The sequence below is a fragment of the Mytilus galloprovincialis genome, chromosome 13 (assembly GCF_965363235.1).
Source record: "Mytilus galloprovincialis chromosome 13, xbMytGall1.hap1.1, whole genome shotgun sequence".
Taxonomy (NCBI): Eukaryota; Metazoa; Mollusca; class Bivalvia; order Mytilida; family Mytilidae; genus Mytilus; species Mytilus galloprovincialis.
In genome coordinates, this window is record NC_134850.1 from 61,123,464 (window position 1) to 61,177,871 (window position 54,408).

The window sequence follows — 54,408 nt, forward strand, 5'->3', positions numbered from 1 at the left end:
TAAGATTTGAAAATTCGAGTATACAAAAATGAAAGCAAGCACTTCGATATTACAATATTTTCACATAAGTCATAAAAAAGGTTCGACATCTCTACACGCAAATGTAATTTTATTGAATTTTACGAACACATATTTATTTCTAACATAGCTTCTCTCATTTTATTTTTTTCAGTTTTTTCCGTGTCTCCCTTAAATGTTACCATAGAGCCATTGTTTAAGATTTTTCAGTACCATGCTGATTTAGGGTATAAATGAACTATGAAAACAAATGTTACTTCTGAAATGTATTTTTTTTAAAGATTGGTTTAAGCCTTCAATGTTAAGCAAACGCTAAGTTTTTCATCAATTTCCATCAAGTTGTTCATGTCTCCCCAAAATGTTACCACGTCCAAATTGAACGTTTTTTGCAAGGAACGCCAATGTAACGTATATGTATTTAATTTTCCATAGACTAAAAGTTAAGCATTTTTGTGTCCTAAGCATTTGACACGTTCTGTTGAATGATATATTGTTTGAAGAGAGTTTTCAAATATTTATTCTAAAATGTAATAAATCAACAAGAAATTTGACTTCCATCAAAGTTTTGTAAACCATGTGCTGATCTTAAAGGCGTCGAAGTTTTTGATAAATGATAACTTTTCTATAATACCGAACCTTTCTACTTTGGGACCTTTAGTAAAAGATAAGCTTCTGCTAGTACGAATGTTTGTTGAATACACTAACAGTTATTTCCACGCATCCGACAAACTGACGCATGTGAAAAATACTGATCCTAATTCAAGGACTGTAGATCACTTTTTAATCTTAATAAAATGAGCAATTTCAAACTGCCGTTTTATTTCCAAAAGCTGAGAATGAAATTGTAATTATAGATCAAGCAAACAGAGGATACATATAGTAGCTGTTGCTGCCATTGACCCGAACGAGAATTATTTTTCATTATAATCTTCTCGAAAGACTCATATTTGGAATGTTTACTGTTGGTAGTACGGATAGAAAGACCCTAAAATTATTTCAAAAAGTTAAGATTATGAGGAAATAAATAAAATCGAGAATTGAAAGATTATTCATTAAAAATGTATAATCAGTCATGTTCACAATCTATTATTTTTTTAGATAAGTAGTCAAACATGAAAAAGCCATATGTATTAAAAATAGTGCAAAGCTTGAAAGTTTTGTACAAAAGTCAGTTGAAATAAATGAAAATTACGTCGACTAACGTTACCATTACTGAACCGAACACTGTGCGTAACGTCACAGCACTAAACGGATATATACATCTATATCTATATAGCCCTCGGCACAGCCTCGTTTTCAGCGTTTCGTAATTTTATGCTTATATAGTTATCATATCAGGTCATTTTTATTGTCACTATTTTCAGTCTATCTAAGCTATCAGTCTATCATTCTGCTGCCGTGTACAAGGGTAGCGTTCAAAGATTTTGAGATGGATTTTGTATTTCCAGGAATACTCCAGTGTAAGTTTTATACTTAACATTATTGACAGTTCACTTACATAAATTAGAAAATGTTTATATTTTAATACGAGAGGATTTTGACCGAACGATCAATTATAAATCGTATGCGCTAATGTTCTGAACACATATTCAATATATTTGTATGTGATGTTATGTAGCCTGACATTTATTTTGTTTAAGGAATGACTATAATATTTTTCTGTCTATTAAGAAATAACATAAAAAATGTGGTGCACACTGAATAAATATTTAAAAGTGTGCACCACATTTTTAGGTTACTTCCGTCATAGACAGAAAAAATATTACAGTCATTTCTTATAACTTAATTCCATTTATAAAGAGTAATTTTGAAAAAAACGTTGGTAACGTCCCGGTCACATGATAAAATTATGTCTATAAGCTGATAGACAAAACACTTTCAGCCAATCAGAAAACGTGTTACTTCCAAAACTAAAAGATAAGTAAAGGAAAGAAGTTTAAATGCGATATCAGTAAAAATAAAAACCAAGCACTAAAGCCTCGGTCACACCTTACCGGATAGCACGAACGGACGCCTAACGGATGAAAATAAAAGTTACCCGTTGACAAAATTGTTATCCGTTTGGAGTCCGTTAATGTACTGACCGTATAAAACGGACGGGTAACGGATGCCTAACGGACACACATCGGATATGCAACGTACGAGAAATGGAAACATACCGGACAGAACGGATGTCGAACGTACATCCAACGGACGAGTACCGGATAAAACGGACACCTAACGGAAGCGTACCGGATAAAACGGACACCTAACGGAAGCGTACCGGATAAAACGGACACCTAACGGAAGCGTACCGGATAAAACGGATGAACAATATATACGGAAAAATTAAAGGCGACAATAAAAATACATGTACATAGCATCAATATTCAAAATTAGTTTAGGTGTAACTGGTTTTGGTTTATTCTTCAAAATACCGCAAAAAGTCCGTGTTTGACCTGAATAAGAGCTGCTTGATTGTGAAGAATCGCCCTAACTCTATGAATAATAAGAATTCATGAACCGTAAGAAATGACACCAATAATTGGCATTTCTGACGCGAAATTTTCAATTGGCATTTATCCGTTTCAGATCCGTTCATCATCTGTTTTATCCGTTATACGTCCGGTAGAAGTCTGTTTCTCATTCGTTCAACATCCGTTTTATCCGTTCAACGTCCGTTAGCAGTCCGTTGGTGAATTTATCTTGTAGACCTCCAACGGATGTATAACGGACATGTAACGGAAACAAAACGGAAACGAAACGGACGAGTACCGTACAAAACGGACGCCTAATGGACGTTCGACGAACATTTTATCCGTTGGACGTCCGTTCAAAGTTTTGAACATGCTCAAAATTTTCCACCGGACAAAACGGACGTCTACGGATAAAACGTACGCTTAACGGACATGCAACGGATATGAACGGACGTCTAACGGATAACAACTGACGTCTAACAGATAAAAACGTTCGAGCTATCCGGTAAGGTGTGACCGAGGCTTAAAAAATATAAAGATTTACAAGCTAATATAAACCATACTCAAGCTATGACTGTTCTAAAATTTATTGTTTAGACAACAAGCATATGATAATGTATCTAACTACTCAAATGTAGCTCTCTCTATATAATAAAGGAGTAGGTGCAGTAAGACCCCTTTTTGGCCCCAAAATATAGCAGTTTTACAAAATTGTTAAAATGTAAATATTTAGTCATTTATTGGATAGTAGAAAGGTTCTGCTACATAAATATGGGCTCTTTTTGCCAATACAATGCACATATATTGAGAACTAGCACCATTAATTCATGCTAAATTACTGAAATCTTAACAATTCCAGCATTTTAGTTAAATTTTAGACGGTTTCCGTGTGAAACGAAAGTGGCCGTATTCGTGTTCATCCAAAATATTGAAATGGAAGTTGTATTTAATGATAATACATAACATATATATAAAGATTGAGGATGAACACGGATGAGGCCACTTTCGTTTTTGACAAAAACCATCTGAAAAGTTACATTTTTTCGCATATTTGGTAGATTTCTCATATTTGAGCCAGAATCGGATCGTTTTTAATGACTAAATAAGTTAAAATCTTTCACATAAATTAATTGCATCATAGACACTTAAGTGTTTAAAAAGTGGTCAAAATCTTTCGTCAGATGAAACTGAAATTTGAGGCCAAAATCGGTCCTTACCGGACCTACTCCTTTTAGAACAGTCATAGCTTGAGTATGGTTTATATTAGCTTGTAAATCTTTATATATATATCACCTCATTAAGTTCAAACCACACATTTTTATTCTAACTTCAAATCACACCTATGATGCAAGTATTTAATAACAGTCAACCTAATCATAATGACGTCCATTTAACTTTTTGTGTCTTCTGCTTGCAGTCAAAATCCAAAACAATGAGCTAGTATTCAGAAATTATATAATATTTAAGGGATCTCGTCCAGTCTCTTGTTGTCATTTTTAACTAGACGATGCATTTCAAATTATATGTAAGTGTGAATTTTGCCCTTCTAACATTTGCGGAACAAACATATCATATTTGTTTTTCGTTCATCATATTGTACATACACTAAGCCGTTAGTTTTCTCGTTTGAATTGGTTTACATTTGTCTATTCGGGGTCTTTATAGCTGGCTATGAAGTGTGGGTTTTACTCATTGTGGAAGCCAGTACAGTGACTCATAGTTGTTAATTTCTGTCATTTGGTCTTTTGTGGAAAGTTGTCTCATTGGCAATCATACCATATCATCTTATTTTTAGGCAGTTAAGCTGCCTTATGCAAACGCCCTAAATTTGTGTTCTACCCAATAAATGCTGAAATATGTGCCATTGTTATTATCTAGTTGGATATTATGTTATTTATAACTAATTGGACAGTTTTTTCATACTTTTAATTCTTGATTACAAAAAATATGACCAGAAAAACCTTAAATGATCGTCGATTTATCCAAACATTTTGAAGTTGCACATAGGAAGTAGGGCACATCATGAATCTTAATGTAGTTTATTATCCCCAGAGATTTTGGCTAAGCTGTCAAAGAACAAACGTATGAAATGTTTAATCGCCGAAAATCTCTAAAGACAAGTAGTTTAGATTTCCCAAATGGCAAAAGTCGTAGGAAAATTGTTTGTCGTCAATACGTAGTCAACTACGTCAGTAGTCTTAAAATAAGTTCCACTGTTCATGCTGTTGGCGGCAATTTTAAATTATCAGACGAAGTTTTTGTATCTTTTCAATTGGAGGCAGGGGTTCAAATTAGCCGTTGTCCGGGGTGTTTTGCCGTCGGACTTTCGACTTGGTTACTAGCTACGCTCGACATGCCAGACTTGAGAGGAAATAAAAAAATTACTTTGCAAACCTTTTTACCAAAGTCTCCTAATAAACGATCTCAAAACTTGTTTTTAGCATTATTATTCATGACAGTGATGTTCATTTTGTTCAACCGCTAGCTTTATACAGAAAATCGCCTACAAATAATGTTTAAATTCGAGTAAAAACGTATCAGACAAAAACAACATTGAAAACAAAATGGCTGACATGATAAGAAAATTACAATATCGGATCCGATTCCGGAACCGGATATGGGTAATTCCGGGTTTTGGCGATCAACTTTTAAAAAAATCAGACAGATGACATGCATGGTAAATAAATATAAACACTAGAATTGAAAACCAAAAGATATATGTAAAAGAATGAAAAAACAGAAAACATTTTGTACTGAAACTCAAAATTACTTTTTGACAAATTTTAATGTCAAAATCCAATACAATGTGAGTCTTTGTGACAGCTGGGAACAGTATATCTAATATATATGGTCCTGGTGACAGTATAAATTTTCTTTATCAGTAATAAATGTTGGTAAAGCAAGTTAGATGCTTTTAAAGTGTAAACATATTACTGCAATTTCAATGGGTATTTTTTTCTCAATTTTGATGGGTCAGTTAAAATAGCTGGAAGTTTCTTATTTTACACATATAGTGCAACTAGATTATATGATACCTTGATTTAAGCAAATCATGTGATATGTATGTGGAGTCCTTATGGGCACTCTACCCCCTCCTGTTTGATAACTTTGAAATGGGTGAGATCCCCATATCTCAACCATATACATTCATGTATGGGACTATATAGCTAATCAAATGAAATATAGGTGAAGTCCCTAGGGTCACCCACCACCTCCTGCTTTAGAACTTGGAAACAGTCGTGATCCCCATCCCTCAACAATATTCATTCATGTATGGGACAATATAACCAATCAAATGAAATACAGGGGGAATCCCTTGGGTCACCTCATCCCTCCTGTTTGGGAACTTTGAAACAGTCGAGATCCCCACCCCTAAACCATATATATTTATGTATGGGACAATATAACAAATAATATGAAATATAGGTGGAGTTCGTGGGGCCACTCTACCCCTTCCTGTTTGAGAATTTGAAAACGGTTGAGATCCCCACCCATAAACCATGTATATTCATGTATTGGACAATATAATAAATCAAATGAATTATAGGGGGAGTCCCCAGGGTCACTGCACCCTCCTGTTTGAGAACTTGGAAACAGTCGAGATCCTTACCCCTTAACCATATATACTCATATATGGGACTAAATAACAAATCAAATAAAATATAGGGGGAGTCCCTGCGGTCACCCCACCCCTCCTGTTGTTTGAGAACTTGGAAACAGTCGAGATCCCCACCTTTAAATTAAACCATATATTTTCATGTATGGGACAAAAGGACTAATCAAATGAAATATAGGGAGAGACCTAAGGGTCACCCTACCCAATCCTGTTTGATAACTTGGAAACAGATGAGATCCCCACCCCTCAACCATATATATTCATGTATTGGACAATATAACAAATCAAACGAAATATAGGGGAAGTCCCTAGGGTCATCCCGCACCCTCTTGTGTGTGTTTTTAGAACTTGTTAAAGATTGAGATACCAGCTCCTAAACCATATTCATTCCTGTTTGTCATTTCAAAAATATTGAATGACATACAAGGTCAATCTCATAGGCGTCACATATGCTTATCCCTTTGCTAGACCTAACACCTGTCATTTTATTCCAAACTTAGACATCGTGAACTTGGGTGAAGGTAGGAGTCATTTACATTTACTATGGACAGGTCAGTCAGACCTCACTATTGATCCCTGTAGTAGTAAACATTTGTCTGATTTGTGTCTCATAACTTTTGTACTGTAGAACACAAACTCAGTTTTCTTTCCAGGGAAGCAAGTCCATTCATACTTTTACAAGCTCGTACTAAAGTCAACTTGAACTACTAACAGTCAACTAATACGAACAATCACGATCAACTAGAAGAACTGCAATCATTTCGAATTTGTACCACTGCTGACTCAAGACTCATGACCACGAAATTTCTTCTTTAATCAATTCAACATTTTCTAAGAACAGAAAGACTTCTAACTGGGTACCAATTTAGCATTGTTCTTATAAAGATGTTGACCCCCTAATAGTCAAAATGAAAGGGTTGAAAAAACTTTATATAAGTAGTATATTATATGTGATAGGACTAGAATTATAAATCAAAATACAATTAGGTTATGCAGTCAGTTTAATTGAAGTCTGGAGCTGGCATGTCATTTAACTGCTAGTAGTCTGTTGTTATTTATGTATTATTGTCATTTTGTTTATTTTCTTTAGTTACATCTTCTGACCTCGGACGTCTCTTGAACTGTATTTTAATGTGCGTATTGTTATGCGTTTACTTTTCTACATTGGCTAGAGGTATAGGGGGAGGGTTAAGATCTCACAAACATGTTTAACCCTGCCGCATTTTTGCGCCTGTCCCAAGTCAGGAGCCTCTGGCCTTTGTTAGTCTTGTATTATTTTAATTTTAGTTTCTTGTGTACAATTTGGAAATTAGTATGGCCTTCATTATCACTGAACTAGTATATATTTGTTTAGGGGCCAGTTGAAGGACGCCTCCGGGTGCGGGAATTTCTCGCTACATTGAAGACCTGTTGGTGACCTTCTGCTGTTGTTTTTTCCTATGGTCGGGTTGTTGTCTCTTTGGCACATTCCCCATTTCCATTCTCAATTTTATGCAACAAAAACATGTGATTGTAATATAACAACCTTAACACGAACTCATATGATATAATTGCACGACCTAACGATGATAAAACATCAAGATGCAATAAGTTTACTTAAAGGGGCACTAGCTGTCAAATTCATGGTCACCGATTTGACTCAAATTCTCATATTTGATTTATGATAATGTAAAACATTTATCCAAACTATCAAAAGTCTAAAATAAACAGTTTACAGAGCATGGAGTAGATAATATATAGGTTCGTTTCGTGTGTATTTTTGTTCAGACGCCATCTAATTACTATCGACTTGACCTCAGATATGAATAGATTAAACCAACACGTGCAATTGGATTTTTATAGGTCTGTTTGATTTTATTCTATAGATTAAAAAAAGATGTTTCTCATTGCTTTTAACCGTATAAGAATAAATTTATGTGCATCGAATTAGTAATCAAATGATTTACCGTAGTTTCACTTTCATTGTTGACATTCTTTTTCTTTAAACAACCGGTACACGTACAATGCATGCGTTGTCAATCTCTAGCGAGGGGTTAAATTGAAGTTCACATGAATACGGATTTAAAGAGGTCGACTCATTCACTTGCAAGTGAATAACTAATTATCATTGTTTCTTAGCGTAATTTGATAAAATTGAACCTTTTTGCTGAAAAACACGAACTGTTATTTCACTATTTCACTTTCATTATTGATTGAACAAAACAAAATCGAACTTGAGACTTTTTATATATCTCGTAGCTAGTGCCCCTTTAATTCACCGGACTAATCCTTAAAATGGAGAATGGAAATAGGTGATGTTTCAAACAGACAACAACCACACAAAGGGCTATTTAAAAAGAAAAATTCATTGTGGAATATTCGTCATTGAGACAAAACTCCCAACAAAGTAATACAGCTTATATACCTCTCCTCTTTATCAAAGATTTATATATTTTCAGCATTGATACTTCTCTTACTGAATATGATAACTAAAACAAAAGGAGAAACCTGGCATCATGTATTTACAGCTACCACTGGAGGTTAGTTTGGCACCTGAGAAATATTTAAGTTTGGTTGTAGAATTATTGCAGGTGCTAGCTAGTGGAGTTTAATTAATTTCGTTAAATTTATAAGTAAATAGTGATTTACCTACTAGCAACAATGAAAACATAAAACTCATTCTGATGAAAAAGTACTTTACAAGTTGCAGCAAGGGGATTAAGAAAAAGTTAAGTATCAGTTCAAATATCGGTTTAATATTTTTACGTGAATTTCAAACAAAAAAAATATTGTGATAAAATATCTAATGTTAGATAATACCCAATGTGGAGTGATTGGATAGTACGAAATAGCTCATACTCAAATTGAAATGGTCTTGTAATAACATAAATGTTGGTTTGTATTTTAATTTTTTTGTGTTTCATTTAATCGGAGTATGCCAAATTATAGACATAACTTTCCATTGAGACTATTTCGTTCTGTAATTATTTCTTTAATTGCATGTTTTTCGTCGTATACATTATGGAATCTTGCTATATATTCATTAGAAAAGAAAGGGTAATGTTATAAGCAGTTGACATAACATCTTCGCTGACAATGATCAACCAACTTTAACCATAATTATATATATATATTCATTTTATGCTTCATCAACGACAAACAATAGCATACTAAACACAACATTGAAAACTAAAGACTGGGCGGTTACATGCACTCTATCAAAACCGGGGTTGATCTTAGGTGCTTTCGAAGGGTAAGCCGATATTCTTACTACGTGTTGCACCGTCGTGTTGCTCATATATGGACAACCTTGGATAAAGTCGAATTTTGAAGGTCACATTCGGGGAAAAGATTCAGTAACATCTGATTAATGTGTTGCTTTCAAACATATATCAATAAATAACAATATCTAAAAGATTGAGCTTAGGCCTATAACCGTAACTAGAGTGTTGGGAATGTAAGAAATCTTTGATAACAACACCAATATGTTAATGTAAGTGTTTACTTCAGAATATAAACGGAATAGACTGGACACACACTAAGATTAGGCACGGGTTTAGTTCAGTTTATGCATCATGGCAGAAGTTTAAATGTGTATAGGAGTAACTTCACCTTTTTCTCATCCCTGGTCAAATCCTGTGACCGATTGGGCGCAAATTAATTTGGCGGTTATCATGATACCACCCCTGTTCTTTAGGTTAACATCAACTATAATATATCGGATAATGCAAACAGGGAATTGATAATAGTTTCCCATGAGTTTAAATTCACTTCCCTGCATATACCATTATTCATAATGCTTTCGGTTTTGTAAAGTATCATTTTCCGTTTTAACCATTTTTTGTTTTTGTTTTCAATTTTGTAAAGTTATGGAGGTTTTGCATATGCAATATTATTCCGCGATAAACATTTAAAGCACAATATATGCTTTAGTCATCTCAAGGAATGTAAATTCTATTTCAGTGACACCATCCTTTGTTTTGCCTCGGAGTTTTGTATTTTTGTTACTTAACTTTTTTGTAGGCATGGAACGTGTTTATGATTTGTACATTGGTAACGATACATCAGTCCTAACAAAGCAGGAAGCGGCTTCGTCCTCGTCGAGAGTCAAACAGCATTTCAAGTCAGACATCATCAACTACTGGGAATATTTCAATATTGAACAAGTAACATAACTTTATTAGTGTGAACATTTTAATTTATCCCTTCAATAATTCATGAATTGTTGTCGTGCAAATTAACATATTTACAGTAACAATTAATAAAAGAAAGAATAGTATATATATATTATGTCTACTTTTTAGATATAGACATTTTCTGTACGTTATTCTAGAAATTATCGTTATCAAGTGTTTTCTTCATTTAAAGTGTCAAAAGAAAATATGACATCACATCACATCAACTATTTATGAAGTGAAGAAAAAAATTCGAACACCAAAAAAAATTCAAAACAGAACGCCATTTCACAAATCGTAAAATCAAAGCTCAAACACATCAAACAAAAGGAAAACAACTGTCATATTTCTGATAGTGTGCAGGCATTTCCTTACGTAGAAAATGTCAATATGTATATCAGTCTGGAGAATTACGCTCACATACACATAGTAATTGGTTTGTTTATTACTAGGTTAAAGTATCGGTCAATACGGATGACACCGAAGAGGCGTATTTTATATTTAATGGGACAGAGACAAACAAAACAAACTGGTTTTCTACAGATAGAATACTAAGCAGTAACTATACAGATTTATCAAATAATACTACACACATGTACTTTTCAAATATAGGGTAAGTTTATTACGTATCTGTGGATTCATTATTATTCGTTGGATACCAATTTTCGTGGATTTCGTGGGTACAGGGAAACCATGAATTCAAATGGTCAACGAATTGGCAATTTGCTGTATGAATAAATGCAGACTTTTAGAAAACCACGAAATCAAATATCCACGAATATGTAAGTTTTCTCTAATCCACGAAAATTAGTACCCACGAAAATAAATGAATCTGCAGTATCTGTAATCATTATGTAGAAATATGTAATGATAAAAGAGAGAAAGAGGGGCAAAATATACCAAAGACACATTCAAACTCATAAGTAGAAAATAAACTGTCAACGCCGTGGCTAAAAATGACCATCAGACAAAACAGTACACAAAACATAACATATAAATATAAAGACTAAGCAACTTAACACGGGAGTGTGATCTCAGGTGCTGTAGAAGGGCAGGAAGATCCGGCTCCACCTGTAGAATTCGTCGTGTTGAACATGTTAATGCAAACTAGGTAAGTCGAATTCGGTAGGTACAATTCGCCGAAAATGGGACAAGATTCTAGTTACGAAACATTGAAACATATCAGCTGTCATCTACAAACGGATATTCGATAACGGTCAACCAACTAGTGATTGCGTTTGTATAATTAACGAAAAATTTTTTTATGATTTACACAGCTATTTGTAACTCGAAGATTAGCTTCTTCAAGAAAAAGCACCTAAACAGAATAATCTTAGTAGGATATCAAACAAAAGTAAATTAAGTTATTCAGGAAATTGTAAACGTTTTACAGTATGATATTGTTGATTTAAAAGGGGGAAAAATGACTAAAAACTAAAGTTAACTGAAACTAGTTCATATTTTATACCTTGTGAGACCTTTATTCTTGTTTTTTCTTTTCAAAGGCATGAGCTTAATTATTCACAACACATGTTGTTCTTCGTAATTGCTAAATACGATAAAGACGATATACTACACCCTAAGATGCTGGTATTGGATTCTAAAAGACAAAAGAATGTTATTGTATTCTTTCCATTAAACTGTGAGTATTTGTAGCAAACGAACTATAAGATAACAACTGCCATTTTTCGGACTTGGTGCAGGACATTTTAAGAAAAATCAGGAATATAACAGTTGATTTCTTTTCGTTTGATATGTTTTAGCTTTGGATTTTGCCATTAAATAAAGGACTCTCCGATTTAAATTTTCCTTGGTGTTTGGTATAATTAATATTTTTCTTTTATTTTCTAAGTTTATCACAGTTAAACAAATGATTTCTTTAGAATGTACGATTGTTGTTTGTGAATAATTTTCGATCAGTATTGTCACTTGCATTGTTTTATTATTAATTTTATTTTTGACTAATGAGTTATGTCCCTTTAGTGCATTTTGGCAACTCATTTTATGTGTTTAAGTTACAGATTCACAGGAGAAAAAGGCAGATAATCTAAAGATGTATATCAAATGTAAGTACATTATTGTGAAGCGTTCTATTCCTAGCATGTATTTTTCTAACATTTTGAGTCATATTAGCAATCAAGGGAATTCGAAGCCTACGTTGCATTAAAAAAATCAATAATTGCTTTCATTTAATCAAAGCGCTGTAAGCGCTGAAGGCAGTTAGTAAAACACCAAGACAATCGTAATAATGAAAACTGTGGGTTACTTCAACATTAAACATTCATATATTGGAAACTCAACATATACCCTCACGACACTTACCAAAGAGGAAATCCTGGATAATCATAGGTCTGTTCTATGTTCCTTTGGAATTTCAACCAAAGATGAAGAACTGGATCTTCCATCACTGTATTGGATACACAAACTACATAAGTGTCCTTACAAACAACGGTATATTGCTGGGTCTTCCAAGTGCTCCACGAAACCTCTCTCTAAATTATTAACATCTATTTTATCATCAATCAAAGATGGGCTTCAAAGTTATTGTGAAACTGCCTATTCTAGAGGTGGCGTGAATCAGATGTGGATGCTTAAAAATTCAAAAGATCTTTTAGAATACATACAATCTAACTCTCTTTCATCTTGTAACAGTATTAAAACATTTGATTTTTCTACTCTTTACACAAGTATTCCACATTCCAAACTAAAAGACAAATTGAAAGAGTTGGTATTGCTTCATAAAAAAGAATGGCCAACGTAGATACAAGTATCTTGTCTTAGGGTGATAAATCCTACTTTGTAAAGAATCACTCTGATTCAAACAAAAAATTCTCTGAAACTGATATTATCAATATGCTTGATTTCTTGATTGACAACATATTTGTTACTTTCGGAGGACGTGTTTTTCAACAGACTGTCGGCATTCCAATGGGAACAAACTGTGCCCCTCTACTCGCCGACTTGTTTCTATATTATTATGAGGCTGACTTCATGCAGGAACTTCTTAGGAAGAAAGATAAAAAGTTAGCAATATCCTTTAACTTTACTTTCCGCTATATAGATGATGTTCTTTCACTAAACAATTCCAAATTTGGTGACTATGTGGAACGCATCTATCCAATCGAACTAGAGATACTACAGATACAGTTATGTCGGCTTCATATCTTGACTTACATCTAGAAATTGACAATGAGGGTCGGTTGAAAACAAAACTTTACGACGAGATGATTTCAGCTTTCCAATTGTGAACTTTCCATTTCTAAGTAGCAACATTCCAGCAGCACCTGCATACGGGGTATATATCTCCCAATTGATACGATATTCCCGTGCTTGCATTTCCTATCATGATTTTCTTGATAGAGGTTTACTGTTCACAAGGAAGCTATTAAACCAAGAGTTCCAAATGGTGAAGTTGAAATCATCCCTTCGTAAATTTTACGGACGCCATCACGAGTTGGTTGACCGTTATGAAATAACCGTTTCAAAAATGATATCGGATATGTTCCTTACGTCGTAACTATTATCCCCTTCCCTTTCATGAAAATGACCTACCGAATTAGACTATTTACCGGATTTGTAATCACATAAGCAACACGACGGGTGCCACATGTGGAGCAGGATCTGCTTACCCTTCCGGAGCACCTGAGATCACCCCTAGTTTTTGGTGGGGTTCGTGTTGTTTATTCTTTAGAGTTCTATGTTGTGTCGTGTGTACTATTGTTTTTCTGTTTGTCTTTTTCATTTCTAGCCATGGCGTTGTCAGTTTGTTTTAGATTTATGAGTTTGACTGTCCCTTTGGTATCTTTCGTCCCTCTTTTTGTACATTTATGTTAATCTAATGAATTAATTGTTAAGGCAAATAAATTATATGTTATCAAGGTTTCAAAAGCAATGCATATATCAATGTATATTTTTTATGGTGTGTTTTCAGTGGTTCAAGTTCGCAATGATTGCAGTTGTTCTAGTTGGTAGTTAACGTTGGTTTTAGTTGACTGCTTAATCCTGTTGCCCCTTGGTGGAGCATAGGCCACTAACGATATTTCTTCACCTTGTTCTGTTCTTTGCTAGCCTCTCCAGATCGTGCCACTTGTACCCTTCTTTCTCCATCTCGGCTGCAACATTCCTTCTCCAGGTGTATCTTGGTCTGCCCCTGCTACGCTTTCCTTGTGGGTTCCACTGTAAGGCTTGCCTTGTAATGTTAGTTTTTGGCTTCCTCAGTGTGTGTCCTATTCATCGCCATTTTCTCTTTTTTAACTCTTCATCAACTGGGGATTGGTTGGTCTTTTCCCAAAGATCTTTGTTTGATATCTTCTCAGGCCATCTGATGTTAAGGATGCGCCTGAGGCAGTTGTTAATGAAGACTTGAAGTTTATGAAGCAGGTTTTTTGTTGTTTTCCAAGTCTCAGCTCCATATAAGAGAATGGTTTTTACGTTTGAATTGAACAAGCGTATTTTGGTCTTAAGTGTGATATTTCGTGCTTTCCAGATTGACCCCATCATGTTAAATGCAGTTCTGGCTTTGCCAATTCTGATCTTTACATCTTTATCTGAGCCGCCAAGATTATCCACTACGCTTCCAAGGTATGTAAAGGATTCCACTTCTTCTAATGCTTGGGTGTTAACCAGCAGACTTGCTTTGGACTTTGTGTTTGACTTTAACACTTTGGTCTTTTTATGATTGATGGAAAGGCCCGTTTCTGCTGCTCTTTTTTCAACCTGCTCTAGTTTGTCCTGCATTTGTTGGTGGTTGTGGGATAGCAATGCAATGTCATCGGCAAAGTCTAGGTCATCCAGCTGAGTGAACATGGTCCATTGGATGCCATTTCGTTTGCCATCTGTGGCTTGCTTCATGATCCAATCAACTGCCAGGAGGAATAGCATAGGTGAAAAGAGACAGCCTTGTCTTACCCCAGTTATTATATCAAAGGCCTCTGTTAATTGACCTTCATGTATAACCTTACTATGCATTCCTGTATAGGTGTTTCTGATGATGGTAATAAATTTTTCAGGAATGCCATAATGTCTCATCAACTGCCACAACACATCTCTATCTAAGCTGTCAAAGGCTTTGGCAAAGTCGACAAAAACAGAATAGAGTGATGAATTGAACTCTTGTGATTGTTCGAGGATGATACGCAAGGTTGCTATTTGGTCTGCACATGATCGGTTTTGTCTAAATCAGCTTGGTTGTCACGAAGCTTTTCATCTATTGCATTTTTGAGTCGGTTTAACTTAACTCTCTTTAAAACTTTCCCCGGAACTGATAGTAGCATTATTCCTCTATAGTTGTCACAAATGCTTAAATTGCCCTTCTTTGGAAGCTTTACCATGTGTCCTTCTTTCCATTCTAGCGGGACCTCTTCTTCTTCCCAGATCTTTCAAAATAGCTCATATAGCATTTGAGTTGATGTTTCAATGTCTGCTTTCAGTGCTTCTGCAGGTATGTTGTCAGGATCTGGAGCTTTGTTGTTCTTTAGCATTTTTATGGCTTTCATCATTTCTCCTGTTGATGGTCTTTTACAGTCTACTGCCAAAAGCTCTTCCGACGGTGGGATGTCAGCTTTTCTTATAGGTGGGTCCTGGTTTAGCACATCCTTGAAATGCTCATCCCATCTTTTCATTTGCTCTTCATGTGTGTTGAGTGTTTTCCCTTTGCTTTTGACTGGTCTACTTCCTTTCTGATGTTTCCCTGTTTTATGTTGTCATACAGAGCTTTGATGTTGTTTGCTCTGGCTGCTTTTTCTGCTTCTGCTGTCAGTTTGTCTACAAATGCCATCTTATCTCTCCTTGCACTGTTCCTGACATCCTTTTTAGCTACAGTATACTCTCTTGAGGCTGATTGTTTTGCTGATCTTGTTTTTGCTGTTGTTCAGGATATTTTTTATATTTTTCCTTTTTTCTACTTTTACAAGTGTTTCTGGCGTTATCCATTCCTGATGTTTCCTATTTTTTAAACCAACTGATGTTTCGCAAGCTGTTGTAAAAGCATTTTTAATCTCTTGCCAGTGATCTTCTATTCAAATTATTTCCTCTGCTGTATTCTGAAATATTGAGAAGCGATTTAGCTCTATCTGGAATTCTGATTTCTTTGTTTTGTTTTCCAACATTGATATGTTAAATCGTTTTCCTTTGATTCAATAAATTGATGTTTCTTCAGCTTCAATTTGACATTAGCTACAATAAGGTGGTGGTCAGTGGCAGCGTCAGCTCCTCTTTTAACTCGGACATCTTGTAAACTTCTCCAAAACTTCTTGGAGATGTAGACATGATCTATTTGGTTTTCAGTGTTCATGTCTGGAGATACCCATGTTGCTAGATGACATTTTTTGTGGGGGAAAACTGTTCCACCGATGACCAGATTGTGATTTGCACAGTGGTTGGCAAAGAGCTCTCCATTCTCATTCATTTCTCCTAGCCCATGTCTTCCCATCACTTGTTCATAACCGGTGTTGTCGCTTCCTACCTTAGCATTTAGGTCTCCCATTAAGATTGTGATGTCTTTGGAGCTACATTTCCTGGTGGTTTCTTCCAGCAATTGATAGAATTCTTCCTTGATATTGTCCTCTACACCATTTGTAGGGGCATAGCATTGGATGATGTTTAATGATATCCTTTTATTTGTGGTCTTGAATTTTGCCATGATGATTCTTGCACTTATTGGCTCCCATCCAATTAATGTTTTCTGAGCTTCTTTTGACAGCATAATGGCAACTCCTTCAGAATGTTGAGCGTTCTCCTCCATATGTCCAGAGTATATAATCATTTCTCCTGATGTTAGTTTTGATTGTCCTGCATCATTCCATCTTGCTTCCGCTATTCCTAGTATGCCTATTTCATATGCCTTCATTTCATTGACGATGGTTTGCGCTTTTCCTGGAATGTATATAGATCTCACATTCCATGTTCCTATCTTTGTTGCGGATTTAGAGTTCAGAAGTCTCAGTTGTGTAGCTTCCTTTCGGTTTTGGCCATCCAACGTCATTCTCCTTCTATGTAAAGGTCTTCTTTCTCTTTCATCCAAGCTTTGTAAATTTTCGTTTCGTGTTTCTTCAATCCGTTTTAACCTCTAAGCGGGGGATTAGCCTACCTAAAGGTTCCAGGTGGTTATGTTAAGGCATCTGGAATGTAGCCTTCCCCATACGGGTCACTGGCCGGTGGGGCATTGTTTGCCCTCATACGCCCTTTGCCGTTGTCGCTTGGCAGCAATCTTCCGCCGGGGCAGTGATCTCCCCACTATTTGTCCAATAGCTGGAGTGGTTGTCTTGAAAGGACTAACGGTTACCACCAACCGGGATTTGAAATCAGAGTTTTCCTTCTCCTAGACAGGCTGCCTTCCTAGACTCACGATACCCATCTTCCTGTCGCCCTTGTAGTTATGCCTGAGGCCTTTCGGTGCTCAGTATCCATCTGTTCCCACGGGGAGGTACTACATAGGACTTGATGTGGAGAGGCTATGTACTGGCAGGGTGAGACTGACAAACTGCTCACCTTTTCACATGTCTGTTAGCCAGCGGCGCTGACAGCGAGAGGTGACAAGCACACAGACACAAAATACAGCACACTAGACGCATCACACAACATTTAACAGACGTGACCACAGCGACTCACCCTATATTTCATTTGATTTGTTATATTGTCCCATACATGATTATATATTGTTAGGGGTGAGGATCTTGACCATTTCCAAGTTCTCAAATACGAAGGTGTACAGTGACCCCAGGGACTCCCCCTATAGGCTTATATTTCATTTGAATTTTTATATATACATGAATATATATGGTTAAGGGGTGAGGATCTCGTCGGTTTTCAAATTCTGAAACAGGAGGGGTGGGGTGACCCAAGGGACACCCCCTATATTTCATCTGATTTGTTATATTGTCCCATACACGAATATATGTGGTTTAGGGGTGGTGATCTCGACCGTTTTCAAATTATAAAACAGGACGGGTGGGGTGAACCCCAGCGACTCCCCTATATTTCATTTGATTTTTTATATTTTCACAAACATGAATATATATGGTTAGGGAAGGGGGTCTCCACCGTTTCCAAGTTCTCAAACAGGAGGGTGTACAGTGACCAAAGCTGGGACTCCCCCTATATTTTTTTATATATGTTATATTGTCCCATACTTGAAAATATATTGTGTTTAGGGGTGGGGATCTCGGCCGTTTCGTAAGTTCCAAAACAGGAGGGGGTGGGTGACCCCTTGGACTCCCCCTATATTTCATTTGATTAGTTATATTGTCCCATACATGAGTATGTATGTTTTAGGGGTGGGGATCTCGACCATTTCCTAGTTCTCAAACGGGAGGGGATGGGGCAACTCCAGGGACTCCCCATATCTTTCATTTGATTTATCATATTGTCCCATACTTGAATATATGGTTTAGGGTAGGGATCTTGGCCGTTTCAAAATTCCCAAATAGGAGGGGGTGGGTTGACCCCAGGGACTCCCCCTATATTTCATTTGATTAGCTATATTGTCCCATACTTGAGTATGTATGATTTAAGGGTTGGGATCTCATCCGTTTCTAAGTTATCAAACAGGGGAGGGTAGAGTGACAAAGGGACTCCCCCTATATTTCATTTGATTTGTTATATTGTTCCGTACCTGAATATATATGGTTTAGGGGTGGGGATCCTAACCGTTTCAAAGTTCCTAAACAGGAGGGGTTGGGGTGACCCAAGGAACTCCCCTATATTTCATTTGATTAGTTATATAGTCCCATATATGAATGTATATGGTTGAGGTGGGGATATCATCCGTTTCAAAGTTATCATACAGGAGGGGGTAGAGTGGTCCAAAGGACGCCACCTTTATATCATATGATTTGCCTACATTCAGGTATAATATAATATAGTTGCATTATTTGTGAAAATAAAGTAAGAAACTTTCAGCTACCTTAACTGACCCTTCAAAATTGAGAAAAAAAATACCCCTTCAAAACTGCACTAATATGTTTACACTTTAAATGCATCTTACATGTATTATCAACATTTATCACTGATAAAAAAAACTTTATACTGGGACCAGGAACATATATATTGTTAGATATACTGTTCCCAGCTGTCACATTGTATTGGATTTTGACATTAAAATTTGTCAAAAAGTTATTTTGAGCTTCTGTAGAAAATATTTTCTGCTTTTTCTTTCTTTCACATATATCTTTTGGTATTCAATTCTAGTGTTTATATTCATTTTAATACCATGCATAGATGTTTTTTTTGTCACCTGCCTGGATTTTTTTGTAGTTGGTCGCCAAAAACCCGGAATTGCCCATATCCGCTTCCGGAATCGGATACGATACTATAATTCGCTTCTTCAGGGCAGCCATTGTTATTGTGTTTACAATGTTGTTTTTTGTCAGTCAGATACGGTTTGACTCGAATTTGAATATTTTCTGTCGGCGATTTTCTGTATATAGCTAGCGGTTGAACAAAATGGACATCACTGTCATGAATAATAATGATTAAAATAGTTTTGAGATCGGTTTTTTTAGACTTTGGCGAAAAGGTTTACAAAGTTATTTTTATTTTCTTTCAATATTCCACTGGAATTATTTTCCTAAATAACAGAATGGCAAGATGCATCTTCGAAAACTATGTAGGTGAAGAATTTGAAACAAAGATAGGGCTACCACAAGGATCAGTTCTGGCTCCCACATTATTCAACATCTTTATCAACGACCTACTGGGAGACATTCTAGGAGACTACACCAAATTTGCTGATGACGGAACACTCTGGCAAACGGCCCAACCAGACCAGATACTGGAACTCAAAGATAGAATGAAGGATGACATCACAAAGGCAGTGAAATGGACTCAAAAATGGAGAGTAAACATCAACCTAGACAAAACTGAAATATGCATCTTTTCAAAAAAAAAAAAAACATCGATGAAGAGGACAAACGCATTTTGATTCAAGGTAAAGAACTGAAATACAACTCAACACCAAAGCTTCTTGGAATCATTATGGACGAGAAAATGACCTTCAGTAAACACATTGATGCAATTGAAAAGAGAGCAAACCGTAACTTAACTATTCTGAGAGAAGTGCGACAGATCAGCAAATTAAAGACAGAAAAGTTATTACAATTATACTACAGTCTAGTCAGATCAGTCATGGAATATTGTAGTCCGGCCTGGCAAATAGCAGAACCAAAAGACCTGCAAAAACTTGACAGAGTACAGAGAAAAGCACTTATCCTATGCATGGATATGCCTACAACATCTGGCAGAGAAGCACTAGAAGTGGAATCAGGAGTTATGCCAATAGACCTGAGACTAGAACAAATAGCCATTAAAGAGATTGCAAAGATTAAATCCAAATCTGCACAGGAACCAATCAAACAGCAACTTGTGAGGTATGAAGAACATGACGCATATGACAAGTATCCAACACCAATGGGCAAAGCACTAAGCCAAGCAGCAGAAATGGAAAAACAGACAAAGATAAACATCAATCTTATAGAACCAGAGTTTACCTACAGACTGGGAGAAACTCAAATGACTCAATCAAAACCTTTATATTGGAGTCGACTAGGCAACTCAAAATCAAGGACAAATGAGCAACAGGAACTTTGCCAGGAAACCAGTAACCAACTCATGGGAGACTGCACACAAGAACAAGCAATATCGTTTACAGATGGATCATGCCTAGGGAACCCAGGACCCTGTGGATCAGGTGCAATTATCTATGCTGAACACATTAAACCTGCTGCCAGATTACATAGACCTGTGGCACAAAGAGGATCCATCCTTCTGGCGGAACTCATAGCAATTCTCATGGTCCTAGAATACTGCATTACAGAAAACATTTACAATGCAATACAAAGAATCAAAATTTTCTCTGACAGTCAAAGCGCCGTGGGATTACTTACACTGAACTGGGCCCCAAACAGCTACATCTCCGTAATAAGAGAAATAAAAGAAAATATTGAACATCTTAGGCAAAAAGGACTCAATGTAATTGTAGCATGGACACCAGGACATGCCAACATAGTTGGTAATGATGAGGCTGACATCCTTGCAAAAACAGCGACAGAGGAAGCAAAAGAATTACCACCGGAAAATAACGTCATAACACTACAGGACGTCAAACAAGCAGCATACAACAGTACAGGAAATAAATGGCAGAGAAGATGGGAAATATCTGAGAGAGGCAGGGACCTTTATGAAAAAATACCAACTACAAAACACTCAATTATGTATGATTTCCCAACTAAAAGACATTTCAGTATATTCGCCCAACTAAGAACTGGCTATACAGAACTGAATTACTACAAGAACCGAGTAGGCCAAACCAACGCCATAGAGTCATGCAACTGTGGAGCACCTGAAACGCCTCAACATTTCCTTCTGGAGTGTCCCTACTATGAAAAAGAACGAGAAGATATGCTACACCAAATATCCAAAGAGGTCGGGGTCAGAAACTTGAATTTAGCTACTATGCTGACAAGACTGGACGGCGAAAACACAGAAGAGACAAAAGCCAAATTACAAACAGTGGCACATTACATTGACAGAACGGGCAGATTTAATACTGCTGTTCCTCAATCCCAATCTTAACCAGCGCATACCAAATTTAAAGCACAGAGAAGAAAATACATCGAGGAAAACGCACCAGAGAGTAAACCGTACATTGGGACAATTCGTGCCAACAGGCCTTAAGATTGAGGATTGAGGGCGTGGCTAGTAACCAAGTCGAAAGTCCGCTTGCATTTAAGAGACCTCGTACCACCGCTAATTTGAACCCCTGCCTCCAAATTGAAAAGATACGAAAATTTCGTCTTCTAATTTGAAATTGCCGCCAACAACATGAACAGTTGAACTTATTATATGATAAACTACTGACGTTGTACTACGTATTGATGACAAACAATATTCTTACGACTTTTGCTATTTGGGAAATCTAAACTACCTGTCTTTAATAAAGATTTTCGGCGATTAAATATTTCATACAATTGTTCTTTGACATCTTAGCCAAAAGCACAGGCGATAATAAACTACAAAAGGATTCCTAATGAGCATTACTTCCAATGTGCAACTTCAAAACTTTTGAGTTATTCGACGATCATTTAAGGTTTTTCTGGTCATATTTTTTGTAATCCAGAACTAAAAGTATTAAAAAAGTGTTCAATTAGTTATATGTAACATAGTAGCCAGCTAGATAATAACAATGGTCAGTATTTCAGTATTTATTGGGTAGAAAACAAATCTTGGGTGCTTGCATAATGCAGCTTAACTGCATAAAAATACGTAAATACGTTACAATCTAAAACAAATGTCCGATGTCGAACATGACTAGTTCAATAAATCATGTCCTAATAGTTATCAAATGTACCAGGATTATAATTTAGTACGCCAGAAGAGCGTTTCGTCTACATAAGACTCATCAGTGACGCTCAAATCAAAATAGTCATGAAGCCAAAACAAGTACAAAGTTGAAGAGCATTTAGGGCTTTAAACATACATATCGTTTATACATGTCCAATTGAGATCCCGAAACATGTCGCGTTTCTTTCAGACAACATAAGTTCGCTTACAACGTCATATTGCGATAGAAAAGGAAGACCGTTCACTATTTATATTTGCATATGAATCATAGCGACATGCAATATTCTTTACCTTTAATAAACTAATCATAGCGACATGCAATATTCTTTACCTTTAAAGACACTTAGTCTGGTATCTTTATTGCATATTCGTCTTTAATAATCGGAATGATCAGAGTAGGGAACCAGTCTGCTAAAAAAGAGAGGCGAAAGGGACATTCAAACTTGTAAGTCAAAAATAAACTGAAAACGTCATGGCAACAATATAAAAAGGAAAAAGACAAAACAACAAGCAGTAGTATACAAAACACAAAATAGATGCATCAAGTAAAACTCTTAGTCAAATATTTAACAACTAGAACATATGCTGTCCTTATGATAGATATTATATTTGACTACCGGAAGGAGAAATGTATTTGATAAACAACACATACATAATAAGATGACGGATTGAATTAGAAATGAACAAAATGCAAAATAATCAAATAATACTAGTTGTATTACGCATGATGCGATCTATCATCTTATCATTATGAAAATCCTATAACTTTATGATAAGTAAATATTTATTGACGAATCAATCCACGGAAAATTTCTTTTTTTAAATCCCGAATTTGAAATTATATCAAATGTGCAACACCGAATTCGGTATGTACATCATTTGTAAAAAAAGATATACATTTATCGGCATTTGTAACATTTTCCCTTTGACCTTACTTCCTAACATTATTAAGATCGTGGATATGAATTGATACTGTATGCATTTTGGATTGTTACACTGAGTTTAAACATGGTTATATTTGCCTAAATACTCAAATACAAAAATTTACAGTTGGTTCACGTACCATTGAATGCCATGAAGAGAATGTGAGCAGAACAACAATTATGATAACGACAGAATCCACCAACATAACAAAAGTATCTACATCTGCACAAGAAGAAATCAATAATACACAAGATAGAATAGAGAAACTAAAGCAAGTTTTACATGTCGACCTCAAGTCTACCTCAAGTAAGTATTAGTAAGAGGAGAACTTAATATCGCCTGATATCACGACCTCAAGTCTACCTGAAGTAAGTACTATTAAAGGGAGAACATAATATCGCATGATATCACGACCCAAAGTCTACCTCAAGTAAGTACTAGTAAGGGGAGACCTTAATAGCGCATGACATCAACAAATAATAAAGAAGTCAACTTCAAGTAAGGACTAGTAAGGGGATAACTTAAAATCGCATGATATCAACAAATAATAAACAAGTCAACCTCAAGTAAGTACTAGGAGAGAGAGAACTTAATGTCGCATGATATCAACAAATAATAAACAAGTCAACTTCAAGTAAGTACTATTAAGATGAAAACTTAATATCGTATGATATCACAACCCCAAGTCTACCTCAAGTAAGTACTATTAAGGGGAGAACATAATATCGCATGATATCACGACCCCAGGTCTACCTCAAGTAAGTACTTGTAAGGGGAGAACATTATATCGCATGATATCACGACTCCAACTACCTCAAGTAAGTACTAGTAATTATAAGGGGAGAACTTATATCGCATGATGTCAACAAATAGTGAACGAGTCAACTTCAAGTAAGTACTAGTAAGGGTAGAAATTAATATCGCATGATATCAACAAATAATAAACAAGTCAACTTCAAGTAAGTACTAGTAAGGGGAGAACTTAATATCGCATGATATCAACAAATTTAAACGGGTATGTTGACGATGTTTAACCTTTTCCTTAACTGTCCTTACTATAACAATTCCCCGTTAGTAACATATTTTGGTTGATTCATGACCAATATACAAGCATGCAGATTAAATTAAGACTGAGTGAAGCCTTATTTCACATAGTGTTAGTTGAAGTTTGACGTTTTGCATATGATATTGAAGCTCACTCTTATAACACCTTTGTTTTACTTCCACAACAAGGTGCTAACAAAAAAATTTAATTTCTTTATAAATGCGTATTTTTGTTTTATTCTTGTCACTGCTGAATCGGGGAGGGGGCTGAATGAATGTGATAGTTTACATATCAAATGTGATGTGTCCACTTGATACTGTTAATTCGCAAGCCTAAAGTAAAAATAAAATATAAAGAATATATTATTAGTAGATCTGAATAGAAGGATTTGTCTTTAAATCAATCCGATAAAATTGAGAATGGAAATGGGGAATATGTCAAAGAGACAAAAACCCGACCAACGAACAGACAACAGCCGAATGCAACCAATGGGTCTTCAACACAGCGAGACAATCACACACCTGGAGGTGGTTCTCAGCTGGACCCTAAATAAAATTGTATATATATTATTTCAGTTAAAATGGACGTCACAAAATATGTAAATGAACTCAATTAAAAAAAAACATACAAAAGTAACAAATGACAGAGGCTCCTGACTTGGGACAGGCGCAGTAGTATTACCATGGAGTAAAAAAAATTCCCTTTATATCAATATAAGATATATATTTTGTTTTTATGATTTATGTGCATACTTTGATGTAGTTGATACTAAACCCCTAACGGGAGGAATGTGTCTGATATTCATATCATGAAGACATAATCTTTCAATCAGTTTAATTGAGGTCTGGAGCTGGCAACATATATCACAATACCAGCAGTGTATCTCAAATGCTAGAAAATTTAAAATGGCAATCCTTACAAGAACGCAGGTTAAAAACCACACTCCAAATGTTCCACAAAGTCATCAACAATAAAATTGCAATGCCATCGCAATATACAATAATTGCATATAATGTCATTTTATTCTTTTATTCACAATATATATGTGGTTTTTGGCTCTGATTCTGATCAATGCTTATATTCCAAATATATATGTATATGCCGCTATTATTGTTGTTGTTACCAACTGTATCTGATTGTATGCCCTTTATGGGCCCTGTAATTTGGGAAATAAAAATAGTCTATTCTATATTCTATACTCATAAAATGTCTAAAACAAGATCTACCCATCAACAAACATACAGACAACTTCAGTGTAACAAAGACAGCTATGAATCTTCAACAGTCTTCAGCCTAACGTTCCACCGGATATCTCAAACAAAACCTCTTCAGCCAACGTAAAGTCCATATTCACATGGCAAAATCAAATGACAAAACACATCAAAAAACGAATGAACAAGAACTGTCATATTCCTGACTTTACAGGCATTTTCAGGAGCCTGTAATTCAGTGGTTGTAGTTTGTTTATGTGTTACATATTTGTTTTTCGTTCATTTTTTTATATAGATAAGGCCCTTAGTTTTCTCGTTTGAATAGTTTTACATTGTGTTATCGTGGCCTTTTATAGCTGCCTATGCGGTATGGTTTTTGCTCATTGTTGAAGGCCGTACGGTGACCTATAGTTGTTAATGTCTGTGTCATTTTGGTCTATTGTGGACAGTTGTCTCATTGGCAATTATACCACATCTTCCTTTTTATATGTAAAAAGTGAAATCACAAAAATACTCAACTCAGAGGAAAATCTAATCGGAAAGTCCATAATCACATGGCAAAATCAAATGACAAAACACATAAAAAACGAATGGACAAGAACTTTCATATTCCTGACTTGGTACAGGCATTTTCAAATGTATAAAATGGTGGATTAAACCTGGTTTTATAGCACTAACCCTCTCCTTTTGATGACAGTCTTTTCAAATTTAGTTATATTTACAATGATGCGTGAACTAAACATGCATTATAAATAAAATAGTCAAAATATGGGTACATCAGTCATCATCGTGTAACAATTTTAAAAGGAACAATTTAACAGAACACAAAGTCACCTATCTACAAACTCATTCATTGATTCGCGTGTCTGACGTCAGAAAATTTTATACGTCACATATATTTAGTAGATAACTGTATTGTATTTTAAGCTCCGACGGCATCAATTGGGGATTTGATGGTCGCAAATAAAGTTTACTGGCGACGCGTTAGCGGAGACAGTAAACGGGTATTTGCGACCATCAAATCCCAAATTGATGCCGTCGGAGCTTAAAATACAATATTAGTATCTCCATTCTAATGAAACTGACAGAAAACAACGTTAAAACATGAATTTAAAATCTGTCATATGCCGTCTGCGCTTGCGCGTACGTCCCATAGCATCAATTGTCAATTGATGCCATGTAAGACAGTGACGTTATCCAATCAAAATGAACGTTACAAACGTTGTTGCATTAGAATTGTCATTCAATGTATATGTTGTGTACAAGATGTAAGTTTGTACAAATTTAATTTGTACACAGTTTTTGTACAGGTTATAAGTTATTTGACACACCTTCTTGCACCATGTGATACAGATTTATCTTCTAAAATTGACTAGTTTAATGTTTTAAATTCAAATTTGTATACTTCAACCTAACATTTAGTGCTATTCTCCTTGTCATCCAACTGGAAATGAGGATACCTGAATGGTTTTAATTCTAATTTTATTTTTCTCCTGATACCATATTTATATCCATAAAAAGTCTTTTTGTGGTCTTAAAATGATTTTTGTATCAATGCTCAATATTAGATTGTATCATGTAGTTGTGAAAATATGACAGAAATATGCGGAGCAAAATATTGTGTGCTTGAATCGTCCATTTGTGTTAAGCAGTTCACAAACAACTGATAACTTGTACAAAATATCTGTACAAATTGTAATTTGTACAACATTATAACTTGTACACAGCATATATACAAACAATTTTAAAATTTCACATGGGCAATATTGGCATACAGGGTTAAAAAATCAAAAGTATGTAAGAAGTAATTTCAGAAATAGATCATTATTTAAAATAGTCCAAAAGTTATATAGAATTTATAAGAATCCACAAATAGTTCATTCCACTACGCGATTGAATAATTTTGACGTTTGTGGTTCAACGTATTTTCTAATTCATAATAGAAATATATCATAATGGCATCACGGACATATAAAAGAACAATATCATACTGACGGGATCTTTTAAAGTACAGAGTCAAGTTACAAGAACCAAAAAACACAAAAAGTCTCATATACAAAACACACCAGCAAAAAATAAAAGATAATACAAACACTGTTTAAGTACTGAGCCACGTTAAATGGATATCACATAAAAATATCCAACAATAAAAGTAATATTAATAATAGAACAAAGACAAATGAAAGAACAATATAACACGTTGCTAAGATGATAAACAACATCAGTACGCAGAATCTATTATACATGAAGACCATCATGTAGTATTTGTGAAGTTGATACGGAATATTTATCAACAAGGTCTTGGTACCTTCCGATGAACTTTTTTAGAAAAAGGACGAGACGTTCTTTGACATACCCCTCCCTGTCTCATCAACTTTCTACTCGGACACTGATGACGTTTTACAAAGTCTGAGTAGGAGCTGCAAGCTCTTGAATGTCGAATAAGTTGGGAAATATATATCACATTTGCAGGTGAAGTTGGTATATTGCTACTAAGGTAGGGGAAATTTATAATTTCAAAATTAAAATCGTCTCGTTTGTCATAGATTCTGGTACTGAGATGACTGTGTAAGTCAAATTCGAGATATTAGTCTAAAAATGAGGCGAAGGAAGCCGTGTCTGTTGTTTCTATAATTTCTAGTTCTGGGGGATATATTATATATATTATATCCGCATCTGGTGCAGAAAAATTGGTACCGTTAATGTTATTACTACCACTGGGTCGATGCCTCTGCTGGTGGACTGTTAGTCCCCGAGGGTATCACCATCCCAGTAGCCAGTACTCCGGTACTGGCATGAAAATACGGATTTTTTTTGTGTTATTAAATTTGCTGTTACAAAATGTTAAAAAATATTATAAATTAAGGAATGTATCTCCCTTATGCAAAGCTCTGATTCCTTTCACGGATTTGGCTATACTTTTTTTGGAACTTTTGGATTATAGCTCTACATCTTTTATATAAGCTTTGGATTTTACATATTTTGGCCACGAGCATCACTGAAGAGACATTATTTGTCGAAATGCGCATCTGGTGCAGAAAAATTGGTACCGTTAATGTTATTAATGCAACCCAATCAGAAAAGTTCGGATTGTTTATGGAAAGAACATCATCAATATATCTAAAAGTGAAATTAAATAATCTGGCTTCTTTGATCCTCTTGTTTTTGACAAGTGTCTGCAGGAACTCCGATTCATATAAAAAAAGAAGAGGTCGACAAGAAGAGGCGCACAGTTTGTTCCCATAGGAATGCCGACAATTTGTTGGAAAAGTCTACCTCCAAACTCAACGAATATGTTGTCGATATAAAACTCCAGCATACTAACCACTTGTTCTTCTGTGTAGCATGTTTTACCTTTTTGTTTGTCACTATTAACGAAATATGCCTTATGATATCCCAAAGTAATAAATTTATAGCGTATGCTACCATTTTTATGTTGAAAGGCATTTTTGATTATTTCTTTTAGGCGATTTTTCAATTTCACATGGGGAATGGTCGTATACAGAGTTGAAAAATCAAAAGTTTTGATAGAACTTATTTCAGAAAAAGACCGAGATTTAAAATTGTGTAGAACTTCTTTAGAATGTTTAAGAATCCACATATGGTTAATACCACTACGTGAGTAAACAGTTTCACAGTATTTCTGAAGACCCTCTTTCACTGCGGACAGAATTTTAATCAATCTAATGGACAATTATTTAGTGGAACATGAAGATGAGCCAGCAATATACCGTTGTGTGTACGGAATTTGATGAAGCTTTGGTATCCAATACAAACAAGGTTATACCTCCAATTTGGTGTTCAATGTAATGTTAATTGAAGCCATGAAGGCCTGACTTATGCTTTGCTAAAATCTCATCTAGGCCTTGTCAAATGATATGTCCTTGTATGTGGGATTACTTGAGTGCTCATTTATACCTAATTATTTTACAAGACATTCGAACAACAACATGATAAAAATCATTAGAGAAACAGATTCCACCACTATAACTCATGTAATACGATATTTCTCCACTCTCAACAGTTAAATTTTGATTATTTAAAAAGTTCGGCAAGCCTCACGCTTTAATTTAAATTAAATATTAAAATGTAACTGTCTCCGAGTGGAGAAATATCGTAATACACTTGTTGCAGTTGTGGAGTCTATATTTATAACATGACCAGAGGGGATGTAATTATAAGGCGAGTGGGAACAATCACATGTCGGAGGGTTTTCAGGTATTGTTCTAAGTAAGGATGCACTCACTCATGAAGTGCCCTTAAAACATTCTCCCAGTCACCTAAACTAAATGACTATAAAATGTGTTTATTGTTTTTATCCAGAGTCATGTTACTTAATGTATATATAAATATGTCTATCTTTGATCATCTTTATTTATACGGTCCTCGGGGGAGGGGGACACTTACTATGTAATCAGTGGTAGGAATGAGCCGCTGGAATAGGTAACTTTTTCATGCTCCATGATATATGAAAAGGGTGAGAAATTCAGATTAAATATATCAATAGGGTTGATATGTTCACTTGCCTGATTATATCATAAGTATCTGGAACTAATCAGATGTCCTTAATTTTTTGTGATGAGGTTAAACCACAGTCGTAAATGCATCAGCTATTTGTCAAACTCTATTTAATCCAATGTGGTATTTCCACTGATGCTAGTTAATTATACCTTAAAATATAGTGAGTTATATAGATGCTATAAATGTCATCATAGTCATTTTGACATTTGCACCTAATTAACATTCAAAGGTTTGTTTACATAAAACATGATAACAATTATTTAAAGAAATTCCATAGTGTCGTCCATCAGAGGGAACGGCAGTGTAGCTTTTGATCAGTTTTTCATTAGTAATATCAGAGACATATATTATGTGTATATATGTCTCTGGTAATATCAAACTCAGTGAAAGTGTTTCTCTCTGGATTGTTACTACACTAATGTGACCAAACATCTTTAATTGTCTTTTGAAATTAAAAGTTGTTTTTTTAAGTATCCAAATATATCAATAGGTTTGTTTTCTTGTTAATTGATATAATTATGACAAGATATGTATATGTATTTTTGATAAACAAAATCTGAGACTACTATAACTAGCCCCACGACGGTATTAATAAGTCTCAGACAAAATATATGAAAAGGGTGGGGTACTTGATGTCTTGAAGTTTTAAGAGACGGCATGCACCGGAAAGTAATCCTCAAAAAGTTAATGGTCTTCCGTAAGTAAAGAAGATAAACATGTTGTACAAATGTTGTACATCAATTACTAGTTTCTGTCCCTAAACCATAAGGTAACTTACTACACAATCATGGAATTTGAAGAAACTCAGTCTCGGGACGGGTTGGACGTGCGATCAGGGGTATTAGAGCTTGAAAATGAAAGCCCTCATAATGCAAGTCTTCCTGGATCGTGTCATGTCAATTTTAAACACACGAATCGTTGCCGTGAGGGGAGGTATCCTGGTCGAACACGGTCTCACAAACTTCCCAGCTCCACAACGGATTGGGATATTATAGACCTGGATTCTGTTGGCGTCTATTATAAGGATAAGCCAGATACAATATCAACAATACTTGACATGGTTTACAGTGAAACAGAGATGTTTGGAAATTTAACCAAAGAACAATCAGAATTTGTAAAAACTTTAGAGAACTGTTTTACTTTCTCATTTGACACCAATGACTTACTTGTTTATTCCAGTCAAAGGTTAGACATGCTATTAATAGACAGCATCAAAGAAGATGTGACAGATAGTGGAAGGTAAAAGTCCATGAACACAACAGGGTTCTCACTTAGTCCAAATAATCATGAAGTCTTGAAAGGCTATTATACTTTTTTGCTTTAACCATCATTTTGACCATGTTGAGGCCTTACAAATTTATGTACGCCTCATATCAACTGTAAGACATCAAGGCAAAAAGTATGTACAGCTAAAGCACAGGTTAATAAATTAATCTAAATTTGATGTAATTTACTTGCATTATTTTGAAATGTTAACTTCAATGAATTCCCCTGTACTGTCATCCAGCATACATGTACATATATATAATGCTAGAACTGCCACATTTTTAAATTAGTGGAGGGTTTTAGTCCTATCATGCCTATTGGGTGTATCTGATTTATACTTGTTTCATTTCAGAATTCTGACAAATCTTGGGGAACATTTTATTAGAAATTTGATACTGATGATAAAGTGTTATGATTTTGAAAATAGCTTGAGGAAATATGGCAGAAAATCTGGATCAGAAGCTGTGTTTATAGATTTGTTTACAATATTTATAAGAATGACTGGTGCTTTAGCAGGGTAGGTACATTTGTTTGTGCTCTAGGTTTATAGGTTTGTTTACAATATTTGTAAGAATGACTGGTGTTTTAGCAGGGTATGTACATTTGTGTCCTAGCTAGGTTTATAGGTTTGTTTACAATATTTGTAAGAATGACTGGTGTTTTAGCAGGGTAGGTACATTTGTGTCCTAGCTAGGTTTATAGGTTTGTTTACAATATTTGTAAGAATGACTGGTGTTTTAGCAGGGTATGTACATTTGTGTCCTAGCTAGGTTTATAGGTTTGTTTACAATATTTATAAGAATGACTGGTGTTTTAGCAGGGTAGGTACATTTGTGTCCTAGCTAGGTTTATAGATTTGTTTACAATATTTGTAAGAATGACTGCTGTTTTAGCAGGGTAGGTACATTTGTGTCCTAGCTAGGTTTATAGATTTGTTTACAATATTTGTAAGAATGACTGCTGTTTTAGCAGGGTAGGTACATTTGTGTCCTAGCTAGGTTTATAGATTTGTTTACAATATTTGTAAGAATGACTGGTGTTTTAGCAGGGTATGTACATTTGTGTCCTAACTAGGTTTATAGATTTGTTTACAATATTTGTAAGAATGACTGGTGTTTTAGCAGGGTATGTACATTTGTTTACGCTCTAGGTTTATAGGTTTGTTTACAATATTTGTAAGAATGACTGGTGTTTTAGCAGGGTATGTACATTTGTTTGCGCTCTAGGTTTATAGGTTTGTTTACAATATTTGTAAGAATGACTGGTGTTTTAGCAGGGTATGTACATTTGTTTGCGCTCTAGGTTTATAGGTTTGTTTACAATATTTGTAAGAATGACTGGTGTTTTAGCAGGGTATGTATATTTGTATGTTATAAGCTGTGTTTATAATGGTTGTTAGACTGGCCAATATCTTAAATTAGTACAATAATTATAACAAGATCGAGTGTAACAAAATTGCACCAATTTTGACAGTTTTTTCAACTAATCCAGATCCAGATTTAAAAGATTCTGTTTTTTTTTTTTTTTAGACCTATCCTTATTTTCTATAAACATATACCGGTAGTTACACCAATATCTGTAGTCGTTTCTGTAACGTAATATTTTTTACAAGTTAGGGGTGTTGGCCCTAAGCTAAACCTTCTACGTGAAGGGTCGGGTTGTTCTGTAGGGGTTTTCCATCCCTTAGACGATTGCTGTTGCTAACGAGTTCCATCTACCCGGATTTTCTGTTTGGATTAACTTCCATAGCCTTTGACTATTCCCAAGTCACCCACAAGGCAGTGGGGCATTTAACCCATAGCTGGAGAGAAACTGTAGTCGCCCTATGTCCCCCTTGGGACGAAGTGGATTAAGTCAAGTCAAGTAAGTCACACCAATATAATTTTGAATCCAAATTGAATCTATATATTTACATGTACCTATGTTTGATGGGAGAGATCCGTTTGCGCCAAAAATGCGTCCTTTTGAGCCATAACTTTTTTCTCAAATGCTACGTTTGCGCCACCTGTTTTAAAATTACATGGTATCATTTGCGCCAAAAATAAAACATATGATTGCGCCAATTAGAAGGAAACTACTTCCTTGTCATTTATTGGGACTTGGAATCAGCAGCTTACACTGCAAATGTTTCTTTTTCTGAAAAATACTTTCTTCTTACTACTGCTGCATGGGTACTTCCCTATTTAATGTATGTAGTAGCTTGTATCTTCACTTCATTGTCCAAAAAGACAAAACACTGAAGGATATGAAATGCATAAAACAGTTCAAAATAATTCATGTGGAATGCTGCTGCTCCATTACTGGTACGTCTGGCTGAAGATAGAGTTTCAGCCCATACGGATGGTGGGAACAAAGCACTGTGTCATCAACATATGTGACTAAAACATTAATCAGCAAAAGCTTCTATTTTCTTCTCTTTTTGGCATATCTTGTATTAAATATTCACCAAAGCAATTAAGTTTTCTTCTCTCTCTGTACATTGACTGCCTGCATGCATTTGAAGTCATTTCTCTCCAAATGCTCATCTTCGTGGTGAAATATTTCCTAACATATGATACTTTTTAAGCCAATAATAAGAATAAATATTAATCATTAATATTTATGATAGATATCTGTACAGGTAAATTGGCGCAAATGACTTCGAAATTGATACATTTGGAAAACAAAATTTGGCGCAAATGATACCCCTGAAAAACAGTACTTGGCGCAAAAGGACTGCTGCCTGTTTGATAAAGTGTATAACATGCATAATGTCAAATTACAAAATTATTTTAGAATTGTTTTATCTCAAATTTTTTTTTTTTATAGTGAATGAGTCTTTGTTAAAGGTTTAGTTTACATGTGAGGAGAGATCTTTCTTTTTTGTACTCACTTAAGGCTTTGTAATAAATCATGTAGAATTAATAATATGTTGATGCACATCACAACTCAGGACAGTGATTTGTGTGCATCTTAAAAGTGCTATCGATGTATATTGATACTGTTATGCAAATGTATATGTATATATGAATATACTTGTTTTTGTTTGATTGTATTTGAATTATCTCCCCTTGGCTTAGGTTGTCATTTATTTTGTGATTCTGTCCAACATGTCATGTCTGACCGTTATCTGTTAATGATCTCTGGTGGCCTCTCCTGGTACCTCTCATGTTCTACATCATAGTATGGACAGTGATGCATGTAGCTAGAGGAGAAGGCTAAACCAGAGTGATAAATGATCGAGTAGAAAATTATAACAATTAGCCTATCTAACTTTTTAATTTTAGACTGTTATAGAAAAAGTTAATATCAATACATATATTATGAATTATATATATATTTATGTATCACAATGCTTGGTGTTTTTTCAGATGAAATAAAAATAAATTACAAAAAAAAGTTCAAATTATTAGTGGATTTTAGCTAATTTACCCTTAAGCTAGGCAACCATACAATACAGCCTTCAACAATGAGTAAAAAACATATGGATAATAGATTCCGACATGAACAAATATGAAATAACTTAATTGTGAAAACTAACAGCTTTTAAATTATAACAAAACAATTTCCAAAAGACAATTATGACTAACAGAAACCAACAACAACCACTGAATTTACAGGCTCCTATTAAAGCTATTTAAAAGACAGACTTTAAAATACTGGAATATATTTTGTCTAAGTTGACTTTTGTAACTATGGTATTTGTTGATGTATGATTGCTGTTGCACTGACCATTTATACCTCATATCCCTTTTTTTTTTATTAAAGTTGTATACATTTACATATGTATTAATATTTTTTATGTTTTCAGTCCAGGAGCAATGTTCAAGTCAACTATGGACATTCTTCAGAAAAGTGTAACAGCAGAACCAGATGTTGTGATTCTGGCTGGAGATATACTTGAGAATCCCACAGTGGTGTGTGCTGTATCTGTTGTAGAGGTAAATTTGAATTGATTTTCAACAAATCATGAAAGGTCTTATTTTTAACAAGTTTAAAAATAAGTAGCCATTTTTATACGCCCGTTTACAGGATATTTATGGTTTTCTGTTGTCCGTCTGTCCGTTCCTCATCAACATGTCGGACATTAACTCAAAAAAACTTTTACCTATTTCGTTAAACTTTGGTGAATTGTTTATAACCTGAGCTCCCTTTCATTTTTTATTAATTTGAGAATTTACGTTTCGGAGTTATTGGGTTTTATTGTCCAGCCTGCGACTCTTGTCGCAGAAAGCTCGAAATAGAGATAGTGATCCAGCAGCGGCGGCGTTAGCTAACTTCTTAAAAGCTTTATATTTTAGAAGGTGGAAGACCTGGATGCTTCATACTTTGTATATAGATGCCTCATGTTATGAAGTTTCCGTCAGTCACATGTCCAATGTCCTTGACCTCATTTTCGTGGTTCAGTGACTACTTGAAAAAAAAGTTAAGATTTTTTGTAATGTTAAATTCACTCTTATTATAAGTAATAGGAGAACTATATTTGATATGTGCATACCTTGCAAGGTCCTCATGCCCGTCAGACAGTTTTTACTTGACCTTGACCTCATTTCATGGATCAGTAAACAAAGGTTAAGTTTTGGTGGTCAAGTCCATATCTCAGATACTATAAGCAATAGGTCTAGTATATTCAGTGTATGGAAAGACTGTAAGGTTGATATATCCAACTGGCAGGTGTTATCTGAACTTGACCTCATTTTCATGGTTCAGTGGTTATAATTAAGTTTTTGTGTTTGGTCTGTTTTTCTTATACTGTATGCAATAGGTCTACTATATTTGGTGTATGCAATTATTGTAAGGTGTGCATGCCTAGCTGGCAGGTGTCATCTGACCTTGACCTCATTTTCATGGTTCAGTGGTCAAAGTTTATTTTTTGAGTTTTGGTCTTTTTTTGTAATACTATATGCAATAGGTCAACTATATTTGGTGTATGGAAATATTTTATGATCTTTATGTCAGTCGTTCAGGTTTTATTTGACCTTGAACTCATTTTCAGGGTTCATTGCTCAGTGTTAAGTTGTTGTGTTTTGGTCTGTTTTTCTTAAATATAAGCAATAGGTCAGCTATATTTGTTTTATGGAAGAATTGTTAGCTGTACATGTCTGCCTGGCATGATTCATCTGACCTTGACCTTATTTTCATGGTTCATTGGTATATGTTTAGTTTTCTTGGTTAATGTTTAGTTAATGTGACAGTCGTAATAAAGCTTTATATTTAGGACTATCAATATAATATCAATGATTAGTAAATAAGGCGAGACATTTCAGCGTGTGCACTCTTGTCCATTTAAAAAGGGGGATTTCCCAGTTTTCGGACAATAACTCAAGAATGCTGTCATCAACATGCAAGAAATTGTGGTGAATTGTTTATATCTTTTGACATGAGCTCCCTTTTGATTTTTATAAATTTTAGACTTTACGTTTCCCAGTTACAGGGTTTTATTCATAAAAAAAGGGGGATTTTCCAGTTTTTGTACAAAAACATAAAATTTAGCAGTTCTTCAAAAACTTTGGTAAATTGTTTATATCTATTGATGTAAGCTCCATTTTGATTTTCATAAATTTTTAATATGGCATTGATCATTAATAGAACTTTATTTGTCTATAGTCTGACAACAGATTTACTAAGTATTGCGCAACAGCACAGTGTATTGCCCAACAGCAAAAAATCTTTATTATATTCAATTCATATAACCAATTTCAAGTTCGTTGACTACATTTATTCAGAAAACTATAATATGTCAAATATTTTTAAAATTACTATCCAAGTTCAGACCTGTAGCAAGCTTGAATATTGTGTCCATTTTTGACCCAACTGTTCATGGTTGGACCTCTGTGGGCCTACATGTATATCCAGTTGCACTCAGCGAAGCAATTTATTAAATCAGATATAGAAACCAGGTGAGCGACATCAAGGATTTTTAAACATGTATTTAACATGCTAGAAAAGATATTTTGAAAATTTTACTCAACTATGGTATTTTGACCCCCCTGCCATGGTATGTTAACCCCCCCCCCCCCCCCCCCCCTTTTACACCTCCAAATTAAAAATTCTATCTATTGTAACTCATGTAAATTGTATTAATACTCCAATAAGTTGTTTGTATGTATTTAACATGCTGGAAAAGATATTCTGAAAATTTTACTTAGCCATGGTATTTTTACCCCCTGCGGTATATTGAACCCCCTACTATAGACCTCTTATTTAAAAATTCTAACTATTCTAACTCCTTTATATAGAAATAATACTCAATAAGTGGTATGTACGTGTTTAACATGCTGGAAAAGATATTTTGAAAATTTTACTTAGTATTTTGACCCCCTGCGGTATATTGAACCCCCTACTATAGACCTTTTATTTAAAAAATTCTAACTATTCAACTCCTTTATATAGTAATAATACTCCAATAAGTAGTATGTATGTATTTAACATGCTAGAAAAGAGATAATGAAAATTCTACTTGCCATGGTATTTTGACAATATCAATATTGCAGTATCAATTTAAAAAATTCAAGCTATTTTAACTCCTTTATATAGTAATAATACTTCAATAAGTGGTATGTATGTATTTAACATGCTTGAAAAGATGTTTTGAAAATTACACTGGATATTTGATTTCGTGGTTTTGCCAATCTCGATAGGTTGCAGTCTTGTAATTGACTGCTCCATAGGCTTACATGCAAAACAGCTGATCTTTGATAATAAAAAAATAAAAAATGCTACATAGAAAAAAAATTCATGTTCATGTATGTACTAATGTGAAATTGTGATTTAATCGGAAAAAAAAGTGGGTCTTGCCACAAAGAATAAAAAGTTACGTAACCCTGAAGTCAAAACATTTTTTTCTACTTTCTGTTTGCTGTTTTTACTAGGCCGCACCACTTCCAGTAAACATGATATCCTTCCACTTTCCTGGATTGATATCCCCAAAAAGATGCAAGATTATTTTTAAATCTATATATATGTTTCAATTCAGCATAAACCTATAATCAAACAAAAATTTGAGTCCAGAAAAAAATTCAGAAAAAAAATGGACTATTTTGTTTCCCTCCATGTTTTGACATGCACCTGTAACTGGAGTTATAATACAAGACTGGTACCTATACAAAGTCTAATGAAAATATGATATTCTTTGAACATTTGAATTCTTGGTTTACCTGTACTCACAAAACCAATGAAAAGGACAAAGTATGATAAGGCCCGTTTTTGGCCCCCTATTTTCTCACTTTTTTAAATTTTGTTTTGGAAAGCTACTTATTACATTAAAAATATTCACTTAGGTTTGAAGTTTGTTTGGATGAACTTCAAAACCATTAATTTCAGAAAATGGGTGAGGTGAGTGGGGTAAAAAGGGATAAAAAAAAGCCAAAAAGAAGGAAAAGTTACGATTTTTGGCCATTGTTTCTTTAAAATTCAATAGCGTGCGCCTACATGACCCAGAGAAAATTATGGCTATTTAGAAAGCAAAAACAGTTCTCATGACATTGGAAGAAAAAAATTCCTGGGTGACGTTGGTGCAGGCACTAAAAAACAAAAAAAATGTTGTACAGAACACCTACAAAGTGAATAATAATTACAATATTTGAATAATAACAGAAAGTTTACCCCCCTCAACTCACCCAGTTGCTAAAATTAGTGGTTTTGAAGTTCATCCAAACAAACTTCAAACCTCAGGGAATATTCTAACATAATAAGTAGCTTTCCTAAACAGAATTTAAAAATGAGAAAATAGGGGGCCAAAAACATGCCTTATTGTACCATGTCCTTTGTATCCAATGAATAATAATAAATCCACAGAAAACTAAAAAAAAAATAAAAATACCACTTTATTACTTTGGAAATTAAGTCTGAAGTGCTGTTCTGGTTTCTCTTCAGCAGAAATGCTATAAACTAAAAATTTAAAAGCAGGGGATGAATAAATATTGGAATAAAAATGAATATTAGAAACCAAGTTAAGTAAATTATCCTCTGCTTTGCACATATTTTATCTGTCCAAATGCAATAACTAAATATTTCTTTTTTCAAACTTTTGTAAATATCTTAGAGAGCACTAACAACTCAATTTTGAATATATGTTTTATTTTCAAAATTAATTGACCTGCACAAATTTTCGAACTTGCTCGACATTGCTGAAATAAAGCTAAAATACAAATTTTGTGACAATCCTTAAATAAATATAGACTTGATAGTGCAATGCAATTTTCCCAATAAGCATTACCTTTTCAAAAATTGCTGATTGGTACTGATTATTTTAGACATGTTCCACACATAGCTGATATAAAAATTATCAAAGGTACCAGGATTATAATTTAGTACGCCAGACGCGCGTTTCATCTACATAAGACTCATCAGTGACGCTCATATCAAAATATTTATAAAGCCAAACAAGTAAAAAGTTGAAGAGCATTGAGGATCCAAAATTCCAAAAAGTTGTGCCAAATACGGCTAAGGTAATCTATTCCTGGGATAAGAGAATCCTTAGTGTTTCGAAAAATTCAAAGTTTTGTAAACAGGAAATTTAGAAAAATGACCACATTATTGATATTCATGTCAACACCGGAGTGTTGACTACTGGGCTGGTCACATAAACCTTTGATATAAACTTGAAGAAAATCTCGCAAGAACTGTTGATGTTTGAGAGCTCACAATGCAATTTTTCCAATAAATACTTCCAAGAGCATAACTCTTTTAAAAGAAGTAGATTGGCACTTAGCTTTATATGACTGCAAAAAATTTGGCAGTCATATATTGGTTTCACGTCCTCGTCACCTTCCTCATCTGAAGACATTTGGTTTCTGGACAATAACTTTAGTAAATGGATATAAAAATCTGTTAAATTTAAACACATGGTTTGTCACCACAAAACGAAGGTTGGGATGGATTTTGAGGGTTGTGGTTCTAACAGTTTAGGAATTAGGGGCAAAAAAAAGGGCCAAATTAGCATTTTCCTAGTTTTCAGGCAATAACTTGTGGAATGGTGAATGGATCTCTCTGTAATTATACCACAAGTTTCCAAATCACAAAGGGATGGTCAGGATTGGCTTTGGGGGGGTTATGGCTTAAACTGCTTAGGAATTGGGGGCAAAAAGGGGGGAATACAAGGGTTTCCTGTTAAGGAACAATTAAACTAGAGGCTCCAAGAAGCCTGTGTTATAAAAAAGACGATGTGGTATAATTGCCAATGAGACAACTGTCCACAAGAGACCAAAATGACACAGACATTAACAACTATAGGTCACCATACGGCCTTCAACAATGAGCAAAGCCCATTCCGCATAGTCAGCTATAAAAGGCCCCGATAAGACAATGTAAAACAATTCAAACGAGAAAACTATCGGCCTTATTTATATAAAAAAATGAACGAAAAACAAATATGTAACACATAAACAAACGACAACCACTGAATTACAGGCTCCTGACTTGGGACAGGCACATGCATAAATAATGTGGCGGGGTTAAAAATGTTGCTCACCTGATATTTTTATTTACAATTGATGCATGAAGTAATGCAACCGTTATACTTTTGCTTTAGTTTCAGAGATATAAGTGAAAAGCTGCATTTTCTCTCTATGTTGGTTGGCAGGTAGGGTATTCAGACACATTTTTATACGACCGCAAAAATTTTAATTTTTCGTCATATATTGCTATCACGTTGTCGTCGCCGTCCTAATACTTTTAGTTTTCGCACTCTAACTTTAGTAAAAGTGAATAGAAATCTATGAATTTTTAACACAAGGTTCATGACCACAAAAGGAAGGTTGGGATTGATTTTTGGAGTTTTGGTTCCAACAGTTTAGGTATTAGGGGCCAAAAAAGGGCCCAAATAAGCATTATTCTTGGTTTTCGTACAATAACTTTAGTATAAGTAAAAAGAAATCAATGAAATTTAAACACAAGGTATATGAACACAAAAGGAAGGTTGGGATTGATTTTGGGAGTTTTGGTCCTAACAGTTTAGGAATTAGGGGCCAAAAAGGGGCCCAAATAAGCATTATTCTTGGTTTTCGCACCATAACTTTAGTATAAGTAAAAAGAAATCTATGAAATTTAGACACAAGGTTTATGACCATAAAAGGAAGGTTGGGTTTGATTTTGGGAGGTTTGGTCCCAACAGTTTAGGAATAAGGGGCCCAAAGAGTCGAAAATTGAACTTTGTTTGATTTCATCAAAAATTGAATAATTGGGGTTCTTTGATATGCCGAATCTAACTGTGTATGTAGATTCTTAATTTTTGGTCCCGTTTTCAAATTGGTCTACATTAAGGTCCAAAGGGTCCAAAATTAAACTTAGTTTGATTTTAACAAAAATTGAATCCTTGGGGTTCTTTGATATGCTGAATCTAAAAATGTACTTAGATTTTTTATTATTGGCCCAGTTTTCAAGTTGGTCCAAATCGGGGTCCAAAATTAAACTGTTTTTGATTTCATCAAAAATTGAATAATTGGGGTTCTTTGATATGCCAAATCTAACTGTGTATGTAGATTCTAAATTTTTGGTCCCATTTTCAAATTGGTCTACATTAAAGTCCAAAGGGTCCAAAATTAAACTAAGTTTGATTTTAACAAAAATTGAATTCTTGGGCTTTTTTGATATATGCTGAATCTAAACATATACTTAGATTTTTGATTATGGGCCTAGTTTTCAAGTTGGTTCAAATCAGGATCCAAAATTATTATATTAAGTATTTAGCAATAGCACGAAATATTCAATTGCACAGTATTTAGCAATAGCAAGAAATCTTCAATTGCACAGTATTGTGCAATAGCAAGCAGTTTTCAATTGCACAGTATTGCGCAATAGCAAGAAATCTTCAATTCCACAGTATTGTGCAATAGCAAATATTTTCAATTGCACAGTATTGCGCAATAACAAGAAATATCTAATTGCACAATATTGTGCAATAGCAAGAAATTTTCAATTGGAGTTATCTTTCTTTGTCCAGAATAGTAGTTGAATCAACTTTAATCATTGTTTTATACAATATACAATGTATATTCACTTTTACTACCAACTGATAAATTAAAAAAATCTTTACCATTCAGTGATAACAAGCACTTTATTTTACATTTTAATATTTTATGATGTATTTAAATGAGTAGTTATTGTTGCAAACTCCATTATTTTCAATTGAGATCAGTTTTGGAAAAAGGGAAAGGGGGATGTGAAAAAAAATGGGGGGGGGGGGGTTAAATTTTTCTCATTTCAGATTTCATAAATAAAAATTAAATTAAAATTTCTTCAAACATTTTTTTGAGAGGATTAATGTTCAACAGCATAGTGAATTGCTCAAAGGCAAAAAAAAATATTTTAAGTTCATAAGACCACATTCATTCTGTGTCAGAAACCTATGCTGTGTCAACTATTTAATCACAAACCCAATTTAGAGCTGAATCCAGCTTAAATGTTGTGTCCATACTTGCCCCAACTGTTCAGGGTTCAACCTCTGCGGTCGTATATAGCTGCGCCCTGCGGAGCATCTGGTTTAAACTAGATACTCTAATGCTTATTGTGACCAAGTTTGATTAAATTTGTCTCAGTTGTTTCAGGAGAAGACTTTTGTAAAAGATAACAAAAATTAAGAAAAATTGGTAAATTTGACTTTAAAGGGCAATAACTCCTTATGGGGTCAATTGACCATTTTGGTCATTAAACTTATTTGTAGATCTTACTGTGCTGAATAGTAATGCTGTTTGCAGTTTATCTCTATCTGTAATAATATTCAAGATAATAAACAAAAACTGCAAAATTTCCATAAAATTACGAATTCAATGCCAGCAACCCAACAAGGCTTGTCTGATGTGTCTGAAAATTTCAGGACATATATTTTTTCCTGATGAACGTTTGTCTATTTTGCTCTAAATGCTTATTTTCAGAGATATAAGCCAAAAACTGCATTTTACCCTTATGTTCTATTTTTAGTCATGTTGGTTGGCTGGCGGGTCATCAAACACATTTTTTTAAACTAGCTACCCTAATAATGATTGTGACTAAGTTTAGTTAAATTGTCTTGGTAGTTTCAGAGAAGATTTTTGTAAGAATTCAAAAATTTACAAAAATTTGTTAAAAATTTACTATAACTCCTTAGAGGGGGATGGGAGGGATCAATTCACAACAGCATAGTGTATTGCACAAAAGCAAAAAAAGGGGGATAAGCACAAATACTGTGTCCATTTTTTCCCCAACTGTTCAGGGTTGTACCTCTGCTGTCGTATCCAGCTGCGCTCAGCTAAGCACTTTATTTAACTTGTCTGAGACATTGCTGATATAAACTATTGATATAAATTGCATAAAAATCTGACAAGATTTGTACATGCGAGACCTGACAAACATTCACTGGTTATTTCTACGTCTTTGGAAATGTGTTGCGTGGGGAAAAATAGGGACCTAATTAGAAAAGCAATATCAAACAAATATTGTTTGAAATTTCAGATACAATTTGTGGAGAAAAGTATGAGTTATTGTCAGCATGAGAATGCAAGATTAAAGAAAACCAAACAGAATAAGCCTGAACCATCATCATCTGGTGATAGTGAACATTCAGATTTTGATGAGAAACCTGATGAACCACATATTTTCAAGAGAATTCCCCCAAAACTATTAGCACAGCATGGTGGACAACTTATAGTTCTTTCTCAGCTCTATACTGGTCACCATTTCACCAAGGATTGTACTAAAAAACTAATTCCTGGAATTATCGTTATGGGAACCCAGGTAAGAGATTTATAGAATAGACCTCAGGTAGGAAATTGGTCTACAATGTAGCTGTGATCATTCCACTGATAGTGATAAAAAAGATATGATTTAATTTTTAATAAAAAAAACTTAACCTCCGCTTGTCTTAAGGGCATACGACACAGTTACAGGGAAGGTAATGACGTTGCTAACGTAAAATGTTATTTTCGCGACGTCTAACGGTGACTTATCGGAAAAGATGCAGTTTTCGACTGATTTTTATCATTCAAACTGATTTTACTTGAAAACGAGTTCATGGACCCCTGCTTTTTAAAAAGACATTTTGTTTCATTTTGCAGGAAGATTATGTGGACCAAATTTTATAAAACTGTAAATAGTGTAATTTTTTTAATTTTGATAAATATACAGCAAAAAATTACGTTTTTTTCTCAATTCATGACAATTTGATAAATATGACTTATTTGTGTAGTTTTTAGTAAAAAAGACATCAATTTTTAGGATACTTATAAAATACAGAAATTACAAATTATTTAACAAAAAAACAATTTGTGTTTATCTTTTAAAACAAAAAAGTTATGGATTTCTTTCGAAAGGGAAAATACGGCCAGAAATCAGAATTTTTAGCAAATATACAGAATTTCGACCTCATTTAACTCAAAAAGTAGCACATGAAGGTATATTTTTAAATACATATTTGATTTAATCAGGCAAAAATTAGCCTATATAGAAATTTTCATCAAACTGTAAATACGGGATCAAAACTGTATCGTATGCCCTTAATAGGCCTTTCCCTATTACAGAATTATTTTGTTAGTGTACATGTTTATGAGTATAGCTGAAGTGAACTTTTTAAGTCTACCAATGATTTTCTTGCATGCACTGAATTGCAGTGAAGGGATATAACTGAAGAATATTTGGTTGAGACAAAATAGAGAATGCTATGGCAGGGGAATAAATAGATGAGGTGGCTGATGTCCCCCAAAAAAAACAACATCCCAATGTGTAGCATGGCTGATGTCCCCAAAAAAAACAACATCCCAATGTGTGGCAATGCTACACATTGGGGCTACACATTGGGATGTTGTTTTTTTTGGGGATCAGCCACCTCACCTATTTATTCCCCCGCCATAGCATTCTCTAGTTTGTCTCAACCAAATATTCTTGAGTTATGTCCCTTTATATATTGGAAAATTTGTTCGCAACTAATCTTTATTATGAAACTTATACACAATGCTTATATTACCACCAATCTTAGATCAAGTATTTATATGTATGGCATCACTTTCACGGCTTTCCATTTTAATATGAGGCAGGCATTACCTGTAAATGGGGACGAAGTCTGTATGAATTATTTTTTTGTAACTTAAATATTTGTTAAAAAAAAAAGAAACGGAAATACCGCAACGTTTCCGATTTTGGTTCTGTTGTTAGTGATTTTAGTTGTGACGTTATTTAAGTTATGACATCATATGCAATGTAAACAAAGAAACGCTATCATCAGGTAACGTTTTTTTCTTATCGAGGAATTATTAAAAATGAAATTGGAATTGTGTTCCTTCCTATTTTATACTAGACTGACATATATATTTTACTCAAAGTTTCATACAAACAAGACCGGAAAAGGAAGTACATTGTAGATTTCTGCGCAGATCCGAAAATTGTGTTCCTTCCTATTTTATACTAGACTGACATATATATTTTACTCAAAGTTTCATACAAACAAGACCGGAAAAGGAAGTACATTGTAGATTTCTGCGCAGATCCGGAAATTGTGTTCCTTCCTATTTTATACTAGACTGACATATATATTTTACTCAAAGTTTCATACAAACAAGACCGGAAAAGGAAGTACATTGTAGATTTCTGCGCAGATCCGGAAATTCAAAAACGCGACAAAAAAAAATTGAACGATTTTGAGTTCATTAGTACAATGAAAATATCGGGAAAATTTTCCCGATTTTCCCGATTTATTTTTTTTATTGAATTTTCTACTGTTATTGGGGACTTCGTCCCCATATAAATGAAAAAAAAAATGCTTTGCAATTTCCTCACTATAGTTTGCCTCAATCAAATGATATGGAACTTATACATAATTCTTTTAACCAACAAATGCAAATCAAGTTCATTTTGAGCGTGGACTTTTGTTGTTTTCATATTTTTACAAGTGGGGGCATCTATGTTCCATGGTCACATTCTTCATTTATTTAATATAGCTTATTTTTTTAGTTTTAGAAGAGCTGAATACTTCATATTTAGTATACAGATTCTATATGGTTTGCATTTTGAGTCTTGCCCTTAACATGCTTAAATGATGATTTATGACAAGTTTTAAAGTTCTTGTTTATTATCTTTTTAAAAATACAATGTAAAATAATAGAAAGAAACTGTAAATAGCAAAAATGATCAGCAATACAAGATTTACAAAAACATAAATATGACTGATACAATCAATTGATATTAACTCAGGGCTGTTCCATTAAAACATTCATGGTACCCAGGGAAGGCCCTTTAAAACACAGTGACCACCCATAGAAGCAATTTTAGAGTCCTGCATACATTAAAGTATAAACATGATAAATGCTGTAATGACAATTCATTATTTGTTTTTTCAGGTGTCGTTTACATTACTTGAGTACAGTGTTAACCATATGACAGATTTATTCCTAAAAAATGGAAATGGAAAAGAGAGAAGCTACATATATTACACAGAGCCAATGGATTACCTCAAGAAGGAGGATCGTAATTTATTGTTGGAATCAATTGTGAGGTTGAGTAATGTCAAACAGTGATTTAAAGTCAACGATCAGTTTACCCAGAGGAGCAAAGATCCAAGATATCATGACGTCATATTGAGGAACATATCCCAAAAAATACATAAACATATGATTGAGGAAGATGGATCTATAATCTATATATACATAAGTGTAACATTGAGGAACAAAGATCCACGATATAAGGACAAAATATTGAGAAATGTTACCCTTAAAAATGATTAACATTAGATAAGGGATATGAATCAATTATATACAGTCTCATAACTTAGAGGAATGAAGATCCAAGATAGCATGAAGTAATAATGAAGAAATATTGCCTGCAATAATCATTAACATTAGATCAAGCAACATGGATCCTATATATACAGTAGCCTAACCTAGAAAAACAAAGATCCTCGACATCATGGCGTAAAATTGAGGAACATGGCCAAAAAAATATAAACATAAGATTAAGGTACATGGATCCTATATATAAAGTAGCCTAACCTAGAGAAACAAAGATCCACGATATCATGGCGTAAAATTGAGGAACATGGCCAAAAAATACATAAACATAAGATTAAGGTACATGGATCCTATATATAAAGTAGTGTAACCTAGAGAAACAAAGATCCACAATATCATGACAAATAATGGGGATCACTAACCAAAAACATAAAAGTTTTAGCTTATAATATGATGGATAGATGCTATATGCATATCATGATGTCAATATTAGATTTCCAAATAAAATATTCTGAGTCATAACCAATATTTTAACCACATTTTGTTAGATAATGACCCATGGCACGAAAAAGAACCCCTGTTGGTTTTAGGAGCAATAGGTCAAGTAGTTATAAAAGGTGCCAGGCTTATAACTTGAAGGTCACCACAGCTGAAATTTTGTTAACACATTTCTTTACAGATATTATCTTTTGAAGAATGTTTAGAACCTTGAAAATTATAATACATATAAAGAAACTTTAAAAGCAAAATGATCAGCAAGCATGATCTACAAATAAGTCAAACATAGCTGAAATTCAAGTTTGACTCTTCTTAGTAATTTTGCTTGTAGAAGACAATTTTAACAATTGGTTTGGTTTTATTGCATATTTCTTTTCAAAAATTATTAAAGATAGAGAGAAACTGTTTATATTTTAAATATGATTTCCAAGACAAGATCTACAAACAAGTTCATTTTGCCAAAATGGTTTGTCGACTTTTTATGTAATTACTTCCTTTATAAAATTATTGCGTGTTTATGAAATAAGAATGTGGTATTATTGCCAATGCGATAACTCACCATACATTCCAAATGACAGAGAAATTTAACAACTATAGGTCATCTTACAACCTTCAACAATGAGCAAAGTACATACCACAATGTCAGATAAAAGACCCAGTAATGACAAATGTAAAACAATACAAATGAGACAAATTAAGGCCTTATTTGTGTACAAAATAATGAATGAAAATTATTACGTTACAAAGCAACAAACGACAACCACTGAGTTACAGGCTCCTGACAGGCACATATAAAACTAGGCACGTTTAAATGTGTTATAATATACCAGTGGTACAACAGCTGGGGACAGGCACATATACATATTGTGACTGGGTTGAACATAGTGAAAGGCCAACAACCCTCCCCTTACCAGGGACAGTGGTTTAACAGTTGGCCATTTGAACAAACAATAAAAATCAGTTACTTATTATCTACAAAACTAAACTATAAAAAAAAATAGAAACTGAAACATCAAAAATGATCAGCAGGATAAGATAGTTATATATGATATATACAATTATGTCAGCATGGTCGAATATTTCAGTTAATTCTATTTTGAAATTGCAGCCCCTTAATGATGCTATTTTATTGGTGAAATTAGTGAAAATTGTCAGTTAGACCAGATCTATAAATTGGTTAAAATAAGGAAATTGCCAGTTTACTCCCTACACGAGTTGTTGCCCTTAAAAACAATTTTAACGTCGTATTTAACTTACCATAGACCTTTTGCTATTAATCGAATGCTTCAAGTATATCTTGTAATTAAACAACTTAATAAAAGGAGGGCGAATGATTCCAGAGGGACATTCAAACACACAGATAAAAAATAAACTAACAACGCCATAGCTTAAAATGAAACGGACAAACAATATTACACGAAACACAACATAGAAACCTAAAGACTAAGCAACACGAACCCCACCAAAAACTGAGGGTGATCTCAGGTGCTCCGGAAGGGTAAGCAGATCCTGCTCCACATGTGGCACTCGTCGTGTTTCTCATGGTATTACAAACCTGGTAAATAGTCTAATTCGTTAGGTCACATTCTTGAAGAGTGAACGGGATTGCACTTACGACATAAGGAACATATCCGATATCATCTGTGAAACAGATATTCAATTACTGTCAACCAACTCGTGATGGCGTCCTTAAAATTACTAAGGAAGGGACAATGATAACTATTAAGTTAAGTTCATTTGGCGCCCACGTAGGGACTTTTAGAATCTAGCAGAATGATTTTTTATGCTTTAAAAATTATGTAGTTCGTAATTCAAAATTATTGGTTAAATCAAAATTTAATTGGAAACTTTACAACACGTGAGTTTATATTCTCTGGTAATAAACCGTCAGAACCACAGGATGTATCGTTACTTTATTTACGACGGTAAAAACCCCTTTTACACTATACAACCACATGCATTGAATTATCTTAAATCAATTATAGGACTATATACTTTTCACTTTTATGTTAATAATTAAGTTACAAATTACTTCTAAAGTCAATAAGGAAATTAAAGTAAATTAAATTATAGACGATACAATATATTTAATCAAATATGAAATGATAACATGCGAAGCAAAATTAGTTATGCACGTCCTGAATTTCATATCCTATTGCATTAAATGTTCATCCGTTTTTGTGCAATCAAATGCATCAAATTGTGTGGACATAACATACTCGTGATGATAAATACACCATATAGATCTTCAAAATATCCAATGAATTAATATTGTCCTATGTCCTGGTGTTATTAATTTGATTTATCATAATCTTTATATATAGCAACTAAAACAGATTACTATAAATACTTGATCGCAAAACAATTCAACAAAATTAATATCTCGCAACAATACTTGAGATCGGTGAGTTGTCTTAAGTTACTTTGAATTTGATTTTATAATCTTTTGGCATCATTGCTTGTTCTTATGTGAACAAGCTGTATCAGAGGAACTATTCACAATTCACTATTTCTACCTAGAAATGTACAAAAATTAGTATTTACAGCTTTTTTTTTTATCGTCGTTTAATTTCTTAAAATTATATAATATACTGACACATAATCACTTTAGATTAGATTACTAAAAATACCGAACTCCAAGGAAAATTCAAAGCGGAAAGATCTTTACCATTATAAATGGCAAAATCAAAAGCTTCAATACATCAAACGAATTAAAAACAACTGTCATATTCTTAACTTAGTACAGACATTTTCTAATGTAGAAACAGGATGTACAACCTAGTTGCATAGCTAAACCGTTAACTTGTAAAGCAGTTGCATAGATTTCCATTACATTGGCAACGAAGTGTTAGCAAAATCAGTAACTTAAGATGTCATCAAGTTTGATGCAACCGTCAAGTGGTTCTCCTGGTGTCTAATTGTAACGCGGGATTCGCTGATTGTTTGAAAGAGTGAAATAGCAAGCGTAATCAATACAATGGTAAGCGGGATACTGGAATCTGACAAAACAATAAGCGGGGCCAGGATTATACACCCCTCCCACAAATAAGACGCCCAGTCAACATTGTGTTAAAAGTTAAATGCTTTAAAATTTACTTTACTAAAAGTAAGTGCGAATCAATAGAGTTAATGCATGTTTTTGTTTTACCTATTTCTTTCCCCTTTGTCAGAAAATCACTACTTAAAATTAAATGAATATTAACAATCACAATAGTTAAGGTTGTATATCTGTGAAAATAGACATAGAAAATATCTTTTAAAGGCTCAGTGTTTACGGCCGTACTTTGATCTATAATGGTTTATGTGTTACTTATTGTGACTAGGAGAAAGGGTTGGGACATTGGCACTCAAACCACATCTTCTTGTTACTATATTGAAAAATATATACAAAACAAGAAAACGATAGCATTAAATGTGTATGAAATTGGGTTTTCAATGGTGTTTCGAGACAGTAATAGCGAATAAACTTGACGTAACAAAGACGTAAGGATACATCATTACACGGATTTAGCCCTCGGCACCGCCTCTTAATTTCAGCTTTTCATATTATTATACTTATTTTATTGTTATCATATCAGTTTACTATTATTTTCCAACTATTTTCAGTCTGTCGTAGGTATCATTCTATCATTCTTCTACTGTGTACAAGGGTTGCATTCTCAGATCTTGTGATGGAATTTGCATTGTCCGGAACATTCCAGCGTAAGTTGTATACTGAACATTATTGACAATTAACGTAAAGATATTAGGCAATTTGTTTTATCTTAATTCTCGAGAATTCCGGTTGAACGTTCATTTATAGATAGTATCCGCTTATGTTCTGAACACATATTTCTAACATATTCAGAATATTTGTGTGTGATGTTATGTAGGCTGACATGTATTATATGTATAAAGAGAATTTGATATCAGTAATAAAAAAAAGACTTAAAGATATAGATTGATTGATTGATTGATTGATTGATTGTTGGTTGCTTAACGTCCAGTGGCAAATATGTCATGCATATTCAGGACGAGAACAAGTTCACAATAAATACAATAGGTAGGTTGTTGTAATAGAGGCCATCTAGGATGATGGTCGGGGAAATTTGGACTGCCACTGGAAAATGAGGGTATATTGGATAGGGACAGCAGATTTGGCCTTGCAACAGGCCACCTACGGACCCCTCAAAGAGTTGTTGCAAGGGTTCTTAACGTGCAAAGAGCGTGGCACTCTCTTTACACGAGGCATCGGATTTAACGTCCACATTCTGACCGGACGTGACTGCGAAGTTGATACATCCCGCACAGCCAACGGACGCCCAACTTCAGCAAGCGTTTTACTGCCGGTCGGGAGAAGACCAAGTGACCATATTTCTATACCCCAGTCACCCTTGATATAGAGAACTGCAAGTTAATATAAACCAAACTCATACTATGATGGTAAGATAAAAACGACAACCACTTAATAAAAGGGTCCTGACTTGAGATAAACACATTCAGAATGAGATTGGTTTAACATGTTATTGGCAGCTAACTCTAGCTAGTTTGTTAGAAATATATGAATCTACATGTTCTGAAATGTATTGTTTAGACAACAAGCGGATATGATAAATCATCACATAAATGTAGCCATCACATCATTAATGTCAAACCACACACTATAGTATACTCACATGTATAACAGTCAACCTAATCATAATGATGTCCATTTAACTTTTTGTTTCTTCTGCTCATTCCAAACAATGCGACAGTATTTAGTAGTTATATAACAATAAGAGCGTATATATATATATAAATATAGATTCTACAACTGAATTAAGTGTGATACGATATTTATACACTCGAGACAGTAAAAATTTTCAAATTTAAAACGCGAGGCTCGCCGAGCGTTTTAAATATTTAAAATTTAACTGTCGAAAAAAGTTGGAAAAAAACTTTCTAGCTGGCTTTGTGGTATGGAATTTGCTCATTGTTGAAGGCCGTACGGTGTTCATTTCTGTAATTTGGTCTTTTGTGAGTGTTGTCTCATTGGCAGCAATACCATATAATCTTAATTTTTATATATATACGTCACTTTGAGAAAAACAACCCAACAAACACATATATCTCATTTATTAGTTAGATATTGTTATAGACTGGGTTCATGTTTTTACAGCGACAACTGGAGGTGAGAGTACCATCCTGACATATATAGACTTTTGAAGCCCAAAATTTATAAAGCCTTAATCAAATACGCAACTATACCAATCCAGAAAGAAATGTTTATGAAATTATAGCAAATCTTTTGCTTGACAAATTTTTATTCGCTATTGCAAAATAATGAACTTCAAATATCTGACATTTGCTCCCTACCCAGTTTACCCCTTTTACTTTTTATGAATTTGACTGGTAATTGTTATTGAATTGTAGGCAATTTGATTTAATTAAGTTGTTATTAGTTTACCTTCAAACTGGATATGCTTTTCATACATGACTATTGATTAATCAGAATGTGCATGCATGTGTACGATAACTAAAATTACCTTCAAACTGGGCACTGGACGAGTCAATGTTATTAGATTTTTTCATGGCATTTTTCATATCGCATGTATTATCAGCCCTAGGTTCAATATCAGCACAAGCGCCGCATTGCTCGAGAAAGATATTGACCGACGGCTGATAAAACATGCGATATGAAAAATGTCATGTTATGATCTTTTTATCATATGCTTCAACAATAGAGAAAAATAACAGAGACATATATTGATCTTTTTACGTTGTTCGCAAGAGTGAAAAGTTCCCGGACGTCGGATTCCGAATTAAATACATTCGATATGAAATCTTTCTATCATATGAATGAACAGACAAGACAAACATCTTAATATGGACGAATCGATAAAAAAAAAATTCAATAGTATACATAATGAACACTGTTTGAAAAAGACAACTTTTTTACAGTAACTTTTAAATTATGTTTGAAACTTTAAAAAAATGCATTTATTTAATAATTTATTTGTTTGTTTGTTTTTTATTATTGTTATCATTTTACACAATATACTTTCCAGTATCCAAGTAATTGTTTTGTTCACTACTTTGTAATGGTTTTCACTTAAAACGCAGCATTAAGGTATTTGTCTGGAATTTGCCGAGTATGACCGGAATGCCATGCGATAACGTTACGGAAAGGCATGTGATAACAGTCGAAGCATGTGATAAACACTTCATATCAGCCCGCTAAGCACCAATTAGAAAAATATGGAATTTATGTTAATTTAATGATATTATCATACAGTAAACATTATATGCTATTTAGTCTAAGTATATGATAATATGTTTTATCAATGAAAGGTAAGAATTCCCACTTCTTTTATTTTCACAAAATTGTCCGAATACACAGTAGATAAATAATTTTTAAAAGCCTATTGTGGGGAAAAAGAGAAAGTTTACAAATAAGACATTTTATTCCATTAAACAAGTCATTTTTCGAATAGACATTTCGAAATGAATTCTGTCAGGTAGAATTATTATTTATCATAGCAAAAAAAAAAGCATTTTTCATTCTCACTTGAATATATATATCACAATTTATAACTTATGTAGTCATTATATAAAGCCAAATATGCCCGATCTGTCTATTTTTGGGCATCAAAAGTCAATATGATCGTTTTAATGTCAATTTTGTTTACCTCATGAAATCTTGTTAGGCATTATTACTGGCACTCTATTTACAT

General features: G+C 34.1%; 2 protein-coding genes across 4 annotated transcripts; both read left to right on the plus strand.

The window, feature by feature from the left end:
* Positions 1–1,404: 1,404 nt before the first annotated feature.
* On the plus strand, positions 1,405–23,821 carry LOC143056166 (uncharacterized). The gene is made up of 7 exons (XM_076229248.1): positions 1,405–1,478; positions 8,529–8,609; positions 10,093–10,235; positions 10,697–10,857; positions 11,750–11,886; positions 12,260–12,310; positions 23,631–23,821. Exons 1-7 carry the CDS (start codon positions 1,448–1,450, stop codon positions 23,819–23,821), a joined length of 795 nt encoding a protein of 264 aa, XP_076085363.1. The 5' UTR covers positions 1,405–1,447.
* A 7,128-nt stretch (positions 23,822–30,949) lies between these two features.
* Positions 30,950–47,647, plus strand: LOC143056468 (uncharacterized). 3 transcript variants are annotated; one of them, XM_076229546.1, is made up of 6 exons: positions 30,950–31,520; positions 31,900–32,013; positions 32,318–32,368; positions 35,338–35,467; positions 43,956–44,237; positions 46,832–47,647. In XM_076229546.1, exons 1-6 carry the CDS (start codon positions 31,069–31,071, stop codon positions 47,006–47,008), a joined length of 1,206 nt encoding a protein of 401 aa, XP_076085661.1. In that variant the 5' UTR covers positions 30,950–31,068; the 3' UTR covers positions 47,009–47,647. The 3 variants fall into 3 exon arrangements, with proteins under 3 accessions (XP_076085661.1, XP_076085662.1, XP_076085663.1); XM_076229547.1 differs by lacking the exon at positions 32,318–32,368 and having other exon boundaries at positions 31,900–32,064; XM_076229548.1 differs by lacking the exons at positions 30,950–31,520; positions 31,900–32,013; positions 32,318–32,368 and adding an exon at positions 32,628–32,672.
* The last annotated feature ends 6,761 nt before the right edge of the window (positions 47,648–54,408 follow it).

Bases quoted from the DNA above. Each gene is read 5' to 3' on its own strand.
- LOC143056166 (XM_076229248.1), top strand. From the start codon at position 1,448: ATGGATTTTGTATTTCCAGGAATACTCCAGT. The intron at 10,236-10,696 runs GTAACATAACTT...GTTTATTACTAG, and splicing joins AATATTTCAATATTGAACAA to GTTAAAGTATCGGTCAATAC. The intron at 10,858-11,749 runs GTAAGTTTATTA...TTCTTTTCAAAG, and splicing joins ATGTACTTTTCAAATATAGG to GCATGAGCTTAATTATTCAC.
- LOC143056468 (XM_076229547.1), top strand. From the start codon at position 31,069: ATGGAATTTGAAGAAACTCAGTCTCGGGACGGGTTGGACGTGCGATCA. The intron at 35,468-43,955 runs GTAAATTTGAAT...TTGAAATTTCAG, and splicing joins GTGCTGTATCTGTTGTAGAG to ATACAATTTGTGGAGAAAAG. The intron at 44,238-46,831 runs GTAAGAGATTTA...TTGTTTTTTCAG, and splicing joins TTATCGTTATGGGAACCCAG to GTGTCGTTTACATTACTTGA.